Source organism: Notamacropus eugenii, chromosome 4 (genome assembly GCF_028372415.1).
Source record: "Notamacropus eugenii isolate mMacEug1 chromosome 4, mMacEug1.pri_v2, whole genome shotgun sequence".
Classification (NCBI taxonomy): Eukaryota; Metazoa; Chordata; class Mammalia; order Diprotodontia; family Macropodidae; genus Notamacropus; species Notamacropus eugenii.
In genome coordinates, this window is record NC_092875.1 from 311,199,106 (window position 1) to 311,271,194 (window position 72,089).

Genomic DNA, 72,089 nt, shown 5'->3' on the forward strand with positions numbered 1-72,089 from the left:
AGGATTAGGGTAAGGGTTATAGTGCATTTAGGGGTAGGGTTAGGGTTATGGTTACAGTTGGGTTTAGGGTTATGATCATCGTTATGTTTAGGGTTAGAGTGCATTTAGGATTAGAGGTAGGGTTAGAGTGCATTTAGGGTTAGGTTTAGGTTTAGGGTTAGGGTTAGGGTGGGGGTTAGAATCGAGTGTATTTTAGGGTTAGGGTTAGGGTTAGAGTTACAGTTAATGTTAGGTTTAGGCTTAGTGTAAGGGTTAGGGTTAGGTTTGGCGTTAGGGTTATGGCTAGAGTTCATTTAGGGGTAGGGTTAGGTTTAACGTTACAGTTAGGGTTAGGGTTAGGGACAGGGTTAGTGTTCGAGTACATTTAGGGGTAGGGATAGGGTTAGGGTTAGAATCGAGTGCATTTTGTGTTATGGTTATGGTTAGGGTTAGGGTTAGGATTAGTGTTATGGTTAGAGTGCATTTAGGATTAGAGTTAGGGTTAGAGTGCATTTAGGGTTAGTTTTATGGTTAGGGTTAGGGTTAGTTTTAGGGTCAGAGTTATGGTTGGGCTTACAGTTAGGGTTTCGGTTAGAGGCATCGTTAGGGTTAGGGTTAGGGGTGGGTTAGGGTTAGGGTTAGGGTTAGAGTTAATGTTAGGTTTAGGGTTAGGGTAAGGGTTAGGGTTAGGTTTGGGGTTAGGGTTATGGTTAGAGTGCATTTAGGGGTAGGGTTAGGAATATCCTTAGGGTAAAGGTTACGGTTAGGGTTAGGGTTAGGGTTACAGTTAGGGTTAGGGTTAGGGTTAAGGTTAGGGTTAGGGTTAGCGTTAGGGTTAAGTTTAGAGTGCATTTAAGGGTAGGTTTAGGGTTAGGGTTAGAATCGAGTGCATTTAGAGTTAAGGTTAGGGTTTAGGTTTAGGGTTTGTGTTAGGGTTAGTGTTAGGGTTTAGGGTTAGGGTTAGGTTTAAGGTTAGGGTTAGGGCTAGCGTTAGGGTTAGGTGTAGAGTGCATTTAAGGGTAGGTTTAGGGTTAGGGTTAGAATCGAGTGCATTTAGGGTTAGGGTTACGGTTTAGGGTTAGGGTTTGGGTTAGGGTTAGTGTTAGGGTTTAAGGTTAGGGTTAGGTTTAGGGTTAGGGTTAATGTTAGGTTTAGGATTAGGGTTACGGTTAGGGTTATAGTGCATTTAGGGTTAGGGTTAGGGTTACCTTTAGGCTTAGAGTTAGGGTTAGGGTTAGGGTTAGAGTGCATTTAGTGTTCGGTTTAGGGTTAGGGTTAGAATGGAGTGCATTTAGGGTTAGTGTTAGGGTTAGAGTTAATGTTAAGGTAAGGGTTAGTGTTAGCTCTAGGGTTAGGGTTAAAATCGAGTTCATTTATGGTTAAGGTTTGTGTTAAGGTTAGGGTTCGGGTTAGGGTTAAGTTTAGGCTTTGGGTTCGGGTTCGGGTTAGGGTTAGGGTTAGAGTTAGGGTCAAGGTTAGGGTTAGAATCGAGTTCATTTATGGTTAGGGTTAGGGTTAGAATCGAGGGTTAGGTTTAGGTTTATTGTTCTGTTTAGGGTTAGAGTGCCTTTAAGGTTAGAGTCAGGGTTAGGGTAAGAATCGAGTGCATTTAGGGTTAGGGTTCGGTCTAGGGTTAGGCTTAGGGTTAGGGTTAGAGTGGATTTAGGGTTAGGATTTGGGTTAGGGTTAGAATCGAGTGCATTTAGGGTTACGGTTAGGGTTTAGGGTTAGGGTTTGTGTTAGGGTTAATGTTAGGTTTCTGATTAGGGTTAGGGTTAGGGTTATAGTGCATTTAGGGTTAGGGTTAGGGTTAGGGTTAGGGTTAGGTTTAGGGTTAGAGTTAGGGTTAGGGTTTGAGTGCATTTAGGGTTCGGTTTAGGGTTAGGGTTAGAATCGAGTGCATTTAGGGTTAAAGTTAGTGTTAAGGTTAGGATTAGGGTTAGGGTTAAGTTTAGGGTTTGGGTTCGGTTCGGGTTCGGGTTCGGGTTAGGGTTAGAATCGAGTTCGTTTATGGTTAGGGTTAGCGTTAGAATCGAGGGTTAGGTTTAGGGTTAGGGTTCTGTTTAGGGTTAGAGTGCATTTAGGGTTAGAGTCAGGCTTAGGGTAAGAATCGAGTGCATTTAGGGTTATGGTTAAGGTTCGCGTTAGGGTTAAGGTTAGTGTACGGGTTAGGGTTAGAGTTAGGGTTAGGGTTAGGGTTAGGGTTAGGGTTTGCGTTAGAATCGAGTGCATTTAAGGTTCGTGTTTTGGTTAGGGTTAGGGTTAAGGTTAGGGTTATGGTTAGGGTTAGGGTTAGGGTTAGGGTTAGGTTTAGGGTTATAGTTATGGTAAGGGTTACGGTTAGGGTTATAATCGAGGGTTAGGATTAGGGTTAGAATCGCATGCAGGGTTAGAATCGAGGCTTAGAATAGAGTGCAATTAGGTTTAATGTTAGGGTGTGGGTTTGGGTTATGGTTATGTTTAGGGTTAGGGTTAGGGTTTGAGTTAAGCTTAGAATCGAGGGTTAGATTTAAGGTTAGGGTTAGAAATGAGGGTTAGAATCGAGCGTTAGGATTAGATTCGAACGCTTTTAGGGTTGTTGTTAGGGTTAGGGTTTGGGTTAGGGTTATGTTTAGGGTTAGAATCGAGGGTTAGGGTTAGTGTTAGAGTTAGTGTTATGTTTAGGGTTAAGGTTAGGGTTCGGGTTAGAATCGAGCGTTAGACTCGAGCGTTAGAATCAAATAGATCTAATTCCTAATAATCTCCTCATGTTTGTGGCATTGAATCCTTTGTTTTAGCACAAAGAATCTCTCTAGATATAACCAATTAACAACTTAATTTTATTTTTATTTTTTTTTCAATGAACTTTTTTTTTGTAATGTTTAACAATCACTGCCAAACAATTGTGATTTTATCCCCCCCACCTACCCTCCACTCCCCCCCTCCCTCCCCACGACTGCATACAATTCTGTATAGATTCTACATATACTTTCCTATTGAGTATATTTTCACTATAGTCATGCTATGTAGTCAGACTAAGATAAATGAAAGAAATCGTATAACAAATCAGAACATGATACACAAACACATACACATACACAAACATGATCTGCTACAATATGTGAGTGACTTCCATATTTCTCTCTCTGAGTGTGGCAGGCATTTTGCCTTGAGATCCTCCATTGGCACTTTTTTTTTTTTTTTGGTAAGAAGTTCTTGTGTTATTACAAAAATCTAAGTCTACCAGAAAAAACTCTCATACACTGTGGTTGTTGCTGTGCATAAAGTTCTCCTGGTTCTGCTCCTTTCACTCAGCATCAGGTCATATAAGTCCTTCCAGGCCTCTCTGAAGTCTTCTTGTTCATCATTTCTTATGGCACAATAGTACTCCATTACATTCATATACCATAATTTATTCAGCCATTCCCCAATTGATGGACATCCCCTTGACTTCCAGTTTTTGGCAACTACATAGAGTGCTGCTATAAATATTTTTGTACATGTGGGACCCTTTCCCATTTTTATGATCTCTTGGGGATATAGTCCTAGTAGCGATATTGCTGGGTCAAAGGGTATGCACATTTTTGTAGCCCTTTGGGCATAGTTCCAAATTGCTCTACAGAATGATTGGATGCGCTCGCAGCTCCACCAACAATGAATTAGTGTTCCAACTTTCCCACATCCTCTCCAGCATTTATCATTTTCTTGTTCTGTCATGTTTGCCAATCTTATAGGTGTGATGTGGTACCTCAGAGTTGTTTTGATTTGCATCTCTCTAACCAATAGTGATTTAGAGCATTTTTTCATAGGATTATAGATAGCCTTAACCTCTTCCTCTGAAAATTGCCTGTTCATATCCTTTGACCATTTATCAATTGGGGAATGACTTCTATGATTATACATTTGGATCAGTTCTCTATATATTCTAGAAATGAGGCCTTTATTCCCGAGCTTAGCTGTAAAAATTCTTTCCCAATTTACTACATCCCTCCGGATTTTGGTTGCATTGGGTTTGGTTGTGCAAAAACTTCTCAGTTTAATGTAATCAAAGTTATCCATTTTGCATTTCATAATGCATTCTATCTGTCCTTTAGTAAAGAATTCTTCCCTTCTCCATAGATCTGATAAATACACTATTCCTTGCTTCTCCAGTTTATTCATGGTATCAATCTTTATACCTAAATCATGTACCCATTTGGACTTTATTCTTGTGTACGGTGTCAGGTATGGGTCTATGCCTAATTTCTGCCACACTGTTATCCAGTTTTCCCAGCAATTTTTATCAAACAATGAGTTCTTATCCCAGAAGCTGGGGTCCTTGGGTTTATCAAACAGAAGGTTGCTATATTCCTTGCCTACTGCATCTTGAGTGCCAAGTCTATTCCACTTGTCTACCTCTCTGTTTCTTAGCCAATACCAAGTGGTTTTGATAATTGCTGCTTTATAGTACAGTTTGAGGTCTGGTAGCGCTAGGCCACCTTCCCAAGCATTTCTTTTCATTAGTCCCTTTGATATTCTGGACCTTTTGTTTTTCCAAATGAATTTTGATATTATTTTGTCCAGCTCTAGAAAGTAATTGTCTGATAGTTTAATTGGTATGGCACTAAATAAGTATATTAATTTGGGTAGAATTGTCATTTTTATTATATTAGCGCGGCCTACCCATGAGCAACTAATGTTTTTCCACTTACTTAAATCTGACTTTATTTGTGCAAAAAGTGTCTTGTAATTGTGTTCATATAATCCCTGGGTTTGTTTTGGCAGGTAGACTCCTAAGTATTTTATACTGTCTACCCTAACTTTAAATGGGATTTCTCTTTCTATCTCTTGCTGTTGGACTTTGTTGCTAATATATAGGAATGCAGAAGATTTGTGTGGGTTTATTTTGTACCCTGCAACTTTGCCAAAGTTGTTTATTAATTCTAGTAATTTTTTACTTGAATCTCTGGGATTCTCTAGGTAAATCATCATATCATCTGCAAAGAGTGATAACTTAGTTTCTTCTTTGGCTATTTTAATTCCTTGGATATCTTTATCTTGTCTAATTGCTACAGCTAACATTTCTAGTACCATATTAAATAATTGTGGTGATAATGGACAACCTTTTTTCACCCCTGATCTTATTGGGAATGCATCTAGCTTATCCCCATTGCATATAATGCTTGCTGAAGGTTTTAGATAGATACTGCTTATTATTTTATGGAAAGTTCCCTTTATTCCTACATTCTCCAATGTTTTTAGTAGGAATGGATGTTGTATTTTGTCAAAAGCATTTTCTGCATCTATTGAGATAATCATGTGGATTTTGTTAGCTTTGTTGTTGATGGGATCGATAATGCTAATAGTTTTCCTAATATTGAACCAGCCCTGTAGTCCTGGTATGAATCCTACCTGATCATAATGTATTAATCTCGTGATAAGATGCTGTATTAGTTTTGCTAGAATCTTATTTAAAATTTTTGCATCTATATTCATTAGGGAAATTGGTCTATAATTTTCTTTCTCTGTTTTGTCTCTTCCTGGTTTGGGTATCAAAACCATATTTGTATCATAGAAAGAATTTGGGAGGACTCCTTCTTCCCCAATTTTCAAGAATAGTGTATGTAGTATTGGAATTAACTGTTCTTTAAAAGTTTGATAGAATTCACTTGTGAATCCATCTGGCCCTGGAGATTTTTTCCTAGGGAGTTCATTGATGGCTTGTTCAATTTCTTTTTCTGAGATGGGGTTGTTTAAGTATTCAACTTCCTCTTCTGTTAATCTGGGCAATTTGTATTTTTTAAAATATTCATCCATCTTGTTTAGATTATCGAATTTGTGGGCATAAAGTTGGGCAAAGTAGTTTCTAATTATTGTTTTAATTTCCTCCTCATTGGAGGTCAGTTCACCCCTTTCATTTTTAATATTAGTAATTTGGTTTTCTTCTTTCTTTTTTTTAATCAGATTGACCAAAGGTTTATCAATTTTATTAGTTTTTTCATAAAACCAACTATTGGTTTTATTTATTAATTCAATAGTTTTCTTAATTTCAATTTTATTAATCTCTCCTTTGGTTTTCAGTATTTCTAATTTGGTATTTACTTGGGGATTTTCAATTTGTTCTTTTTCTAGCTTTTTCAACTGCAAGCCTAAGTCAATGATCTCCTCTTTCTCTATTTTATTTATGTAAGCATTCAGAGATATAAAACTTCCCCTAATAACTGCTTTTGCAGTATCCCATAAGTTTTGGTATGTTGTCTCACTATTGTCATTCTCTTGAATGAAATTGTTGATTGTTTCTATGATTTCTTCTTTAACCCAATCCTTCTTTAGAATTAGATTATTTAGTTTCCAATTGATTTTTGGTTTCTCTTTCCATGGCCTTTTATTACATGTAATTTTTAATGCATTATGATCTGAAAAGGATGCATTGATTATCTCTACCTTTCTGCACTGGATTGTGAGATTTTTATGTCCTAGTACATGGTCAATTTTTGTAAATGTTCCATGTACCGCTGAGAAAAAAGAATATTCCTTTCTATTCCCATTTAATTTTCTCCAAAGATCTATCCTATCTACCTTATCCAGAGTTTTATTTACCTCCTTAACCTCTTTCTTGTTTATTTTGAGGTTGGATTTATCTAGTTCAGAGAGGGGGAGGTTGAGGTCCCCCACTAGTATAGTTTTGCTATCAATTTCTTCCTTCAACTCCCCCAAAATCTCCTCTAAGAATCTGGATGCTATACCACTTGGAGCATACATGTTTAGTAATGATATTGCTTCATTGTCTATGGTGCCTTTTAGCAGGATATAGTTTCCATCCCTATCCCTTTTGATTAGATCTATTTCTGCTTTTGCTTTGTCTGAGATTAGGATTGCTACTCCTGCCTTTCTTACATGAGCTGAAGCACAATATATTCTGCTCCATCCTTTGACCTTTATCCTATGTGTATCCCCCCGTTTCAAATGTGTTTCTTGTAAGCAGCATATTGTTGGATTATGGCTTTTAATCCATTCTGCTATCTGTCTCCGTTTTATGGGAGAGTTCATTCCATTCACATTCACAGTTATGATTACAATCTGTGTATTTCCCTCCAACCTCTTTCCCACCATTTGTGCTTTTAGCTCTCCCGTCTCCCTTCCCCTCCTCAATAGTATTCACTTTTCTCCCCCTCCTCCTGCAGCCTTCCCCTCCTTCTTTTGACCCCCCTCCCTTTTAGTCCCCTTTACTCTTATTGCTTCTTTCCTCCCTTTTAGCCACCCTCCCCTTTCTTCCCCCTTCCCCTCCTACTACCTATAGATCTAGTTAGGCTTATCTACTTAAGATTATTGTTCCCTCCTTTGAACAAATCAGATGAGAGTACCTCTCAAACAATGCTCATCTCCCTCCCCTCCTTCCCTCTACTATAGTTTTGTACTTCTTCCTGTGATATAATTTGCCATTTTCTGCTTCCCGTTTTCCACACCTCCTATTACATTCCCTTCTCATACTTAAATCATATTTTTGACATGACATCATTTACTTTATGCCCGTTCCCTCTACATATATCCCTTTTATCATAATAGCTGCACAGTTCTCAAGATTAACAGGTATCATCTTCCCTTTTAGGGAGGTAAACAGTTTGCCCTAATTGAGTAGCAAGTTTTTGTTTTTGTTTTTTCCCCTCTGTTTACCTTTTTATGATGCTCTGGAGACCTGCATTTGAAGATCAAGTTGTCTATTGAGTTCTGGTATTTTGGTCAGGAAGCTCTGGAAATCCCTTATTTCGTTGAATGACTTTCTCCTTGCCTGAAATGTTATGCTGAACTTTGCTGGGTAGTTGATCCTTGGTTGAAGTCCCAACTCCTTTGCCTTATGGAATATTGGGTTCCAATTCTTTCGATCTTTTAATGTAGAAGCTGCAAGGTCCTGTGTGATCCTGACTTTGTGTCCTTGATATTTGAATTGTTTCTTTCTGGCTGCTTGTAGTATTTTCTCCTTCACTTGATAGCTCTGGAATTTGGCAACGATATTTCTTGGGGTTTTGAGTTTGGGGTCCCTTTCGGGAGGGGAACGGTGGATTCTTTCGATGACTATTTTGCCCTCTGAGTCTAGTACTTCTGGACAGTTTTCCTTGATGATTTCCTGGAAGATATTGTCCAGACTCTTTTCTTCATCATGGGTTTCTGGCAGGCCAATAATTCTTAGATTTTCTCTCCTGGATCTATTTTCCAGGTCAGTTGTTTTTCCAATTAAATATTTTACATTTTCTTCTATCTTTTCATTCTTTAGATTTTGTTTGACTGATTCTTGTTGCCTCATTGAGTCATTAGTTTCTACTTGCCCAATTCTAATCTTCATCGTAGTGTTTTCTTCAGTTAGCTTTTCCATCTCCTTTTCCATCTGACCAATTTTTCCCTTTAAGGAGCTATTTTCTCCATTTAATTTTTGTACTTCTTTTTCCATTCGACCAATTTTCCCAGTTAGGTTTTGGGTTTCTTTTTCCATCTGATCAATTTTCCCAATTAGGTTTTGGGTTTCCTTTTCCATTTGATTAGCTCTTCCTTTTAGGGAATTATTCTCTCCAGTTAATTTTTGAACTTCCTTCTCCATTTCTTCAATTTTCTTTTTCAGGGTGATGTTCTCATCAGTGAATTCTTTTTTTATAGTTTTAAAATCATTGGCCAGTTTTTCTTTTATATCCTTCTTCAGACGTTCCAGGTAATCTAGTTGTGCTTGCGAGAAATTCATAGTCCCATCTGAGGTTTCAGATGGAAGTACAGTCTCAGCTCTAACCTCTTTGGTGTTTGTGTTTTGGTCCTTATCCCCATAGAAAGATTCTATGGTTTTTTCACTTTTCGTCTGCTTTTTCCGATTCATGATGTTGGCCGAGTGTTGTAGCTTTTGGTTCTTTCAGTCAGAAGGTACAGATCTTTAAGTTGAGCTGATGTGTGTCTAGGCTAAAAGCAGGCTTTTGTTTTTTGTTTCCCAGATCAACCCTGGGGTTAGCTTGTTAGGTATGTGGGAGGGGTGGTCTGTCCTCAGGCTATCTCCTCAGCTGACTTGAGGCAAAGGCAAGGTCAGGGGATGGTGATCCCAGCTTCCCTATTGTCTTCCCTTTTCCCCTGGAGGGCTGGGGCACGCCTAGAAGCTAACGCGTGTTCCCGCCCCTCCTTGGGCTCGTCTCCCGGCTCTGAGGCTTGCCTGGGTCTCAATGCGAATTTTCTCTGCCCTGGGTCGTCTGTCCCTCCAGCCGTCTCCGCTACCGTAGGAAGAATTCCCCTTTGCCACTTTTCCAGCCTCTGGTGTTATGAGACCACCCGCCCCCTTCTGCTGTTCCCGCTGATCCAGGATTAATCTGGGAAAGAATTTTATGGTTCCCTCACGGTCATGAGGGGGGAGGAGAGAGCACTTACTGATCACTCTGCCATCCCAGTTCCTGGAAGTTCAAGTAGTGACCCACCGAAGTCCGTCTTCAGGCTGAAGATTTCAAGGGCTGCTGCGCTGATGTCCTGCACTCAGCGGCTCTCACCGGCTCGGCCTGGCTTATCTCCTGCTCCACTGGTCTCGCCCGCCACTCTCGGGCTCCTCTGGTGCCCTCCGCCCTGCCGCGCCGACCGCGCTGCGCTGTGCGCCGGGGTCTTACCCCCGCGGAACAGATCCCTCCCGTGGACCCTCCGGTCCAGCCTGGGCTCCGAATCCGTCAAAGTCCGTCACCCACTGGATTCTACACCTCCAAAGTCTGGTCAGACTCTACCCCCGGAGATATCCAGAGGAGTTTTTCCAGGAGCTTAGGTGAGTCGTTGCTTTCACTCCGCCATCTTGGCCAACAACTTAATTTTATAGAAAATATGTAACTACTTACTTTACGTACTATGGTAAATGATATATTAAAAAATGTAATCTGTTGTTGGTCCACTCATGAACTATTCATATGTAAACTATTATATAAGATAATAATAATAAAAATTAAATGCAAAAGAAACTTATAGAGTATGATTTTATCAAAATATAATAAAAATGTGAACATATTTTATAAGAAGTCCTCTAGTCAAGCCATTATGCTCATTTAAATGCATTGGAGGAGTTTTCTTTCTTTTTAAGGAAAATAAAAAAAAAAACATATAATTGCTTAGTGAAGCAAAAAAACTTACTTTGAAAGCTGGTGTAATCTTCCTCGTAGAGAGAGAGAGAGAGAGAGAGAGAGAGAGAGAGAGAGAGAGAGAGAGAGAGAGAGAGGTATGATTTCTGCAAGTCAATGTTTTCCAGTCCACACTTATCTCAGCTTCATTGCTAAATGAGCCTCCATTGTAATAATTGGTGAATTGGAGTGAATTACTGCCTCCATGCTATTTCCAACAAATTATGAGGAATAGCACATGATAGTTAAATACATAATTCAACAGTGAAATACCCTGAATATATTTCATACTTAAAAAAAAGAAAAGAAAAGAAAATGTCAGAAGTATAATAGAGAATAGAGTATTTATTGTTTCCTTTAAAATATAGGGAACATTAAATTTCTATAACTTTAAAGATTAGGTCAAGTGCTTGATTTTGTGTCTGGGGTTCTCCAACGTTACATCTAGAAAATGATAACAAGAGGAACTGATCTACAAAACAAATAAGGTACTTATCAATCTAAATTTAAATCCATATAAATATACAATATTTCACAGACACACACAAGCACAAACTCACTTTGTTATTGCGTCAATTCTATTTTCCAGTGTATCCCTCTTCTATCCTTTAAACACGAAATAAAAAAGAGAAAAAAACAATTTTTTCTTCAAAACCAACAAACACAAATATTTTCGTCATTAAATGGAGTGGTCAACAATCATATTCCTCTGCGTGGGTGAAGAATGTGCTTTTTAATTTATGTGGGTTTTTTTTTTTAGGAACATGATTGGTCTATATAATTTCTCAGCATTCACTTTTGATTTTGGTAATGCTTAATATTATCTTCATTTGCAATGTTGTGGTCCTTGTGTATATTATTATCTTGGTTGTGCTAAGTTTACTTTGTATCACTTTATGTCACTGTACTTATGCTCCTCTTTCTCTCTATGTGTGTATATATATGTGTGTGTGTATTATATATAATATATGTATAATATTTATGATTTCTTTAACAATGTAATATTCTATTATATTCACTTAACAGCATTAAAAAAATTACATCCAGTTCATGTATATCAACTTCATTTCCAGTTCTTTGCTATAATAATGTGCTCCTCTAAAAAGAAACCCTAACCCTAACCCTAAATGCAGTCCACTTTGACTCTACTGCCTTTCCAACTTTCAACTTTACTGAACAAGATATCCTTCTCAAGACAGGCTCTTTGCTTCTAAAGTCAGTACCCTCCTGCTGACTCAAGTCTTGATTGATTCTACCTCCCTCAGTCTCCTCTCCTCTCTCTTTGAAGGGCTCAAAGGTGCAATACCAATCTTCTCCCAATGCCTTCCTTTATTCAGGGCAGAAAGTAGACTCTCAGTTCACTCCACTTTGCATTAGCTACCTTTTCTAGCTTCAAATTCTATGGAATAATAAAAACTCACATCATGAGTATCCCATATTGTCCTGTCCTTTCGATCCTTGCTTTCTTTCTTCCTTTTGTGCTGCATCTCCCCCTTCAGATTATATGTTTGTTAAAGGCAGGAACCATTCATGTCTATGAACCATTCTCTTTATAATGTTCTTCCCCATAGCTTATGACTAGCAGTGAAATCTTTAGGGGGAAATGTATTTTAGTAAATTTGTTATGAGAATTACTAATTGTTTCATAGTATTTCCATTTGATATGATTTTATACCAGTCCTTCTGTTACAATTAAATATCAAACTCCTGCTACATTTAAAATATTATAAATTGTCAGTATTATTGATCACAACAGAAAAATAATGTACAACACAGTGATTGAAGTTCATGTGCATCAGTCTAAAACATCCTGATATAACATAGGTAAGAGGAGATATCATGGCATTGGAATGAGTGTAAAAGTTATCTTATCCACATTTTTTCCCTACATGTTGGCCTCTCCAGCTGTGAGTTCTATGTGATTGTGTAATCTATGTGAGCACAATACTATGTGAATTTGTGTAAGACTGTTCCATGTTTATGAATGAAATAATTGTTGCTACTATTTTTCTTATGACATTTTGTAAATTCTGTTTTCTTAAGATACTTTTTGTCTTCCAGCTGAAGAGGAAAAAGACAATGCATTAATGAGGGCTTGTCAACTTTACTTAGGAACATAGTTCTAGAAAGACCATGAACTCAGGGGACCTGAATAAAAACCTCAAGATTAGCTCAGAGAGGATATTAAAATTTGGTGGCTTGCAAAATTTTGGGTATAACTTCTGGGGCTGTATCCCAAAGAGATAATACAAATGGGAAAAGGATCTATATGTACAAAAATATTTATAGCAGCTCCTTTTGTGGTGGTCAAGAACTGCAAATTGAGGGGATATCCATCAATTGGGTAATGGCTGAACAAGTTGTGGTACATGAATGTAATGGAATAAAATTGTGCTATAAGAAATGATGAACAGGTGGACTTCAGGAAAGTCCTGGAAGGACTTACAGGAATAGATGCTGAGTGAAGTGAGCAGAACCAGGACAATATTGTACACAGTAACAGCCACGTTGTATGATGACTGACTTTGATAGATTTAGCCTTCTTTAGTACGGTAAGGTCTAAAACAATTTGAAAGGAGTCATGATGGACAATACCATCCACATTCAGAGAAAGAACTATGGTATCTGAATGCAGACCAAAACAAATCATTTCCTTTTTTGTTGTTGTTTTGTTTTGTTTTTCTTTCTCATGGTTCCTCCCTTTCATTCTAATTCTTCTATACAACCTGACTAATGTGAAAATATTTTTTTTGTTTTTTTTGTGTATTTTTATTTATTTATTTATTTTTTATTTTTTTAATGTTTAACAATCACTGCCATACAATTGCGATTTTATCCCTCCCCACCCACCCACCACTACCTCCCTCCCTCCCCACGACTGCATACAATTCTGTATAGATTCTACATATACTTTCCTATTGAGTATATTTTCACTATACTCATGCTATGTAGTCAGACTAAGATAAATGAAAGAATCCGTATAACAAATCAGAACATGATACACAAACAGATACACATACACAAACATGATCTGCTACATTATGTGAGTGACTTCCATATTTCTCTCTCTGAGTGTGGAAGGCATTTTGCCTTGAGGTCCACCATTGGGATTTTTTTTTTTTCAGAAGTTCTTGTGTTATTACAAAAATCTAAGTCTACCAGAAAAAACTCTCACATACTGTGGTTGTTGCTGTGCATAAAGTTCTCCTGGTTCTGCTCCTTTCACTCAGCATCAGGTCATATAAGTCCTTCCAGGCCTCTCTGAAGTCTTCTTGTTCATCATTTCTTATGGCACAAAAGTACTCCACTACATTCATATACCATAATTTATTCAGCCATTCCCCAATTGATGGACATCCCCCTGACTTCCAGTTTTTGGCAACTACATAGAGTGCTGCTATAAATATTTTTGTACATGTGGGACCCTTTCCCATTTTTATGATCTCTTGGGGATATAGTCCTAGTAGCGATATTGCTGGGTCAAAGGGTATGCACATTTTTGTAGCCCTTTGGGCATAGTTCCAGATTGCTCTCCAGAATGGTTGGATGCGCTCACAGCTCCACCAACAATGAATTAGTGTTCCAACTCTCCCACATCCTCTCCAGCATTTATCATTTTCTTGTTCTGTCATGTTTGCCAATCTTATAGGTGTGATGTGGTACCTCAGAGTTGTTTTGATTTGCATCTCTCTAACCAATAGTGATTTAGAGCATTTTTTCATATGATTATAGATAGCTTTAATTTCTTCCTCTGAAAATTGCCTGTTCATATCCTTTGACCATTTATCAATTGGGGAATGACTTGTATGATTATACATTTGGATCAGTTCTCTATATATTCTAGAAATGAGGCCTTTATCCCCGAGCTTAGCTGTAAAAATTTTTTCCCAATTTACTACATCCCTCCGGGTTTTGGTTGCATTGGGTTTGGTTGTGCAAAAACTTCTCAGTTTAATGTAATCAAAGTTATCCATTTTGCATTTCATAATGCATTCTATCTGTCCTTTAGTAAAGAATTCTTCCCTTCTCCATAGATCTGATAAATACACTATTCCTTGCTTCTCCAGTTTATTCATGGTATCAATCTTTATACCTAAATCATGTACCCATTTGGACTTTATTCTTGTGTACGGTGTCAGGTATGGGTCTATGCCTAATTTCTGCCACACTGTTATCCAGTTTTCCCAGCAATTTTTATCAAACAATGAGTTCTTATCCCAGAAGCTGGGGTCCTTGGGTTTATCAAACAGAAGGTTGCTATATTCCTTGCCTACTGCATCTTGAGTGCCAAGTCTATTCCACTTGTCTACCTCTCTGTTTCTTAGCCAATACCAAGTGGTTTTGATAATTGCTGCTTTATAGTACAGTTTGAGGTCTGGTAGCGCTAGGCCACCTTCCCAAGCATTTCTTTTCATTAGTCCCTTTGATATTCTGGACCTTTTGTTTTTCCAAATGAATTTTGATATTATTTTATCCAGCTCTAGAAAGTAATTGTCTGATAGTTTAATTGGTATGGCACTAAATAAGTATATTAATTTGGGTAGAATTGTCATTTTTATTATATTAGCCCGGCCTACCCATGAGCAACTAATGTTTTTCCACTTACTTAAATCTGACTTTATTTGTGCAAAAAGTGTCTTGTAATTGTGTTCATATAGTCCCTGGGTTTGTTTTGGCAGGTAGACTCCTAAGTATTTTATACTGTCTACCCTAACTTTAAATGGGATTTCTCTTTCTATCTCTTGCTGTTGAACTTTGTTGCTAATATATAGGAATGCAGAAGATTTGTGTGGGTTTATTTTGTACCCTGCAACTTTGCCAAAGTTGTTTATTAATTCTAGTAATTTTTTACTTGAATCTCTGGGATTCTCTAGGTAAATCATCATATCATCTGCAAAGAGTGATAACTTAGTTTCTTCTTTGGCTATTCTAATTCCTTGAATATCTTTATCTTGTCTAATTGCTACAGCTAACATTTCTAGTACCATATTGAATAATAGTGGTGATAATGGACAACCTTGTTTCACCCCTGATCTTATTGGGAATGCATCTAGCTTATCCCCATTGCATATAATGCTTGCTGAAGGTTTTAGATAGATACTGCTTATTATTTTATGGAAAGTTCCATTTATTCCTACATTCTCCAATGTTTTTAGTAGGAATGGATGTTGTATTTTGTCAAAAGCATTTTCTGCATCTATTGAGATAATCGTGTGGATTTTGTTAGCTTTGTTGTTGATGGGATCGATAATGCTAATAGTTTTCCTAATATTGAACCAGCCCTGTAGTCCTGGTATGAATCCTACCTGATCATAATGTATTAATCTCGTGATAAGATGCTGTATTCGTTTTGCTAAAATCTTATTTAAAATTTTTGCATCTATATTCATTAGGGAAATTGGTCTATAATTTTCTTTCTCTGTTTTGTCTCTTCCTGGTTTGGGTATCAAAACCATATTTGTATCATAGAAAGAATTTGAGAGGACTCCTTCTTCCCCAATTTTCAAGAATAGTGTATGTAGTATTGGAATTAACTGTTCTTTAAATGTTTGATAGAATTCACTTGTGAATCCATCTGGCCCTGGAGATTTTTTCCTAGGGAGTTCATTGATGGCTTGTTCAATTTCTTTTTCTGAGATGGGGTTGTTTAAGTATTCAACTTCCTCTTCTGTTAATCTGGGCAATTTGTATTTTTTAAAATATTCATCCATCTCATTTAGATTGTCGAATTTGTGGGCATAAAGTTGGGCAAAGTAGTTTCTAATTATTGTTTTAATTTCCTCCTCATTGGAGGTGAGTTCACCCCTTTCATTTTTAATGTTAGTAATTTGGTTTTCTTCTTTCTTTTTTTTGATCAGATTAACCAAAGGTTTATCAATTTTATTAGTTTTTTCATAAAACCAACTATTGGTTTTATTTATTAATTCAATAGTTTTCTTAATTTCAATTTTATTAATCTCTCCTTTGGTTTTCAGTATTTCTAATTTGGTATTTACTTGGGGATTTTCAGTTTGTTCTTTTTCTAGCTTTTTCAACTGCAAGCCTAAGTCATTGATCTCCTCTTTCTCTATTTTATTTATGTAAGCATTCAGAGATATAAAACTTCCCCTAATAACTCCTTTTGCAGTGTCCCATAAGTTTTGGTATGTTGTCTCACTATTGTCATTCTCTTGAATGAAGTTGTTGATTGTTTCTATGATTTCTTCTTTAACCCAATCCTTCTTTAGAATTAGATTATTTAGTTTCCAATTGATTTTTGGTTTCTCTTTCCATGGCCTTTTATTACATGTAATTTTTAATGCATTATGATCTGAAAAGGATGCATTGATTATCTCTACCTTTCTGCACTGAATTGTGAGATTTTTATGTCCTAGTACATGGTCAATTTTTGTAAATGTTCCATGTACCGCTGAGAAAAAAGAATATTCCTTTCTATTCCCATTTAATTTTCTCCAAAGATCTATCCTATCTACCTTATCCAGAGTTTTATTTACCTCCTTAACCTCTTTCTTGTTTATTTTGAGGTTGGATTTATCTAGTTCAGAGAGGGGGAGGTTGAGGTCCCCCACTAGTATAGTTTTGCTATCAATTTCTTCTTTCAACTCCCCCAACCTCTCCTCTAAGAATCTGGATGCTATGCCACTTGGAGCATACATGTTTAGTAATGATATTGCTTCATTGTCTATGGTGCCTTTTAGTAGGATATAGTTTCCATCCTTATCCCTTTTGATTAGATCTATTTCTGCTTTTGCTTTGTCTGAGATTAGGATTGCTACTCCTGCCTTTCTTACATGAGCTGAGGCACAATATATTCTGCTCCATCCTTTGACCTTTATCCTATGTGTATCCCCCCGTTTCAAATGTGTTTCTTGTAAGCAGCATATTGTTGGATTATGGCTTTTAATCCATTCTGCTATCCGTCTCGGTTTTATGGGAGAGTTCATCCCATTCACATTCACAGTTATGATTACAATCTGTGTATTTCCCTCCACCCTCTTTCCCACCATTTGTGCTTTTAACTCTCCCGTCTCCCTTCCCCTCCTCAATAGTGTTCACTTTTCTCCCCCTCCTCCTCCAGCCTTCCCCTCCTTCTTTTAGCCCCCCTCCCTTTTAGTCCCCTTTACTCTTATTGCTTCTTTCCTCCCTTTTTCCACCCTCCCCTTTCTTCCCCCTTCCCCTCCTACTACCTATAGACCTAGTTAGGATTATCTGCTTAAGATTATTGTTCCCTTCTTTGAACAAATCAAATGAGAGTACCTCTCAAACAATGCTCATCTCCCTCCCCTCCTTCCCTCTACTATAGTTTTGTACTTCTTCCTGTGATATAATTTGCCATTTTCTGCTTCCCCCTTTCCACACCTCCTATTACATTCCCTTCTCATAGAAAATATTTTTGATAGGAATGCATACATACAGCCTATATCAGATTGTGTGCCATCTTGGGGAGACAGGAGGGAAGGGAAAGGGAGAAAATTTAAAACTTATGGGAGGGAATGTAGAAAAGTAAAAATAAACACTCATGAAAATATTTTGGATATAGTATGCATGTGAAAAGATGTCTTAGAAAAATTGCTAACCAGAATCTTAATCTCAAATATTCTAATATGATAAAAATCCACTAGAGGAAAAAAAAAACTGAGTATTTGTCAGTCAATGAATAAACATTTATTTAGTACATATCATGTTTTAGGAATAGTACTGAGTGTAAGCACTATGAAAAACATTGTTCTTTTTCACTAGTTACAGAAGACAATTGGACCATCAACTTCCCATCAGGTTTCCATTATGAATCATTTTGGTTGCTCTGATATAAACTTGTTTTTAGTGAAATGTTTAAAATGAATACTTAGGGTATTAGTATTTCCATTGTAATGATAGAATATGTACATCCCCCACCTTTTTTTTTTTTTTTTACAAAATACAATACTTATTTTTCCTATTAAAAAAAATAAACTCTAAAAAACTTAATAATAAATACAACTTTCCTTAAAATGGTAAGTAGTATCCATCTAAACTCTCAGCAAGCATTATCCATAATGGTTATAAGAGATAAGCCTTCACAATAAAATGGGGTAGAGAAAAGATGCCAGTTATGACTGCTTTTATTCAATGTTGTACTAAAAATGTTATCTATAGCAATAAATCAAGAATAATTTGGACAAGTTGGAATAGTGTATGAGGAAACAAAACTTTCACTCTTTGTAGAAAATATGATGTTATACTTAGAGAACAAATATGATGTTACACTTAGAGAACATAAAATGACAAACACTTAAAGAATCCTAAGGGATCAACTAAAAGTGTAGTCAAATAATTACAAATTTCAGCATATTTTCAAGACATGAAACAAACTCACACAAATCATTGTAGTTCCAATGTAATATTCACAGCATCCAAATCAGCTATGAATATCACGGCACAATTCAGAATCACAAAATACCATAAACTTTCCACATGGAAGGCAGAACAAAAACGTTTATTCACATACAAATTCATCATAGTGACAAAAATCTATACACAATAACAATGCAGAGAACAACATCAGCCCCAAGCCTTCCCCCAGGTAGGCCTCTTACAAACCAGGAGCATTATACTCATCACAAGTGGGCTCTCTTAAACAAAATCACAATCACAAAATCATTCAAATCTTTTCTACCTCTGACTGCTCTCAAGACTGACTTCCTCTCAGTTCTGTCTAGCTGTGCCTGTTCCTGCTCCACTCATTCACCAAACTCCTCCCACAGCAGGCTCCAGGTGATTTAATGGTCCTCTTAATGAATAGGAAAGATTTTCTTATTCAAAGTACCATTACAGTTTTCAGCATTTCTATATACTATCAACGAAGTCCAGCAGGAAAAGATAAGAAAAAATACATTTAAAACAACTGCAGACAGTATAAAACACATGGCAGTCCACCTGCCAAGACAAATACAGGAATTTTATGAAGGAAATTTTAAAATATTTTTCACAAAAATAAAAACAAAGCTAAATAGTTGGAAAAATATTAATTGCTAAGGGTAGGCTGAGCCAATCTAATAAAATGACAATTCTACCTGAACTAATTTACTTATTCAGTGTCTAAGTTTAAAATGGGTTGGTTGGTTAGTTGTTGTCCTTCATTCTTGAAGAGGGCCAAAAATGACATTACTATGCTAGAGTGAATTTTCAATGTGTCTGACAGTGGCTGATCAGACCAATATGAGCTCAGAATGCTCTATCAAAGGCTGGAAACACATAGTCCACACGAACACTGGTGCGCCCTGCATTTCCTTTGAGCTGTTCCAATTCCAATTTACTCATAAAGCACAGAAATTTCTCAGATAAGGTCATACCATGCTGAGTGGTCTTGTGCCAGTGTGTCCTATGTGACACAATCAATTCCAAAGTTCTTGTTTTTTTTAGTCTTTTTTATTATTAAATTATTTTATTTGTTTTCAGTATTCTACAATCACTTCCATCTATCTTAGATTTTTTCTCTCCCTCCCTCACATGCTCCCGCCACTTCCTCCCTGAGACAGAATACAATCTTATATAGGTTCTACACATATATTCCTATTAAATACATTTTCACTTTAATCATGTTGCATAGAAGAATTAAAATGAATGGGAGAAATCATAAAACAAAACAACACTTAATGCAAAAGAAAATAATCTGCCTCATTCTGTGATGCAGTTCCATAGTTCTTTCTCTGAATGTGGAAGGTGACTTGCCTCAAGAGTCCAATGGGAATTTTTTAAGTCCTTGCACTGCAGTGAAGTACTAAGTGTACTGGAAAAATTCCTCGTGCACTGTGGCTGTTGCTATGTACAAAGTTCTGGGTCTGTTTCTTTCACTTGGCACAAGTTCAAATAAGTCTTTCCAGGCTTCTCTGAAGTTTTTCTGTTCATCATTTCTTATAGCACAACAGTATTCCAATACATTCATATACCACAACTTGTTCAGTCATTCCCCAAGTGATGGGCTTTCCCTCAATTTCCAGTTCTTGGCCACCAGAAAGAGAGCTGATATAAATATTTTTGTACATGTAGGAATCTCTGCCATTTTTTATGATCTCTTTGGGATAGAGTCCAGGAGTGATATTTCTGGGTCCAAGGGTATGCAAATTTTTGTAGCCCTTTGGGCATAGTTCCAAATTGCTCTCCAGAATGGTTGGATCAGTTCTCAACTCCAACTCTCCCACATCTTCTCCAGCATTTATCATCCTGTTTTTTCATGTTAGCTAATCTTATAGGTTTGATGGGGTAGCTCTGAGTTGTTTTGATCTGCATCTCTCTAATCAATAGTGATTTAGAGTATTTTTTCATATGATTATAGATATCTTTAATTTCTTCCTCTGAAAACTGCCTGTTCATATCCTTTGACCATTTGTTAATTGGGGAATGACTTGTGTTCTTGTACATATGACTCAGTTCTCTATATATTTTAGAAATGAAGCCTTTATCATAGACACTAGTTGCAAAAATTATTTCCCAGCTTTCTGCTTCCATTCTAATCTTCAGTGCATGGAATTTCATTGTGCAACAACTTTTCAATTTAATATAATCAAAGTTATCCATTTTTCATTTCATGATATTCTCTCTCTTGTTTGGTCAAAAGTTACTCCATTCTCCATAAATTTGACAAATACACTATTCCTTGTTCCCCTATATGTCTACAATATCAACCTTTATACTGAGATCATGTATCCATTTGGACTTTATTCTTGTGGACGGTGTTAGGCATTGGTGTATGCCCAGTTTCTGCCACAGTGTTATCCAGTTTTCCCAGAAATTTTTGTCAAACAATGAGTACTTATCCGAGAAGCTGGGGACCTTGGATTTATCAAACAGTAGATTGCTATATTCATTGTCTCTTGTGTCTTGAGTACCTAAACTATTCCACTGGTTTATCCCTGTGTTTCTTAGTCAGTACCAAGTGGTTTTGATGGTTGCTTGATTTGATGATAGTTTGATTGGTATGGTACTGAATAAGTAAATTAATTTAGGCAGAATTGTCATTATTATTATATTATCTCAGCCTACCCACAAGCAACTGATGTTTTCCCACTTACTTAGATCTGATTTTATTTGTGCAAAAAGTGTTTTGCAATTGTGTTCATATAGTCCCTGGGTTTGTTTTGGCAGATAGATTTCCAGATATTTTATCGTTTCTACCATAACTTTAAATAATATTTCTCTTTTGCTGTTGGGCTTTGTTAGTAATATACAGAAAAGCAGGTGATTTATGTGTGTTTATTTTACAACCTGTAACTTTGCCAAAGTTGTTTCTTACTTCAAGTAATTTTTTTACTTGATTCTCTGGGATTCTCTAAATATATTATTATATTATCTGCAAAGAATGACAGTTTAGTTTCTTCTTTGCCTATTCTAATTCCTTCAATTTCTTTTTCTTCTCTTATTGCTACAGCTAGCATTTCTAATAACATATTGAAAAACAGTGGTGATAATAGACATCCTTGTTACACCTTTAATGTTGTTGGAAATGCACCTAGCTTGTCCGCATTGCATATAATGCATCCTGATGGTTTTAGGTAGATACTGCTGATTATTTTATGGAAAGTCCCATTTATTCCTATGCTCTCCAGTGTTTTCAATAGAAATGGGTGTTGAATTTTGTCAAAATTGCTGCATCTATTGAGATAATCTTGTGGGTTTTCTTTTTTTCAGTTTTGTTGTTGAAATAATCAATAATGCTAATAGTTTTCCTAATAATGGACCACATCCATTTTCCTGGTATAAGCTCTACCTGTTTATAATGTATTATTCTCATGGTAAATTTCTGTATTCTTTTTGCTAATATCTTACTTAAAATGTTTGCATCTATATTCATTAGAGAAATTGTTCTATAGTTTTCTTTCTCTGTTTTAGCTCTTCATGGTTTAGGTATCAGAACCTTATTTGTATCATAAAAAGTATTTGGGAGGACTCCTTCTTACCCAATTTTCCCAAATAGCCTATATGGTATTGGAATTAACTGTTCTTTAAATGATTGATAGAATTCACTTGTAAATCCTTCTGACCCTGGAAATTTTTTTCTAGGGAGTTCATTGATGGCTTGTTCAATTTCTTTTTCTGAGATGGGGGTTATTTAAGTGTTCCGCTTCCTCTTCTGTTAATCTGGACATTTTATGTTTTGTTTTTGGTTTTTTTTTTTAAATTATCATCCATCTCATTTAGATTGTCGAATTTATAGGTATACAGTTGGGCAAAGTAATTTCTAATTATTGTTTTAACTTCTTCCTTATTGGATGTTAGTTCACCCTTTTCATTTTTAATATTGGTAATTTGATTTTCTTCTTCCTTTTTTTAATAAAACTGACCAAAGTTTTATCAATATTGTTGGTTTTTTCATAAAACCAACTCTTAGATTTAATTATTAGTTCTATAGCTTTTTTAATTTCAATTTTATTAATCTTTCATTTGGTTTTCAGTATTTCTAATTTGGTATTTACTTGGTGATTTTCAATTTGTTCTTTTTCTAGCTTTTTCAGCAGAACACTCAATTCATTGACCTCTGCTTTCTTTATTTTAATCATGTATGCATTCAAAGATATAAAACTTCTCCTAAGAACTACTTTTGCAGTATCTCATAAGACTTAGTAGGTTGTCTCATTGTTGTTATCCTCTGGAATGAAGTTGTGGATTGCTTCCATAATTTGTTTTTTAATCTATTCATTCTTTAGGATTAGATTGTTTAGTTTCCAATTAATTTTTGGTTCATATTTCCATGGTCTTTGATTACAAATAATTGTCATTCCTTTATGATCTTAGAAGGATGCATTGAGTATCTCTGCCTTTGAGCACTGGATTGTGAAGTTTTTAAGGCCTAGTACATGGTTTTGTATATGTGCCATGTACTGCTGATAAAAAATATATTCCTTTCTATTCCCATTTAATTGTCTCCAGAGATCCATCATATCTACCTTATCCAGAGTTTTATTCATCTCCTTAACTTTTTTTGTTTGTTTTGAGATTAGATTCATCAAAATCAGAGAGGGGGAGTTTGAGGTCCCCCACTACTATAGTTTTGCTCTCTGTTTCTTCCTGCAACTTCTTAACTTCTCCTCTAAGAATTTGGATGCTATACCACTTGTACCATATATGTTTAGTAATGGTATTTCTTCATTGTCTATGGTGCCTTTTAGCAGGGTATAGTTTCTTTATCTCTTTTGATTAGATCCATTTCTGCTTTTATTTTGTCTGAGATTAGGATTGCTTTTTTACATCAGCTGAACCACAAAATATTCATCTCCAACCTTTTGCCTTCACCCTGTGTGTATGCCCCTTTTTCAAATGTGTTTCTTGTAAACAACATATTATTGGATTATGGTTTTTAATCCATTCTGCTATCTTCCTCTCTTTTATGGGAGAGTTCATCCCATTCACATCCACAGCTATGATTACTCTCTGTGTCTTTCCCTTTAACCCCTTTCCACTTGTTTATGCTTTTAGTACTCCCTTCTTCTTTCCCCTGTACAATAGAGTTTTAATTTTTGACCACAACCTCCCTCAGTCTTCCCTCATTCCTTTCAGTCCCCTTCCCTTTTAATCCCTTTTTCCTCCCCCTTCCCCTCCTCCTGCCTATCGAGCCAGTTTTATTTCTATGCTTAACTGAGTTTGTTGTTCCCTCCTTGAATCCAATCAGATGAGAGTACCTCTCAAACCAAGCTCAGCTCTCTCCTCTCATTCCTTCTAGTGTAAACATTTTTGTGCCTCTTCCTTTGAGGTAATTTATTTTTTTCTGCCTCCTCCTTTTCACATCTCCTATTACAATCCCTTCACACAGATCTCCCCTAGCAAGCTCTTGGAATAAGAACAGGGAAGACTCATCTGCGGCACTTTTAAACAACGTGGAAGTTATCCCAGACTACACCCAGTTTCCTTTCCAATATGGATTCTCTGGTGTACAGCAAGGTTTCCCTTTTGCCTGAATGCTTTCCCACACTCACAGTATTTATAAGACTTGTCTCCTGTTTGGATTCAGTGATGTATAGTAAAGCTCTTGGAATAAAAACAGGGAAGACTCATCTGTGGCATTACTGAAGAACATAGGAGTTATCCCAGACTACACCGAGGTGACATTTCAAACTACTCTGCATGATCCACAGACAAATAGAATTTTGAACCTGAGCATGGCAGGTAGTATTGAAAACTCTTTTACTCTGGATGATGGCACAGATGATTTAAAAAATTCTCAATCTCCTGCATCAAGACATGAAAAAATCAGAAGGTGGTTAAGGAAGCTGATAGGAAAACTACGATTGAAAATCCTCAAAAACAAGAAACAAATCCTGCCTCTTATCCAAATGATCTGCTGCCAGTGAAAAGCAGTGGCTGCTACAATATTGACTTGGATGGTCTGAAGGATCTTGGTCTATTTGTAAACTCATCCCAGATTCCAAGGTCTTTTGAAAGTTCACTAAAGTCTCCAGTAGTAACTGACTCTGAAATTGTTTTAGAAGAATTTAACCGTTACTCATTGGATGATAACTTTCCACTAATTTCTGAAAGCTTTAAAGGTCCCCCTGGAATAAAATCCTCAAGAAGCACTGAAAAAAGCACAGGGAAAAGTTATGATAGTGTAAGATTTGCTTCATTGACTGACAAAAGCACTAATGACATAAAAAGAGAATCAGCTTTAGAGGATGAGTCTGGTGGCAGTGTGGTAACCCAGAATCTTATTATGAATGAAGTGGTATGCAGTAAGGAAGAACAGAAATTATCTTTGGTCTCTGGACAGCCTGAAGAACCAGTTTCTAACATAGCACATGATATCCAGTCTGACAGTGTATCAACACATTTGCTAGCTTGTAACTCTGACTTTGTCAAAAATGATGAAAAAAAGATGATTGATTCTGAACCACGAAACCTTCCCCTTGCAGAAGAGAAGTCTGTGCAAGTGGCTGGGTCTTTGAAAGATCAGCGTATAAAACTAGAATTTGACTTTTCTGATACCATTGCTGTCAGACCACTTCCATGTAAACTAAGGAAGGGCCCTGTAATTAAACCCCTTTCCAAGAAAGCTTCTGTATCCCAGGAGAAAGTGGCAAAAAACTTGGCAAAGGAAAGCAAATGTCAGGATAAAGAAAATATGGACCCACTTCTTCCAAAGGGATCTCATAATTTAGATTGGGACAAGCTTAATGATCCAAGCTTTAACCCATTTGAAAAAATGTCTAAGCCTTCTATTTCTGATCACCAGAAATCTAGTAATGAAGTCACTCAGCTTCAATAGAATCATGTAGCACAGAAGAACTGTCTTTCCAGTGAGGACCAGACTAGTGGGACTCTTATTGATGAGATACCTAGAAGTCAGCAGGTTACTACCCATGTTGCTGCTGCTGAATCTAATGCTTCTAATAGGAACATAAACTTTGATATAAGGGGATCAGGAGAAAAGAGAAAGTTCTTCAGATACTTCAGTTGACACCAACAGCCAAGTGAGTCCTATATTACCAATTGGCACTGAATTCCCCCAGAAGGACGAATTGGGTGCAAATGTCAAGATAGGAACTGTGATACCTGAAGAGGACTTCAGATCTCCTTCACAAGTGTTAAGTATGGGTATAGAAATTGACTATTTGGAACAATTTGGAACTTCTTCATTTAAGGAGTCTGCCTTGAGAAAACAGTCTTTATATATTAAATTTCACCCACTCCTGAAAGAAAGTCCTGATAAACCAGCTCCTGTAACTACTAACATAACAAACAGCCTTGTGGACATAAGCAAGCAAACTCAGGAAAACCAACATGGTGCAACACTTTATGAATTTGACTTCCTATGAACACTTAATTTTTCTGTAACAGGACCTCCTCCTTTTGATGAACTGGAATGTTTGGATGTTCCTGTGACAGCCACAGATTTGCCTCTTTCAATAGATGTGATTATAGATGTATTGAAGACGTGGATGCGGCTGTAAGAAAAGGCAAACAAGAAGTTGAAGAAAAACAAATGAAAATTCAAGAATTGGAAGATAGATATGAAAAATTTCATGCAGAATATGTAGCAATGGGGAAAATTGTGGAAGATTATGAAGGAATAATAACTCAGCTGATGGAGAATTCTCAGAAGCAGAAGGCTGCTGCAGAAGCTAAAATCCAGATGATTTTTTCAGAAAAACAGCAAATCACAGAAGACATGAATTCCATGGAAAAGTCTTTCTCTGACCTCTTCAAACAACTAGAAAAACAGAAGGAGGTTTTAGAAGGATATCAAAAGAATAAAGAAACATTGAAGAAATGTGAGGAAGATTTTCTAGTAAGAACTGAAAAGCAAGAGCAGAGATACCAAGTCCTGAATGCTCATGTGGAGGAGAAGTTAAAACTAGCACATGAACAAATTGTCCAGGTTCTCAGAAAAATGAAAGCTGAGACTCCGGCTTTATGAGCAAATTTACAAAGGGAACAAATGAAAGTTCAATCACGAGAGAAAACTCTGGAACAAAAAAACTAAAGAAAAGGATGAATTAACGAAAATCTGTGGTGACTTGATTTCAAAGATGGAGAGGATCTGACCTAGGGATTTAGGATTATTCCCTTCTTTTTTGACTCTCACTCCTTGTTTCAATGTTATCAGTTATGTAAATATCATCTTGATGTGCACCTTCTTAACCTTTATTTTTCCATGTTGCAAATATACTAAAATGTATTTTTTTGATTTAGTAAATTGAAGTGTTTTAAAAAATATTTTTAAAAAAAGGTTTTTCTAACTTCATCTAACAGTCTACAGAACTAAATCACACGTTTGTAATCTTTTCAAGAAACTTTTGAACTGGTTACCTGGTTGCACTAAGGACAGATTTCACTCAGATCTTTTGAGAATAGTCCCAGGAGGGACATCTAGAGGGTAATTAGAAGAATTGTAATAATTTCTCATTCTTTTTCTTTTCTACAAATTTTAGAATCAATTATTTTAAAAGTTGTTTAGTATTTTATTTATATTTTGTTTTAAAATAACTGTCACTTCCGAATATACTCATTTTCTTCCCCCTACCTCAAAACTTCTTGTTAAAAAAAAACAAAACAAAACACAACTTTTTTTAAGAAAGGGATTGGGAAAGATCCTTAGTAAAAAACAGTTTCTTTTTTTTCCAGCTCCTCTCTAGAGCCAACTTTAATTCTTAACTAGTCTTCTTGCCTGTGGTGTGACACCTCCCTAGCCCCCATCTATCTTACATACCATCATGAGATTAATCCTCTTAAAGAAGGACTAATCTTACTTTCTTGCTCACACTTCCAGTGGTCTTCTATTCTCTGCAGGGATAAGGTATAGGTTCTTTATATACTGAGCTAGAAACTAAAGTGCTATAACTTACCTAGTGCTCAGCTGACTGGTGTTGGAAAGCAGAACCCAGGGGAAGTTTTTTGGGTTTCCTTGCAGTTACCTTGGAACTAGCTTGTTAATGTGGAGGAGGGATATTCTGTCCAGAGGAGGTTTCCTCTGTTGGGCTAGAGAATAGGCAAGCTCAGTGGTTGGTGATCCTGTCTGTGCTAGTGTTTTCCCCATTCTCCTGGGTTGCAGAGGCATGCCTGGGGTTCTGGTGTTGGCAGTTGCTGGCTTCACCCCCCTGGGGCTCAGGATCTTTTCCCAGTTTGCTGAGGTGGGGCTATCTGGGAAAGATCTAGTCCTGCACTGGTACACTTCAGCCACAGCAAGAGGGAAGCTCCTTAGAGATCTTCCTAGCCTCACAGGCTAAGAGACAGTTTACCCCTTCTGCTGCTCCCACTGTTCCAGAGTTTTTCTCTGGGAGATATTCCCTGGGCTCATTAAGGTCTAGGGGAGGGAGATAGCAATTACAGGTCATTCTGTCATCTTCGCTCCTGGAACTGGAAATCCTTGGTTTCATCTTTGAGGAAGAGAGTTTTATTTGGGGATTTTATCCTGGAAGTCAGCATGCATATCCATAGTGGCTGCTGTGGGTATTACATTGTCACTATAAGGAGCTGATGGCATACAAAGCCTCTTCTTCAGGTGCAGTTTCAGGTAGAGAAAGGTAAAAGGTCAATGACTTCAGCATTGATTAATGGTCTTTTGACAACACTAAGGAAGTGCTCAGACCATCTCTCTAGGATTATGTCCTTATTACTAATCAATGTGGCTCCATCAGCATTTGAGTATTTGAGATACACTGCAGGACTTTGGTCCATGAAAACCCTTCAGGGAACCATAAATATGGTTTGTTTTGCTATTATCAACAAAAAATTGAATTTCTTCTGCTTTCTTCCTGAGTCAATAATCCTATATCACCCCAATCTTCAATTATTCTTTACCTGTAATGGAATTAAATGCTACCTTCTTAGAGATGAACTTTGAGATAGGTAAAAATGGTGAAATGGTATGGGGAGTGTCTTTTGATCCATGCAGTAATTGGACTTAAGTGAGGTAGTGTTGCAAAAAGTCATTGGCCTCACTTTCTCTTCCAATCATAACAGTCCAGTGGCAGGACAGAGTTAAGATGACTAGGGATGATGCAATATGCAGTGAACACCCTTAGTATCTTCAATGTCTAACTAAGCTCTAAGTGCACTACAACACCTACCCATTGGAGAAAATTGCTGTCCTTTACCTAACACACCAGAAGAAGTCTTCACATTCTTGGAGTGGACACCCTCCCCCCCAACTCACTGATAGATTTGACACACTTTGGCTACCCTCAACCTGGTTTTCTCCATCTGCTGAAAAGTTTTACTAGGGTATGACCTCTGTGCATGCTACAGCTTCTTGCAGACACAAGTTAAATTTAGGTTCATCAGGTGGATACCAAATATGGAAAGCAACCCTGAAAAGGGCTTGGCAACACTCATAACAGAGGTACTAATCATCCCCAAAGCACCTTACACCCCACACCTATCCTAGCTCCTCACTGAAATATTTACCTTTCATGATTCTTTTTTTTTTCTCTTGTGACTTTTATCACATGCCTGATTTGTGTTTTTCTCTCTATTGGACTTGAATGCAATCAATTTAGAATGTGAAAAATTACTGTTTAAAATACATGTAATTATTGAATAAACATGATATAAGAAATGTTGCTAAGAATTAAAAAAACTCTTGATTTGGAAATTAAAGAATATCATCTGGGTGTTTTAAAGAAAGGAAAAGTATATTTAATCTAAAGGGAAAACTATCTAGATTGTGCAAAATGTATCAGCTTTTAATCACTCTTTCCTCAGAGAGTGACAAGTTTATTGTTTTAAAGAGCAAAAGGAAAAAAAAAGGAATTGAACCTGTTTGCAAGTGTCAGTAAAAAGATGGAATGAAACTGCAAATAGTTCTTAAGTATCAGAGAATTTTCAGGAACAGTTGGCAGTTTAAATTTATCTGGCTCTTATGAACTGCCTACATGAAAAGAGAAAGACTTGTGACTGACTTAAAAATTAGTTAACTTCAACATGTACAAATGTTTTGTGATATTTTTAAAATAAATCAGAGACAAAGGTTTAAAGATATAGACACAAAAATAGAATTTTTTGATACTTTATGAAGACAAATTGTATTAAAATAATGTTTTGAGTGTAATAAGAAAAACTAAGGGAACTAACTTCTTAAACATTAGTTGTGTCAAGTGCTTTCCATAAACAATACTGACTTTCAGTTTATTTCACTTAACATATTATTGGCCACTTAACATATTATTGAAGCCACAATGAATATTTTTTTAATTTATTTGGATAAAATGTTTTACTTAAATTTGGAAGTTATCAAATATGTTGGGTCCAAATTGGTTTAGTCTGTTTTGAAAGCATGTAAGCAGTGTTAGTCTCTTGAGCACTTTTTATTGCGATAGCAATTTACATTTACTATTGATATTTTAATTTGTCTTAAACCAAAAGAAGGCAGTATATCATTTTTATTTCAAAATTTTATTAGTAAACTAATTTAAGTAGTATAAAAATTGTGTAACACAGAACTAAAGTATTATATTGTTTGATTAATTATATAAGCCAGTTGATGCTGAATTTTATTGATCAAAAGATCAATTTTGAAAATAATTGATAAATATTTGAATAACAAAGGAAAAGTTCAGTACAATTAATTATTTTGATAATTTAGCATATGGTTGGTAAAGTAGGAGAAAATTTTTTTAAAAAATTACTGTTAGCAATTTTACACAGAACGTACTCTGTCCTTAAAAAAATTAGAAAAATAAAAATTCTTCCTGAGGTAAATGATTTCAAAAAATGGCAAATTCCTGTAAGTAACAGGAGTCCACTCATTTGTAGCATGCATTAAGGCTACATTAAGGAAATGAATGGATTCAGCTCTTTGAATAATTTAAACGAGAATAAATAGAAGGTTTATGAGAATGGAAATGGTTCAACCAGAAATGCTGAAAAATAAGTGAAATCAATAACAATTTTCTTTAAAGAACTGGTATTAATAGCTCTAAGTAATGTGATATTTTGAAGGATAACATTAGTGATAGTAAAACCAGAGTTCATTTCATTGATTAAGGTTTTTCTTAAAAATAATTTAAAGTGAGATGTGTTCTCACATGAAGGTAATTGTGACAGATTAGAATGTAATATAAACTGCCATTGTTATTTGATATCATGAAGCTTATTGTGTTTGAATGATTATAGGGACAATATTCACCTGTGTTCATCTCAGTTTATTAATCTGTAAAATGTATACAAATAGTACCTATACCCAGAGTTGTTGGGAGAGCCAAATAATATAGGGATTGTGAAGTCCTTAAAATAATACTTAACATAAAACTGATAAATAATTCTATTAGAAATATTGTTAGAAAAGAAAATTCTTAGACTTCCAGGAGCCAAGATAGTAGAGTAAGTGGTAAGACATGCTCAAATTCCCTTGCTGACTTTGAAAAACCCAGAAATTACTTCCCCTGGAAAAATCCTGGGAAAGTGGAGCAAGCAGAAAGATGGGGTAAGCATTTTTTTTTAGATCTTGAGACTAGGAAGATTATAGGAAAAGATCCTTTTTGCTATGACTGAAGGCGACCAGTACAAGATGGGAGGCATCCTGGCAAGACAGCAACAAGTCCAATTTCAGCAAAGCAGCAGGAGATCCTGAGCTCCACGGTGGTGGAGTGTGCAAGTGCCAACACCAGGGCCAACCACATGCCTTCACACCCACAGGGGAACCAGCAGACACCAACAGAAGGAACCAACAATTGTGTGGTGGACAGGTATCCACCAGTCACTGATCCTACCCATGTTCTAGTACAGTCACCAACAAAGAGGCAAACTCCAGGTGATCTCCAGTGACCAGACCACCCCCACACACAAAGCTCACCCCATGAGTTTCAGTGTAACCCAGGGGAAATGCAGTAAAACCCCACCTGGCATCAGCACACATCAGACTCCACCACCAGCTCCAGCTCAGTATGAAGTAAGCTACAGTCTCTACAACTGCCAGCTGCCAGTGCCTGAGGCCTCAGCACACAAAGCCTATGACCAGGCCCTTAGCCCCAAGCACAAGAAGTGTGAGACAGCATACCCTGTGCCCCAGAAGAAAACCACTTTTAAAGCTAAAAAAAGAGACAAACACCATAAGGAAGAAGCAACATAGAAAATCAAAGATCATAGATTCTTCTTATGGGGACAGGGAAGAATAAAACAAAAATTCGGAAGAGGACAGCAATGTTACTATACCCACATGTGAAAACTTAAAGGGGAATGTGAACTGATCTCAAGCCCATAAAAGGCTCCTTGGAAGATCTCAAGAAAGATTTTAAAAGTCAAATTAGAGAGGAAAAATAAAAATTGAACAATTCCTTCAAAAACACAATTGACAAAATGGAAAAATAAAGTACACTGAAGAAAGTAACTCCTTAAAAATTAGAACTGACTAAATGGAAAAGGAGATACAAAACTTAAGAAACCAGTTCATTAAATATTAGAATTGGGGCTGGGGAAGAGCCAACATGGCATAGTGAGAGCAACTACCCACCTAATCTCTATGACAGATTCCTTCATATACCTCTAAAAAAGAAAATTTGAACAAATTTTAGAGTGGCAGAATCCAATAGGAGACAGACTGTTGCGGATTTTCAATCCAGGACAGACTGAAATGTCAACATGGAGAATCTGTTGCATACAGCACACAGGCTGTAACAACACAGATCTCACCATAGCAAGGAAGCCCTCGGTGGTCTGAAGCAGTAGCAGCACTGCAGAATCTCAAACATATCAGCCTAGGATGGGAATGCAGTGGAACTTAGGGAGAGAGAACCATAGAACCATAGGTAACTGCAGCAGCTGCTCCTGAGACTATCTGCCTACAGATTAAATGTCTATAAGTCAGCTCCTTGTATTTCCAGGACCCAAGATGACGGAATGAATGGTAAATTCAGTACCCCTCCCCTTGTTGACCTTGAAAAACTGAAAATGTTTCCTCAGGAAATATCCTGGAACAGCGGGATCAGACAAAGGGGTAAACAGTCTCTAAGCCAGTGAGGTTAAGAAAATCACAAAGTGGAGTTACTCTTGCTGTGGCTGAAGGGGACCAGTACAGGATCTGAGCTGTCCCAGACAGATCTACCTCAGCAAACCAGGAGGAGATCTCGAGCCCCGGAGGGGTGGAACCCATAACTGCCAACAACAGGACAGCAAGCATGCCTTAGTACAGCAAGGGGCATCAAGAAGACACTAGCATAAATGGAGTTCACCAACCACTGAGTCTGCCTGTGCTCAGGAGAGCAGGTCTCCTGTGATCACACCATCCCTCCCCCATGTTTAACACAACTAGCTCCAGGGTAAGTCCAGGGAAACTCAGAAAGACTTCACCTGGCCTCTTCTTTGGCATACCGGCCAGCTGAGCAGCAGGTATGCTACAGAATTCTAACTTGTAGCTGAAAAAAAACAAAACCAGAGGTCACAATACACAATGCCTCAAATTCTGAATACAAGAACCACAGAGCCTCCTGGGGCTGAGAAGCAGAGATCCACTTTAAAAATCAGGAAAATGGTGATCATCATGAGCAACAAGAAAACCAGAAAAGAAAAGAGCATAGAATCTTTCTATGGGGACAAAGACCAAAGCACAATGCAAAAGAGGTCACCACTGAGACTGTACTCCCATCTGAAACTTCAGAAGGGAATAAGTACTGGTCTCAAGCCCAAAGAGCATTCTTGGAGGAACTCAAGAAGGACTTTAAAAGCAAAAAAAGAGAAGTAGAAGAAAAACTGGCCAACGATTTTAAAAATACGAAAAAATAAATCAGAAGAATTTAATAGGAAAATTGGATTAATTGAAAAGGAAGCACAAAACCTAACTGGGAAAATTGGACAAATGAGAAAGAAAGCACAAAACATAACTGGGAAAATTGAAAAAAAAAATGGAAAAGGGAACACAAAACCAAACTGAAGAAAATAGCACCTTAAAAGAAACAATTAGGGGGCGGAGCCAAGATGGCGGAGTAGAAAGACGCAAATACACATAACTCCGAACCCACAACCCATACAACATCGGTATAAAGTAACTCACAGCGAATTCTGGAGCAGTGAGGCCACAGAACAGTGAAGAGAAGCAGATTTCTGTTCCAGAGGGACCTGCAAACCTCTCGCAAAAGGTCCATCGCACTGCAGACGCGGAGCCCAGACCTGCTGCGGCCACAGCACCAAGAAGAACAGACCCGAGCAGGCTTCAGGGACGGGATCTCCAGTGGCCACACAAGTCCCTCCACCCACAGGTGATGGGGGTCGGTGAGAGAGTCTCTTTGGCGGGTCGCGAGGGGATTTGGGTGCCCCCATGGCTCGGGCCCCCTCAGAAGGCAGAGGCTGAGGGGTGGCGGCGGACTGGGGCTCCCTGGGCGGGCAGGAGCCTGGATCCATTGTTGAAGGTCTGTACATAAACCCCCTGAGGGAACTGAGCCTGAGAGGCGGCCCTGCCCCAACCTCAGCACCTGAACTTAATCTCACACTGAATAGCAGCCCTGCCCCCGCCCAAAGCCCTGAGGCTGGAAGCAGCACTTGAATCTCAGACCCCAAACGCTGGCTGGGAGGATCAGGAGGCGAGGTGGGTGTGAGGAGAATATTCAGAGGTCAAGTCACTGGCCGGGAAAATGCCCAGAAAAGGGAAAAGAAATAACACTATAGAAGGTTACTTTCTAGGTGAACAGGCATTTCCTCCCTGCCTTTCTGATGAGGAAGAACCCAAATCCCCTCGCGACCCGCCAAAGAGACTCTCTCACCGACTCCCATCACCTGTGGGTGGAGGGACTTGTGTGGCCACTGGAGATCCCGTCCCTGAAGCCTGCTCGGGTCTGTTCTTCTTGGTGCCGTGGCCGCAGCAGGTCTGGGCTCCGCGTCTGCAGTGCGATGGACCTTTTGCGAGAGGTTTGCAGGTCCCTCTGGAACAGAAATCTGCTTCTCTTCACTGTTCTGTGGCCTCACTGCTCCAGAATTCGCCGTGAGTTACTTTATACCGATGTTGTATGGGTTGTGGGTTCGGAGTTATGTGTATTTCTGATGCTTACCATCAGGCAAAGAAACAGAAGGCAAGGCTTCTGTATCCCAGCCCACCCAATGGGCTCAGGCCATGGAAGAGCTCAAAAAGAATTTTGAAAATCAAGTGAGAGAGGTGGAGGAAAAGCTGGGAAGAGAAATGAGAGACATGAAGTCAAAGTATGAACAACAAATCAGCACCCTGCTAAAGGAGACCCAAAAAAATGTTGAAGAAAATAACACCTTGAAAAATAGGTTAACTCAATTGGCAAAAGAGGTTCAAGAAGCCAATGAGGAGAAGAATGCTTTCAAAAGCAGAATTAGCCAGATGGAAAAGGAGATTCAAAAGCTCGCTGAAGAAAATAGTTCTTTCAAAATGAGAATGGCACAGATGGAGGCTAAGGACTTTGTGAGAAAGCAAGATATCACAATACAAAACCAAAAGAATGGAAAAATGGAAGATAATGTGAAATATCTCATTGGAAAAACAACTGACCTGGAAAATAGATTCAGGAGAGACAATTTAAAAATTATGGGATTACCTGAAAGCCATGATCAAAAAAAGAGCCTAGACATCATCTTTCATGAAATTATCAAGGAAAACTGCCCTGAGATTCTAGAACCAGAGGACAAAATAAATATTCAAGGAATCCACAGAACACCGCCTGAAGGAGATCCAAAAAGAGAAACTCCTAGGAACATTGTGGCCAAATTCCAGAGTTCACAGGTCAAGGAGAAAATATTGCAAGCAGCTAGAAAGGAACAATTCAAGTATTGTGGAATTACAATCAGGATAACACAGGATCTAGCAGCCTCTACATTAAGGGATCGAAGGGCATGGAATAGGATATTCCAGAAGTCAAAGGAACTAGGACTAAAACCAAGAATCACCTGCCCAGCAAAACTGAGTATAATACTTCAGGGGAAAAATTGGTCTTTCAATGAAATAGAGGATTTTCAAGCATTCTTGATGAAAAGACCAGAGCTGAAAAGAAAATTTGACTTTCAAACACAAGAATGAAGAGAACCATGAAAAGGTGAACAGCAAAGAGAAGTCATAAGGGACTTACTAAAGTTGAACTGTTTGCATTCCTACATGGAAAGACAATATTTGTAACTCTTGAAACTTTTCAGTATCTGGGTACTAGGTGGGATTACACACACACACACATTCACACATGCACACACACATAGAGACAGAGTGCACAGAGTGAATTGAAGAGGATGGGATGATATCTTTAAAAAAATGATGAAATCAAGCAGTGAGAGAGAAATATATGGGGAGGAGAAAGGGAGAAATTGAATGGGGCAAATTTTCTCTCAGAAAAGAGGCAAGCAAAAGACTCATCAGTGGAGGGATAAAGAGGGGAGGTGAGAGAAAAACATGAAGTCTACTCTCATCACATTCCACTAAAGGAAAGAATAAAATGCACATTCATTTTGGTATGAAAACCTATCTTACAATACAGGAAAGTGGGGGATAAGGGGATAAGCAGGGTGGGGGGATGATAGAAGGGAGGGCATGGGGAGGAGGGTGCAATTCGAGGTCGACACTCATGGGGAGGGATAGGATCAAAAGACAATAGAAGTAATGGGGGACAGGATAGGATGGAGGGAAATATAGTTAGTCTTATACAACACAACTGTTATGGAAGTCATTTGCTAAACTACACAGATTTGGCCTATATTGAATTGCTTGCCTTCCAAAGGGAAGGGGTGGAGGGGGAGGGAGGCAGAGAAGTTGGAACTCAAGTTGTTAGGATCAACTGTCGAATAATGTTCTTGCCACTACGAAACAAGTAATATAGGTAAAGGGGTATAGAAAGCTATCTGGCCCTACAGGACAAAAGAGAAGATGGAGACAAGCGCAGAGAGGGATGATAGAAGAGAGAGCAGATTGGTCATAGGGGCAATTAGAATGCTTGGTGTTTGGGGTGGGGGAGAGGATAAAAGGGGAGAAAATTTGTAACCCAAAATTTTGTGAAAATGAATGTTAAAAGTTAAATAAAAAAAGAAAAAAAAGAAAAAAAAAGAAAATTAAAAGAAACAATTGGACAGATGGAAATGGAGATGCAAAAGTTAACAGAAGAAAACAATTTGATAAAAATTAGAATTGGGAAAGTAGAAGTTAATGACTCTATAAGGCATCAATAATCAATCAAATAGAATCTAAAGAGTGAAAAAACAGAAGAAGATATAAAATATCTAATTGGAAAAACAACTGACCTGGAAAATAGATCCCGGCGAGAAAAATCTAAGAATTATTGCTCTACCAGAAAGCTATGGTGAAAAAACAAGCCTGTACAATATATTTCAAGAAATCATCAAGCAGAGGGGGCGGAGCCAAGATGGCGTAGTAGAAAGACGCACATACACATAGCTCCGAACCCACAACCCATAGAACAACTACAAAGAAGTAACTCACGGCGAATTCTGCACCCAGAGGCCACAGAACATTGGAGCGAGGGAGATTTCTGTTACGGAGAGACCTGCAAACCTCTCGCAAAAGGTCCTTCGTGCTGCGGACTGGGCGCCGGGACTTGGAGCATAGGGCAGCCCTGCAGCAGCCGCATCGAGAGGAAAAGATCCGAGCAGGCTTCAGGGACGGGATCTCCAGCGGCCGCACAAGTACCTCCACTCACAGGTGACGGGGGTCGGTGAGAGAGTCCCTTTGGCGGGTCGAGGGGGGAGTGGGGTGCCCCCATGGCTCGGGCCCCCTCAGGAGACAGAAGCTGAGGGGCAGCGGCAGACCAGGGCTCTCCAAGCAGGCAGGAGCCTGGATCCATTGTTGAAGGTCTGTGCATAAACTCCCTGAGGGAACTGAGCCTGAGAGGCAGCCCTGCCCTCACCTGAGCATCTGAATTTAATCTCACACTGAATAGCAGCCCTGCCCCCGCCCAAAGCCCTGAGGCTGGAAGCAGCATTTGAATCTCAGACCCCAAACACTGGCTGGGAGGATCAGGAGGTGAGGTGGGTGTGAGGAAAATATTCAGAGGTCAAGTCACTGGCTGGGAAAATGCCCAGAAAAGGGAAAAGAAATAAGACTATAGAAGGTTACTTTCTTGGTGAACAGGCATTTCCTCCCTTCCTTTCTGATGAGGAAGAACAATGCCTACCATCAGGCAAAGACACAGAAATTAAGCCTTCTGTGTCCCAGCCCACTCAATGGGCACAGGCCATGGAAGAGCTCAAAAAGAATTTTGAAAATCAAGTTAGAGAGGTGGAGGAAAAGCTGGGAAGAGAAATGAGAGACATGAAGTCAAAGCATGAACAGCAAATCAGCTCCCTGCTAAAGGAGACCCAAAAAAATGTTGAAGAAAATAACACCTTGAAAACTAGCCTAACTCAATTGGCAAAAGAGGTTCAAAAAGCCAATGAGGAGAAGAATGCTTTCAAAAGCAGAATTAGCCAAATGGAAAAGGAGATTCAAAAGCTCACTGAAGAAAATAGTTCTTTCAAAATTAGAATGGAACAGATGGAGGCTAATGACTTTATGAGAAGCCAAGAAATCACAAAACAAAACCAAAAGAATGAAAAAATGGAAGATAATGTGAAATATCTCATTGGAAAAACAACTGACCTGGAAAATAGAGTCAGGAGAGACAATTTAAAAATTATGGCCCTACCTGAAAGCCATGATCAGAAAAAGAGCCTAGACATCATCTTTCATGAAATTATCAAGGAAAACTGCCCTGAGATTCTAGAACCAGAGGGAAAAATAAATATTCAAGGAATCCACAGAACACCGCCTGAAAGAGATCCAAAAAGAGAAACTCCTAGGAACATTGTGGCCAAATTCCAGAACTCCCAGGTGAAAGAGAAAATATTGCAAGCAGCTAGAAAGAAACAATTCAAGTATTGTGGAAATACAATCAGGATAACACAAGATCTAGCAGCTTCTACATTAAGGGATCGAAGGGCATGGAATAGGATATTCCAGAAGTCAAAGGAACTAGGACTAAAACCAAGAATCACCTACCCAGCAAAACTGAGTATAATACTTCAGGGGAAAAATTGGTCTTTCAATGAAATAGAGGATTTTCAAGCATTCTTGATGAAAAGACCAGAGCTGAAAAGAAAATTTGACTTCCAAACACAAGAATGAAGAGAACCCTGAAAAGGTGAACAGCAAAGAGAAGTCATAAGGGACTTACTAAAGGTGAACTGTTTACATTCCTACATGGAAAGACAATATTTGTAACTCTTGAAACATTTCAGTATCTGGGTACTGGGTGGGATTACACACACACACATGCACACACACCCACACACATAGAGACAGAGTGCACAGAGTGAATTGAAGAGGATGGGATCATATCTTAAAAAAAAAATGAAATCAAGCAGTGAGAGAGAAAGATATTGGGAGGAGAAAGGGAGAATTGAATGGGGCAAATTATCTCTCATAAAAGAGGCAAGCAAAAGACTCATTAGTGGAGGGATAAAGAGGGGAGGTGAGAGAAAAACATGAAGTCTACTCTCATCACATTCCACTAAAGGAAAGAATAAAATGCCTACTCATTTTGGTATGAAAACCTATCTTACAATACAGGAAAGTGGAGGATAAGGGGATAAGCAGAGTGGGGGGGGATGATAGAAGGGAGGGCATGGGGAGGAGAGTGCAATTTGAGGTCAACACTCATGGGGAGGGATAGGATCAAAAGAGAATAGAAGTAATGGGGAACAGGATAGGATGGAGGGAAATATAGTTAGTCCTATACAACACAACTATTATGGAAGTCATTTGCAAAACTACACAGATTTGGCCTATATTGAATTGCTTGCCTTCCAAAGGGAAGGGGTGGAGAGGGAGGGAGCTAAAGAAGTTGGAACTCAAAGTGTTAGGATCAACTGTAATGTTCTTACCACTAGGAAATAAGAAATACAGGTAAAGGGGTATAGAAAGCTATCTGGCCCTACAGGACAAAAGAGAAGACAGAGACAAGGGCAGAGAGGGATGATAGAAGAGAGAGCAGATTGGTCATAGGGGTAATTAGAATGCTTGGCGTTTGGGGGGGAGGGGAGAAAAGGGGAAAAATTTGTAACCCAAAATTTTGTGAAAATGAATGTTAAAAGCTAAATAAAAAAAAAAAATGAAGAAATCATCAAGCAAAACTGCCCAGATGTTCTAGATCCAGAGGGCAAAATACTCATTGATAGAATGCATTGTTCATCTCCTGAGAGGGATCCCAAACTGAAAACACCAAGGAATATCATTGCCAAATTCCAAAACTATCAAGTGAAGGAGAAAATACTGTAGGCATCCAGAATTCAATTATCAAGGAGCTACAGTCAGGATCATGCTAGTACTTGCAGCTTCTACATTAAAAGACTGAAGGGTTTGGGATATGATATTCTGAAAGGCAAAGGAGCTGGGACTACAGCTGAGGATCAATTACCCAACAAAATTGAGGATAATATTTCAGGCAAGAAGATTAACTTTCAACGAAATTAGGGATGTCCAGACCTTCCTGATGAAAAGGCCAGAGCTCAATAGAAAATTCAGTCTTTAAACACAAGTCTCAAGGCAGGCATAAACAGGGAAACAGGGAAACAAAACTTGTCATTCAATATAGGCGAACTGTTTTCATCCCTATAAGGGAAGATGATACTTGTTAATCTTGAGAACTGTATATTTATTATGATATACAAAATGAATATACATAGATAGAGGGACCGGGTATAAATTAAATGAGGTGATGATAAAAATTTGTTTCAGCAGTGAGAAGCAATTGTAACAAGAGATATATAAAGGAGGAGCCAGAAAAAGGTGAATTACACAGCAGGAAGTGGCACAAAAAAGTATTCCAGTAGAGGAAAAAAGGGAGGGAGATGAGCATTTCTTGAGATTTAATCTCACCTGATTTGGTTCAAGAAGAAAGCAGCAAACCCAGTTAAGTACAAAAATCTAACTAACTCTACAGGCAGTAGGAGAGGAAAGGGGAAAGAAAAAGGAGGGGAGGCTAAAAAAGAGAGAAGTATTATGGGAAAGAGAGAGTAATAGGGAGGGAGGCTGAAAGAAGGGTGGGAAGACTGAGGGAGGCAGTGGTCGAAAATTAAAACTTTGTTCTGGAGGGGAAAGGAGAACTAAAACTATAAAGAGGTAAAGAGGATCGAGGGAAAGACACAGATGGTAATCATAACTCTGAATGTGAACGGATTGAACTCTTCCATAAAAGGGAGATGAACAGCAGAATGGATTAGAAACCATAATCTAACAATATTTTCTTTAAAAGAAACACATTCGAAATGGGAAGATACACACTGCAAAAGTAAATGGTTGGAGCAGGATATATTGTGCTTCAACTGATGTAAAACAAAAGCAGACAAAGCAAAAGCAGAAATAGATCTAATCAAGGGAGACAAGGAAGAAAACTATATCTTGCTAAAAACCACCATAAATAAGGAAGCAATATCATTACTGAAGATATATACTACAAGTGGTATAGCATCTGAATTCTTAGAGGAAAAGTTAAGGGAGTTGTAGCAAGAAAAAGACAGCAAAACTATACTAGTGGGGGCTCTCAACCTCCCCTTTTCTGAATCTGAGAAATCTAACCTCAAAATAAACAAGAAAGAAGTTAAAGAGGTGAATAAAACTCTGCATAAGGTACACATGATACATCTCTGGAGACAATTAAATGGGGATAAAAAGGAATATACCTTTTCTCAGTGGTACATGGCACATGTACAAAAATTGACCAGGTATTGCACAAAAATCTCACAATCCAGGGCAGAAAGGCAGAGATATTCAGTGCATCATTCTCAGATCATAATGCAGTAAAAATTATATATGGTGAAAGGTCATGGAAACATAAACCAAAAATTAATTGGAAAATAAAAATTAGACTTGGAGTAGGGGAACTTAATGACTTTTTGAGACATCAGGGATCAATCAAGCAAAATCAAAAGAATGAAAAAAATAGAAGAAAATGTAAAATATCTCAGTGGAAAAACAACTGAGCTGGAAAATAAATCCAGGAGAGATAATTTAATAGTTATTTGTCTACCTGAAAGTCATGAGGAAAATATAACCTGGACAGCAATTTCCAAAAAAAAATCAAGGAAAACTATCCCAAGGTCCTAGAAACAGAGGTTAAAAGAGTCATTGAAAGAGTCCACTGATCACCTCCTCAAAGAGATCTAAAATAGAATATGCCAAGGATGGTCAAATTCCAGAATTATGAAGTCAAGGAGAAAATACTGCAAGCATCCAGAAGGAAACAATTTAAATATGGTGGAACTACAGTAAGGATTACATGAGACTTTGCACCATTTACACTAAAAATCAGATAGCTTGGAATAGGATATTCTATGAGGCAAAGGAGCTTGTGTTACAACCTAGGATCAATTACCAAGTATAACTGAGCATAATCTTTTCAGACAAGCAGATGGGCTTTCAGTGGAATAGGGGACTTCTGGATATTCCTGATAAAAAGACCAGAGCTCAGTGAAAAATTTGATCTTCAATTACAAGACTCAAGAGAAGCAGAAGAAAGTAAACAGGAAAGCAAAAATGTTATTCACGAAGGTCAAACTGTTTACATCCCTGTAGGGTAAGATGATACTTGTAAGTCTTGAGAATTGAATTGTTATTATGACATTTATAAGGGATATACATAGTGGGAGGAGAGTATATATTGATTGATGTGATTATAAAAAATCTAATTAAGGAGAAGAAAGGGATTGCAATGTTAAAAGAGGAAAAGAGGAGGCAAGAAAGTATAAATAAAATCACATGAAAAGGCACAGAAACATGTTGCAATAGAGGGAAAAAAGGGAGGGAGATTAGCATTGTTTGAACTTAACTCTCATCAGATGTGGTTCAAGAAGGGAATAACATATTCAAGTATAGAAATATAACTTGCCTTACAGGAAGTAGAATGGAAAAGGAGAAAGAATAGGGAGGAAAAAAGTAGTGAGAGAAAAAGGAAAAAAAAAAGGAGAGGGCTGATGGAAGGGAGGGGAGATTGAGGGAGGCGGTGATCAAAAAACAAAATGCTTTTGAGTAGGGAAAGGGAGAAGGGAAAAAATAAAAGTATAACTGGGGAGGGGTGGCTGGTAAGGTGACAAAGACACAAATAGTAACCATAACTGTGAATATGAAGGGGATAAACACACCCATAAAATGGAAGTGGATATTTGAGTCGATTAAAAATCATAATCTCCCCAAGTAGAACCAACTAACCAAAGTGATAAAGCTGCCCTAAAACACGACCAGCACTATCATCATCTTCAAAAATTGGGAAATAACCCTTACCTGTACTACAACCAAGCTGACTCTGAATTTATCAAAGAAACTGAAGGAGTAAAAGACTGGGGTGGTTTATTAGGAAATAAAGCTTTCAAACTAAAAAAACTCATTACACCAAAACTGACTCTGGTAACAAAAAAAAAGCCAGAATTGACTTTAACCAACCAACTACATCTAAAAAAAGACCTGCTCCTAAACACATCTTCTTCAGCCAAGCGAAAAAAAAGAAGAATACTTGGACAAAAAGCCAGAGAAAATATGGCAGATCAATCACAAGAAAGCATGGAAGACTTACATGCAGGAACTACAGACAAACCTGCTGTGGCTGGAGGTAGAGGAGGAGCTGGAAAACCAACAGGCAGCTTCAACAACACAACAGAATGGAAATTTATGGGGGACAAAGTCATAATAACATGCAGTGCTTCAAGGCATGTGATATTAAACGAAGCTCCAAATGAAGAATATACATTACAAATCACAGAAGACATCAACAAGAGGATCAGAAAGTAAATTCAACAACATGAAAGACAATGGATGTGCCCAGATACTAATGCCATGGTTCCTACTAGACCACAATGCATGGGGAGTATGGATGTCTCCAGCAGACTTCCATCGCCTATCAAGCATCTGCAGCACCATCAATCCATTAGACCTAGAACAAGAAATTTTCAACATATCAATTAAAACAGTAACAGAAACTGCAACTGTTCCACCACAAACACAATATACTAACGACTTAACAGCTACAATGTTAATAGTAGAAGACACCAACAACATATTCCCATGGAGCTGTGAAGGAACTCTATTAGCAGCACTGGGATACAAACCATGGCAAACAAACAAACTACAGCAATCTGGATACTACTTCAACTCCTATGAAGATTTTAATGTTGCACCTGCAGGTGGAGGGAATGGATACAAATCTGAAACCAAAATACCTCATTTTGGAAATGTTTTCCTAACATTTGAAAACAGGATTGCAATTGAAATGCTAAGAACTGGAGATAGTTGGTATAGTGGTAAATACAAATTTAACTGCAACACAGTAAACCTCAGAAGAAATATACAAGACACAAGAAAAATAAGCAGAATACCAAGAATCACAGCAAACTTCAGCGAAGATAAAAAAGCAAGAATAGTTGAAGGAGAAAAAGCCCAATGGGGGATAAGAGCAAGGAGACAAGACACAGCATATACTGAATCATACGGAAAAATAAATCATCAGGTAGGTCACTTATTTCCTGAATACATTTTCCAAACAGGGGAAGGGGGACCAGCTGTATGTGCAGGACCAGAAGGAGCACAAAAAGTATTTGTAAATGACTATGGCCAAGCAGGGGTAGGTGATGATGATGGCGCAATCAGACGAATATATAACTATGCTCATGGAGCAAAAGAATCTGGCAAAGTTAATAACTCAGGAAAACACATGAATGAAATATACTGGATGGGCAGTCAAGCAACAGACACTAGAAATAGTTGGTGGCAAAAAAGTATAGGAGAGGGACCAAATGAAGCAACGTCTAATGACCCACGAACTAAAGCAGATTATTCCAAGGTAAATCCAACCATCTGCTACATCTACTCTGACTTCTGTGCAATAGACACTCAGGGTCCTGTCTATTCATTTGGACCAATTTTTGACAAAAAAGGACGCTATGACAGACCATCAAATTTAAAAACTTTGGCACCATTCATATGTAAAGACCATCCTCCAGGAGAAATATTTCTAAGATTAAGCCCACAATACACCAATCAATAGGAAGAATACAGAGCACTCAATCCAAAAATCACCACATATGCTTCATTCTACTGGAGAGGTAGACTAACAATAAAAGGAAGATTAAGAACTCCACAAACTTTCAATCCACACCTCCCTATATATGAAAGCTTCATACCAACTGCTTGGAGACCAGACTACAATGGAAAAATTTCACTCCCTATTTTGCCTGCAAAACAAGTACCATTCTATGCTTACTAACAAATAAAGTTACTTGGTTACTAACACACTCGCTAAATATTTACTCAATAAAGCTTGCTAAGCAAATCGCTAACAGCATAAGTCTCTTTTCTCTTGCTCAACCGAGTAAGCACTCTGTGTTGAATTAGGGGTGAGTGAGTGGGCATGCCATTCACTGGCCCACATATATGCCACCCATCACCTACTAACCAACCAACTATATTTGAAGTGAAGGGATATACACAGAAAAAAGGTGAAAGACTGGAGAAGAGTATATTATGCTTCAGTTAAAGTAAAAAACAGGGGTAACAATGATCTTAGATAAAGCAAAAGCAAAACTAGACCCAATGAAAAGATATAAAGAAGGAAACTACATCCTGCTAAAAGGATTCATAGACAATAAAGTAATATCCATATTAAACATATGTACACCAAGTATAGCATTAGAGGGAAAGTTAAGGAAGTTACAGGAAGAAATAGATAGCAAAATTACACTAGCTGAGGAGCTCAACCTCCCCTTCTCAGAAGTAGATAAATATGACCACAAAATAAACAAGAAAAAAATTAAGGAGATTGATAATTTTTGAAATGTTAAGTACTGTAGACCTCTGAAGAAAAGTGAATGGAAAGAGAAAGGAATATATCTTTTTCTCACTGTAAAATGGCACCTACACAAAAATTGACCACCTATGGGGGCATTAAAAACCTGACAATCCAATGCAGAAAGGTAGAAAATTTCAATCCATCCTTTTTAGATCATGATGAAATAAAACTTACATTTAGTAAAGGGTCATGTAAAGATAGGTTAAAAATTCATTGGAAATGAAATAATCTAATCCTAAAGAATGAGTGGGTGAAACAACAAATCAAAGAAACCATCAATAACTTCATCCAAGAGAAGGACAATAATGAGAAAACATACCAAAACTCATGGAATTCAGTGAAATTAGTTCTTAGGGGTACTTTTATATCTGTAAATGCTTACATGAGTAAAATAGGGAAAGAGGAGGGAGACAAACGAATTGAACATGCAACTAGAAAGCTAGAAAAAAGAAAAATTGAAAATCCCCAATTAAAGACCAAACTTGAAATTCTAAAAACCAAAGAAGATATTAATAAAATGGAAATTAAGAAAACTGTTAAACTAACAAATAAAACTAAGTACTTGTTTTATTGGAAAAAAACACTAAAGTAGACAAACCTTTTGTTAATTTGATTTAAAAAAGAAAAAAAAATTGCCAGCATCAAAATTAAAAAGAGCAAATTCGCCACCAGTGAAAAAGAAATCCAAACAATAATTAGGAGCTGTTTTGCTCAACTGTATGTCAATAAATTAGGCAATATTAATGAAATGGATGAATATTTACCAAAACTAACAAATCATATGATTATCTAAATAGATGCAGAAAAACCTTTTGGCGAAATACAACACCCATTCCTATAAAAACACTAGAGACCATAGAAATTAATCGAATCTTCCTTAAAATGATTGGTAGCATCTACCTAAAACCACCAGCAAGTATTGTATGTAATGGGAATATTCCAGAGGCATTTCCAATAAGATTGAGGGTGAAATAAGGATATCCATTATCATCACTGTTATTCAATATTGTACAAGAAACGAAAGCTTTAGCAATGAGAAGAAAAAAGAAATTGAAGGAATCGGAACAGACAAAGAAGAAACAAAGATGACCTTTTGGGGTTGATATGATGGTATACCTAGAGAATCCTAAAGAATCAAGTAAAAAATTAGTTGACGTAATAAACAACTTTAGCAAAATTGCAGGATATAAAATGAAACCACAGAAATCATTGACATTTCTATATGTTGCTAACAAGCACAACAGTAAGATATAGAAAGAGAAATTCCATTTAAGTTACTGTAGACATTATAATGTATTTGAGAGTTTATCTGACAAAACAATCCTGGGAAATGTATAAACACAAATTAACCTTTTTTCACACAAATTAAGTCGGATCTAAATAAATGGGAAAAAAACTCCACCAGATACTGATAGGTAGGCTGAACTAATATAATAAAAATGGCAATTACACCTAAATCAGTTTAGTTATTTAGTGCCATACTAAACTACCAAAAAGTTATTTTATAGGTCTAGAAAAAAATATAAAATTCATCTGGAAGAACAAAAAATCCAAAATATCAAGAGTATTAATGAAAAGAAATGCAAGGCTAGCCATACCAGGTCTTAAACTATATTATAAAGCAGCAATCAGCAAAGTTATTTGGTACTTGCTAAGAAATACAATAGTGGATGAGTGGAATAGGTTAGGTAAGCAAGACACAGCAGTCAATGACTATAGTAATATACTCTTTACTCAATGAAAAGACTATATCTTCTAGGATAAGAACTCGCTAGTTAACAAAAACTGAAAAGTAAATTGCAAAATATAATGACAGAAACTATGCATAGGCCAATATCTTACACTGTATAACAAGACAAAATCAGAATGGTTACAGGATCTAGATATAAAGGGTGAAACTATAAGCACATTAGGAGAGCAAAGAATAATTTACCTTTCATATTTATGGAGAGGGGAAAAATATGACCAAATAAGAGATGGAGAACATTATGAAATGCAAAATGGACAGCTCCGACTCCCTAAATTAATATGCTTTTGCCTAACCAAGGTCAATCTCACCAAGAATAGAAGAGAAGTGAAATCTGAGAAACAAAGTTTTTTTTTTTGTTTTAGTTTTTTTACATCCAGTATTTCTGATAAAGGCCTCATTTCTAAAATATATAGAGAACTGAATCAAATTTATGAGAATACGAGTCATTCCCCATTTGATAAATGGTCAAAGGATATATAGAGAGATATAAATGCTCTAAATCATGATTAGAGAAATGCAAATCAAAACAACTCTGAGGTACCACATTGTATCTAACAGATTGTCTAACATGACAGAAGAGGAAAATGATAAAGGTTGGAGAAGATGTAGGAAAATTGGAACATTAATGTGTTTTTGGTGGAGTTGTGAACTGATCCAATCATTCTGGGGAGCATTTTGGAACTATGCCCAAGGTCTATAAAAACGTACGTACCCTTTGGCCCAGCAATACCACTTCTAGGGCTGTATCTCAAAGAGATCGTACAAATGAATAAAGGACTCACTTGTACAAAAATATTTATAACAGCTCTTTTTGTGGTGGTCAAGAACTGGAAATTTAGGAGATGCCCATCAATTAGGAAATGGCTGAACAAGCTGTATTATATGAATGTAATGGAATACTATTGTGCATGAAATGATGAACAGGCAGATGTCAGAAATACCCGGAAAAACTTATGTGCATTGATGTTGAATGAAGTGAGCAGAACCAAGAGAGCATCGTACAAAGTAACAGCCACACTGCTTGATGACAGACTTTGCAAGAATCAGCTCTTCCCTGCAATGCAAGGAGCTAAGACAACTTCAAAACACTCATGATGGAAAATGCTATCCATGTCCAGAGAAAGAACATTGGCTTTTTAACTCAGATTGAAGCATACTATTTGTTATTTTCTTTTGTTATTTTGTTTTCTCTCTTCTTTCTCCTAGCTCTTCCTATTGTTTCTAGTTCTTCTTTTTGTCATGAATATTGTCATAGTCATTTCATAGACATTTCATTTCATGAAAATCTGTTTAGTATGAATATAACAGTAAAGCCTATATCAGATTGCATGGCATCTTGGGGAAGGAAGAGAGGAAAGAGAGAAATTATACATTTCAAAATATTGCTGAAAATGAATGCTGAATATTTAAAATTAATTAGCTAATTGAAGATATAGCTCATTTACCTCCAAACCTAATATTTGCCATTACAATCAATTTTGACTCTCTGTACAGGATAAGAGGAGGGCAGAGCCAAGATGGCAGAGTAGAAAGATACACATACACAGGGTCTCCCCACACAGCCCATAAAATACCTGTAGAAAGGGACTCTCAACAAATTTTGGAGCAGCAGAAGTGGAGAACAACAGAGTGGAGGAGATTTCCAGCCCAGGGTGACCTGAAAGGCCCACAGGAAAGGTCGGTTACATGGACACATAGCAGAGCACAGAGCCCAGCTCAGCCTTGGCTGTGTGGCCGAGCTCGTGAACAGCTCTCAGGGGTGGAATCTCCAGTCACAGCAGGAGAGGGTCTGCAGATCCCTCAACCCACAGGCACCAAAGGTCAGTGATGGAGTTTTTTTCAACTGGCCAGCAAGGGAGAAGGGCCTTCCCATAGTTCCAGCCGCAGGCAGCAGCCCTCAGAGGCCACATCAGGCAGGTGGCAGGAGTTCTCAGACAGCCCCTACAGCAGCCCAAGACCATTGCTGGACTGTAAAAACCCCAGGGGGCACTGAGGGAGCTGGTCTTTGTCTTGCATTGAATGGTGGCCCTGCCCTGACAGCTTGACTAAATCCTAGCCCCCCAGTGCTAGCTTGGAGGAACTGGAGGTCAGGTGCCTGTGGAGAGGATACTCTGCTAAGATTCTGAACACAAAAATCCTTCTCTGTGCCCAGACCAGTACACGCTTGATTATCTCACCTTGGAGGAACTGATATTTTACAGGTCCCCAGAAGATACCCTACTCTTGACAAAGGACCCAAAGTCAAGCAACTGGTTGGGAAAGTGCCCAAAAAAGGGAAAAAAAAATAAGACCATAGAAGGTTACTTTCTTGGTGAACAGATATCTCCTCCCATCCTTTCACATGAGAAAGAACAATGCTTACCATCAAGGAAAGACATAAAAGTCAAGGCTTCTGTATCCCAAACATACAATATAAATATTCAATGGGCTCAAGCCATGGAAGAGCCCAAAAACGATTTTGAAAATCAAGTTAGAGAGGCGGAGGAAAAAATTGGGAAAAGAAATGAGAAAGATGCAAGAAAAGCATGAAAAGCAGGTCAACATCTTGCTAAAGGAGACCCAAAAAAATGCTGAAGAAAATAACACCTTGAAAAATTGGCTAACTCAATTGGCAAAAGAAGTTCAAAAAGCCAATGAGGAGAAGAGTGATTTCAAAAGCAGAATTAGCTAAATGGAAAAGGATGTTCAAAAGCTCACTGAAGAAAATAGTTCTTTAAAAAACTAGAATGGAGCAGATGGAGGCTAATGACTTTAGGAGAAACCAAGAAATCACAAAACAAAACCAAAAGAATGAAAAAAAATGGAAGATAATGTGAGATATCTCATTAGAAAAGTAACTGACCTGGAAAATAGATCCAGGAGAGACAGTTTAAAAATTATGGGACTATCTGAAAGCCATGATCAAAAAAAGAGCCTAGATATCATCTTTCATGAAATTATCAAGGATAACTGCCCTGAGATTCTAGAACCAGAGGGCAAAATAAATATTGAAAGAATCTACCAATCATCTCCTGAAAGAGTTCCAGAAAGAGAAACTCCTAGGAACACTGTGGCCAAATTCCAGAGTTCCCTGGTGAAGGAGAAAATATTGCAAGCAGCTAGAAAGAAACAATTCAAGTATAGTGGAAATACAATCAGGATAACACAAGATCTAGCAGCTTCTACATTAAGGGATCAAAGAGCGTGGAATAGGATATTCCAGAAGTCAAAGGAACTAGTACTAACACCAAGAATCACCTACCCAGAAAAACTGAGTATAATACTTCAGGGGAAAAAATGGTCTTTCAATGAAATTGGGGACTTTCAAGCATTCTTGATGAAAAGACCAGAGGTGAAAAGAAAATTTGACCTTCAAACACAAGAATCAAGAGAAGCATGAAAGGGTAAACAGCAAAGAGAAATCATAAGGGACTTACTAAAGTTGAACTGTTTACATTCCTACATGGAAGGATAATATTTGTAACTCTTGAAACTTTTTTCCTTATCTGGGTAGTTGATGGAATTACACACACACATACACACACAGACACACAGACACAGAGAGAGAGAGACAGAGAGCACAGGGTGAATTGAATAGGATGGGATCATATCTTAAAAAAATGAAATTAAGCGGTGAGAGAGAAATATATTGGCAGGAGAAAGGGAGAAATGGAATGGGGCAGGTTATCTCTCATAAAAGAGGCAAATAAAAGAATTTTCAGTGGAGGGAAAAAGAGGAGAGGTGAGAGAAAAACATCAAGCTTACTCTCATCACATTCAAGTAAAGGAAGGAATAAAATACACACTCATTTTGGTGCGAAAAAATATAGAAAAAATTCCATTCATCTCCATTAATTTTATTTTGTCTCATCCTTACCATCTTAGAAGGATATTATATCTTATTAATATAATTTTATATAGCATTATTATAGATTTCTCATAAACCAAATGCCCTATATATTAAATTCTTAGAAATGTCTTCTCAATTGTTAACATGGTTGAGCACTGAATGGCCTCTATTATTTGTTTCTTTGGTTTTTTGCATCAATTTTTTTCATATTTCTTTTTTTATTAAATGCTTTTCACTTTTAACACAGTTCGTATCACATAAAACAATTCCAACTTTTGGTCAGGTGATACTTCTTTTAAATTATATGCAATATATACCACAAATGAATTTTTTTAACATTAACAAAGTGTTACAAATTGTTACATAGTTACATATGGTAACTATGTATGCTAACTTCTTAAGTCCTTGACCTAATTGTCTCCACACTATTACTAAGAATTAAAAGACCCTGACTTATTTTGTTAGCCTAAAGTCCTACACCTAATAGCTTGATTTCAGACTTGACCTCGGATGTTCCCTTATCAACAATTTATAATTTAACAGATCTAGTATTAAGCTTACAAACCTTTTGATTATAGGAAATTGCCACTAAGAGTAGGGGCATTGTAGGGAAACGATATTTCCCCAACTTCATGTCAGTTCCAGACAGGAGTAGATTGTCAACTTGTATTCAGTGAGGCTTAAAGTCTGCCAGGTATCAGTGGGGAAACTGCATCAGGAGAATCCTACCTCAGCCCAGGCTGAACAGCCACTCTCCCACCCTTCCCATGAGATCACCTTTTGCAGTTCATAACAGCATCTCACAGGCTTTCTGGCATCATGGACTAGAGGCTCAGATCACTTTTGTTGCTGTGCATACCTGGAGTTAGTCTCAAAAGAACAGTCGCTTAATAGTCCCATAGCATCTTAAAATAGCAAGTTCCAATAACCAAGTTTCAGATATGACTATAATTTCACATTGACTAAGGAACATCTTTTGAGGCAAGTCTTAGATGGCTTACATGCCTTTCTATACCTGTTCCACTTCCTGCTTAAATAAAAATCATAAAATCAAATTTATCATTAAAACCTTGACTTTTCCATCAATGCCAAATTTCACCTGAGGTTACCTGCCTCTAGGAAACTTGGACTAAAATTCTTTTTCCCAAACTAAACATGTCTCTGATTTAGTCTTAGTAATTAATTCAGTCAATTGTTTTAATACTAATTGCTTTTACCTCACTTTGAAACATGTAAAATTTTTTCTCCTTATCTGTCTCCTCCCCCCATCCCCTAATACCTTGCATTCTGATTACCCCTTCCCTCAATGAGCCTGCCCTTCTATCATACTTCACCCTTCCTTTGTCCCCATCTTCTCTCTTTTCTTGTAGGGCGAGAAAAATTTCTATACCCCATTACCTGTGTTTCTTATTTCCCAGTTACATGCAATAATAATTCTCAACATTCTTTTCTAATACTTTTAATTCCAACTTCTCTTCCTCTCTCTCTCCCTCCCTACCCATCCCCACTGAGAAGGCAAGCAATTCAATACAGAGTAACTATGTGTCATTTGCAAAAGATGTCCTTAATAATCATGTTGTGTAATACTAACTATATTGCCCTCTATCCTACTCTGCTCCCCCTTATTTGTTTTTAATTCCTTCATTTGATCTTGTCCTTTCTCAGAAGTGTTTATTTGTAGTTACTCCATTCCCCCTTTTGCCCTCCCTTCTATCACTCCCCTCACCCCACTTGTTGCCTCCTCCCCTACTTTCCTGTAGTATAAGATAGATTTTCATACTAAATTTAGTGAACATGTTATTCCCTCCTTAAGTCATATGTGCTTCACTTGTACCCTCTCCTCTTTTCCCTTTTCTCCACCATTGAAAAAGATTTTTCTTTATCTCTTTTATGAGTTATAGCCTGCCCTATTCCCTTTCTCCTCCCAGTATTTTCCTTCCTCACCCCTCTATTTTTATTTTATTTTTTTGTGTGGATACCATCTCTTCTGATTCAACACAGCCTGTACTCTGTGTGTGTGTGAGTGAGTGTGTGTGTACAATCCCTCCACCTATCCAAATACTGAGAAAAGTCTCAAGAATTATAAACATTTTCTTTCCATGTAGGAATGTAAACAGTTCAGCTTTAGAAAGTCTTTTATGATTTCTCTTTTCTGTTTACCTGTTCTTGCTTCTCATGATTCTTGTGTTTGAAAGTCAAATTTTCTCTTCAGTTCTGGTCTTTTCATCGTGATTGTTTCAAAGTCATTGAATGACCATTTATTCCCTTGAAGTATTATACTCAGTTTTGCTGGGTGGGTGATTCTTGGTTTTAATCCCATTTCATTGGACTTCTGGAATATCCTATTACAAGCCCTTTGCTCCCTTAGTGCTGAAGCTGCCACATCCTGTGTTATCCTGATTGTATTTCCACAACACTTGAATTGCTTCTTTCTAGCTGCTTGCAGTATTTTCTCCCTGATTGGGGAACTCTGAAATTTTGCCACAATATTGTTAGGAGTTTCTCTTTTTGGGTCTTTTTCAGTAGGTTATGGGTGGATTCTTTCAATATTTATTTTGCTCTCTGGTTCTATAATATCAGGAAAGTTTCCCTCGATAATTTCATGGAAGATAATGTCTAAGCTCTTTTTCTGATCATGGCTTTCAGGTAGTCCCATAATTTTTAAATTGTCTCTCCTAGATCTATTTTCCAGGTCAGTTCTTTTTCCAATGAGATGTTTCACATTGTCTTCTATTTTTTCAAGCTTTTGGTTTTGTTTTTTAACTGCTTGATTTATGTCATGATCATTCATTTCCCTGAACTCAGTTCTCTCTTTCAATGAACTATTTTGTTCAGTGAGTTTTTGAACCTTCTCCATTTGCCTAATTCTGTTTTTTAATGTTTTCTTCTCCTCATTGGCTTTTTGGACCTCTTTGTCCAATTGAGTTAGCCTCTTTTTAAAGGTGTTATTTTCCTCAGCATTTTTTTGGTTCTCCTTTAGCAAGCCCCTAACTCGTTTTTCAAGCTCTTCCATTGCCTGAGCTCAGTTTAACTTCACTTTGGAGGCCCTGGAAGCAAGGGTATTAACTTCCTGTGACAGTAAGCCTTGTTCTTCCTCATCTGAAATGATGGGAGAAGACACGTGTTCACCAAGAAAGTAACCTTCTCTGATCTTATTTTTTCCCCATTTTTGGACATTTTCCCAGCCAGTTACTTGACTTCTGAATCCTTTGTCAAGAGATTTGACTCAGCTGCTCAGTTCCCTTGGGCTTTGGGTGGGGGGTAGAGCCATCACTCAGGGCTGAGGTTTAGATCAGCTCCGCCCTACTGCCAGAGGCTTTAAGCTGAACTGCTTGAACAATGGACCCAGATTGCTTCCTGTCTGTTGTAGCTGCCTGCAGTCTGCTGCTGCTGCCTCTGCCATTGCCTGGGGCTATTGCTGAAGGGACCCCTTCATTTCTCACTCAGCTGGGAAAGCCCTCCCACAGTGACCTTTGGAAATTTCTTTGTTGCTTGTGGGTTAAGTTACCTGGGACCCTCCCTGCTGAGAATTCTGCCTTGGAGTCCTGTTCCAGTCCTATTCCTCCCCATGCCTTGTGGCCAGTGCTGTGCTCCACCTCATTCAGCATCCCATGAGACAGACCTTTCCTGTTGGCCTTGTAGGTCACCTTTGGTTGGAAACCTCTTTTTCTCTGTTGTTCTGGGGCTTCTGCTATTCCAGACTTTGCTGAGAGTCATTTTTTACAGGTATTTTGTGGGCTGTGGTGGAAACCCTAGAATATACTGTCTTTCTACTTGTTGTCTTGGCTCCACACCCAGCCTCTGTTATTTGTAATAAAAATGATGATGTCAAATTATTTCTAATCATGGTAGTCTTTTAAAAGCTTATAATATTGAGTTAAAAAGTCACCAACAAGATTCATATTCTATGTTTATTATAATGCAAAAAATGAGGCATCATTGTACACTTCTCCTTATCAAATGAATTCATAATGTGAGAAAGACAAAAAGGAGTCAATTCTATTTCTTAGTTCTGTTTGAGAGCCAATCACATAGTCTTATTGTAAGACATGGGGCATCACAACTAGGTTCATATATACCTAGGTGGGATAATGTATTACATGGGAAACTCAGTAAAGTGGGTTCTATCTTAGACTCACCAAATTTGTCTGCCACCCCACCTAACCTTTTTTTTCTAGAGACAAATATCCACTTGTTGCAGTCCTCAGACTGCAAAACAATACGGAATTTCTCTTAAAGGATGGCCTAAGGAGAGGTCATAGATTTCTACTTGATATCAAAACTTAGAATAGCAACAGATAAAGTCCCAGGAGATTTTCCCTCAAAAAACAAATTTTTACTAATTTCATCTTAGGGTGGTTACTGCTATTTTTCATATATTAACAAGAATCAAGACATTATATTGATCTTTTTATGTAAGAGTTATTAGACTCTGGAGTTGTCCTCATGAACAATGAGTACCAGTTTAAACATACAGTAAATAGTTGGTTCAAAAATATAGTTTTACTATACACTACTTATTAATAGATACAATACATGCTGTTATAAATGGCCTTAAATAATATATCCTATTAAAAGGTGTTATAAATTTTTCCACTTTATCTGGGAAAGCTCCTAGTTCTTCAAATGGTAGTTCAACAGATCTTTTCAATACACTTTCAGAAGTGCTAGCATGACCATCTAACTTAATTCAAGTAGGAAGATCACAGACAAGGTTCTCTTAAGATTTTGCTACTCTTCTCCCAGAAGACAGTCATTGTTATTAATTTCTCACTTTAAAGAAAACAGAACCCTTTAAATATTTAACAGTTGTCACACATTTTTGTCATATTCTTTTAAAAGTTCTCATAACAGAATCCAGATAAAAAGGAAGCTACCTTTCTAATGCCCCTTTTGATACAATGCTTTTTCAAATTTGCAATATAAGAAAGATTTTAGAAATAAATAGGAACATTCAATTCTAGGTATTTAAAAGTTATTGCTTACTAGTTCAGAAAAATGCATTTCAAAATTTTCCATTTCAAAGAAAATCAGTTAACTTTTTAATCATCGCATTTTCATACTAGTCACATCTTAGTATTTTATATAGCACTTCCCACACATCAGGCTTCTATTTAATTTGTAAAGCTTAATTTGAAAGAATTTCAGAACCATGCTTTTTGTACTACTTTACGAAGTTTAATGGTTTAATTTTTTTTCAGTTATAGTTTGAGTCTCTGAAACATATAAGCAGATTTGTTAACTTTCCACTCTAATAAAAAATTTTTAATTGGAAGAGCATTTTCTCCAATTGAATTGCTGTAAGTTCTCAATACCGCATATTATATTATTATATAAATTAAACTCCAGTACCTCTGCCAAGTGGTTTATGATATATAAATAATATATATTATATAAATATTATATCCTCTTTACAAGCTAGACATTGTGTTAACAATTTCACAGGTGCTTCTTCCCACAATCCCGGGAGATAGGTGTAAATATTTCATCTCATTGTAAATCTCATTGTAGATTTTAGTTACAGATAAAAAACCCACCAAAATCAATTTTTGATATGTAATGGCTAATGGTAATATTAAATTCAATATCACTTTTTTTCAGGTGTCCACTGTTGTCAATTAGCCCATATAAAGTAAATCATGGTGGCACCCCCAGCTCCACATAATCATTTTTTTTATTTCTTTAAATCAATCAATGAGTCAAATCAGTTCCTTTTATTTTCCCGACAAACCTACCAGTGTACATTCAGAGGTAGACAAAGGGCACATCTCTCCTTACCACAAGGCTTTTCTTTTGTAACCAAAGCAGTAAAAGCTTCTCACTATTTTTTTAAAAGGCTTCTAGCATAGGTTTGTAAACCAGAACAAAGAACCAGTATTTTGACTATCAGTTAATTTGTATTTGTTAAACTTCTACTTAACCTTTCAATATCTTAGGAAATTCTTTTGTAATGTTATATTGATTGGGAAAAGGAGACAGGCAGTACTTGACAAAGGGATATTTCTCTAAAATTTCTTGATTTTTTTTTTAATTCAGTAGGATCAAATCCTTTCTCAAATCTCCTTTGTTTAAAACTCCAAAACCACTTATTTTCAAACTCTCCATTCATATTTTATTAGTAGAAATAGACCCAAACTTTCTTTTAGCTTTCTACTCATTCTTCTCTTTTCCTGCTTTCTTAAACTTCCTTTCATTTTGATATCCCTCCCAGTAGATTTTAATTAAAAGCCCTTCAAAACTATCCCTTTCTTGTTTTGTTATTCAATACTTCCCTTACTTTCTATTTGCTTAATCCCTGTACTCTTCAAGATGGTCTACAGACTTAATCTTCACTACCCTAAATTTCTTCTTTACGTTTTAGTACAAATTTCTATTACACAAAGCTGTTTAAATGAATAATTTATTCTAATTTCATTGAGACCTTTTGGGCTATTAAAATTTGTTACAATCTCATCTTTTTTGTGATATTCAAATAATTTTAATTTCTTTTTTGAAATTTTCTGCTAAAAGCCTAGTGGACACAATTAATGTAAGACCTTTTTATGTTTTATGGTTCTGCTTGTATAATAGCTAAGTCTCTTAAAATGTTTCCTATGCACACAACACACTGCTGTGTCTGTAAAAAAACAAAAACAAAAACAAAAAACAACTTTAGGTTGTTGGAGAAATAATTCTCCCTCCTGCTAAAATGATTACTCTAACACCAATATAATTCCTCCTTCCTTTATCAGAACACCATTCCATACAAAACAGGAAAAAAAAAGATGTTTACAACATCTCCCATTCAGCTGCTTACTGAGCTAAGGCTCAACGGAGGATCACTGGAGATGACATCCTAGGGTGAAGGTCCCATCAGTTAGGTTGCATCTGAGGTTTTTAATTGTCCAAATAAAAATTTGTGAGGAAGAGAAACCAAGGTACAAACATCCAAGTATAATTCATTTATTAGCAAAACCAGCAAATAACAAGAGACAGCAATGGATTTTCTATGACTGGAGAAAAACCTTCCAATTAGAGTAGCTTTTTATTCAGTTTGTTGGTTGCATAAGGTTCAGTGACACAAACTAAACTAAGAGGGAAGTTGGTCTATAAGAAAATAAATGAAAGATGGGCTATCTATCACACTAATATTCCAGAAGGGCATCTTCAGAATCCATAACAATGGAGGAAACACATAGTTAGTCAAAATCCTGTGGAGATTCTCATGCCAGATGCCACTCAATACCAGAGAGACCCTGTGCTTGGCAAAGCATGTAACACAGTTGACTCATCCACCTCTCATCTATCTTATCTCCCAAGAGACAGATCTAGCTTGTAGCCCTTAAGACTGGGGTTCTTAAGCTCCTACAAAGTCTATTAGTAAGGTCTGCACAATTAAACTTAAATCTGATCCATAGATATTAGTTTCAGCAACAAAATCAAAACTCTAAACAATAAATCGGTAATCAACAATCAATTCACAATGTGCAGTTTATTTTCTGAGAAGTTGTGGGAGAACTCATAAATTCTCTTATAATAGAAAGGTGAATTTGTAATGTTTTGTGATTATGAAAACAAAAGCAGCCATCTTAGGCCCATACTATTTTCACTGAAATCTTGTATTTATTGTGACATCTCATGGAACTTAATTTGTGCATTTCAAGTTTATTTTGAACTACTGCAGTTCATTTTCGCTCATACACCATAGCACCTTCTTTGATGTGGACATACCATTCTAAAATGTCCTATAACAGTATTTCATATCTTACAATTGATTTCAAACTTCTCCAAAGTTTCCATGTATCTCTACTTCTGGTTTCCCTGTGAGTACTTGTGTTTTCTCAGTTCTATGTAAAATAGACTTTTAGGCAAAAGTATACTTGGGATTCATACAATGTAGCCAATCCCTCAGAGATGCATTTGCTGCAATAGAGTTTGAGTGCTTGGCAGTTTGGCTTCGGAAAGAACCTTATTGCTTGGTAAGTAATTTTGCTGGTAATCTTCAGAATCTTCCTAAGGCAATTCAAATGGAAGTGATTCACACAGCGTTGGGTATACTGTCCAGGTTTCAGAGGCTTGCAACACATGAAGTCAGCACAAAATCTCTATAGATCTTCAGGTTGGTTGGAAGTTTGATGCCTCTCCTCTTCCACACTTTCAATATTTGTGTCCCAAACATTGAAAAACTCTTGGAAATATATGTGTTGACCTTGTCTTCTGTGTGTACATCCCTAGAAAATATATTGCCAAGGTAATTTAGCTTGCCCATAGCGTTCAAAATTTCTCCATTTGCTGTAACCCGTGGTTCCATGTATAAATGGTGTGGTGCTGGCTGCTAGAGAACCTTCATTTTCTTAGTTAATTGTAAGGCAAAACTTAGTACAAGTGGCAGAGAATTGATATGTACTTCATTGCCTCTCATCCTTAGAACATCCAGTTTACAATCGCCTATGAACAAAAAATATCTTACATCAACTCTCCCTCTATGTTAGTCTTGGCTTGTAATTTATCATCATTGTGGTACCTGAAGTTGATGCAGGTTTTGTCCTTACTGAAGGTTCCTTACAGTCTCACTGAAAAGATATGCTAAAAATCATGAAGGAAAGATGAGTCCCTGATTCTTTCCATTGATGACTAGGAAAGGGTGAGGGAATCATTCATTATCTAGAACCTATGAACTTGTCCAGTCAACCACATTTTGAAGTAATTTTCCACAAACCCCCACAAGTGACAGTGTCAAAGGTTTTCATTTTATCTATGTATTCTGTTTCTAGACTTTCTCCTGGAGTTGTTGAGAAAACAATATATCAATATTTACTTGGCCCTTTTTGAAGCCACACTGGCTCTCAGTTACATGATCAATTTTCAGGTGAAAGTCCAGACTGTTGAGGAGAACTCTGGGAAGAACTTTGCCATCAATGACTAAAAGACAGTCACCTCTATAACTGGCACAGGACAACATGTTTTCTTTTCCTTTGTAGAGATGGACAATAGATACATCCCTAAACTCCTGGGGGATAACCTCCTTTTGCCATATAAGCCAGAAAATTTCAGTCACCTTTTATATGAATAGTAGACCCCCTTGGTTCTTTGTACCTTGTACATCTTTGCTGGAATAGAATCAACACCAGGTGCTTTACCACACAAGAGGAGCCTAATGACATTCTTCTTCAGTTTCTAGTTCCTCTAATGTCACTTCTTCAGTTTGTAGTTCAGCTAGGGAGGAATTGAATTCTGCCTGAGGACAGTGGCAATATTGATTGATGAAAGTCTGTTGAGAATACTATGGGTACGTTCAGCCTATTTCTCCAGGATCATGAATTTATCTCTATCCAATATGTCTCCATCAACACTGATTAGTTGAGATGCACCATAGGTCTTTGGTCCATCAAAGACATTCAGAACATCATAAAATCACTTGGAATTGCTACTAACAGCATAAAACTGAATTTAATCTTCGTTTTTTACTGAGACAAGGATCCTGCATCTCTATAAGCTTTGGTAAACTTTGCTTTTGATCAAGTTAAATTCTGTCTTCATAGAGATGGATGAATTATCCTGTTGGTAAACACTGTAACATCCTCTTTTTTATTTAGCAACTTCTGAATTTCCCAATCATTTTCATCAAACAAATCTTGGTGTTTTTGTGTGTTGTGACCCAGATGAGTAAGTGCAGCAGGACTGTACACCAAATCCCTGAAAGCTACTCATTCATTTTCTTCTTCCCTGTTGCCAACCTTGTTTTGGCTCAACCTCTTCTCCAAGTCAGCAATGAACTGTTCATGCTAGGACAAACACTTTGATCTATTGACATTAAGTCTTCTAGTAATCATCTTCTCCTGGAGCTACCACTTTTGTTGAATGTGAATGTTTAGCTTGGAGAAGATAAGTCCAGCACTGTGTAACACATGGCCTTTATCACTCTTGCATACTTTGTCTTCTCTTTATAATGAAATAGTCTATTAAATGTCATTGTTTGCTATGAGGGTGCACCCATGAACTTTTATTGCATTTAGATAAGTGGAAGACACTGTTCATGAGAAGAAGCTCATGAGTTGTACAGGTTTTCCATCGCAAGTGATTGTTGCTGTTTATGACTCCATTCCTCCCTAAAATTTCCTGTCATATATAATAATCTGTGCCCTACTCTGGTATTAACATCACCCAGAGTTGTAAGCTTGTTGTCTTCCAGTCATTGATGATGAGGGTCTCCAGAGCTTTATCATATTTTTCTTTGACCTCGTCAGAGTCTGGTGAAGTGGTGTTTTCCTGCAAGTAACAAGAGCAATTTCATGAGACTCTCATTTACTCTTCTAAGAGGCACACAAGCTTGTTGACTTGATATAATTTGATTGCAAAACCTATACCTGGTTCATGCTGTTCCCTATCATTTCTGTCACTTCACAAAACTGTGTATGAAACTCCAACATTGACAGCCTTGTTTTACTTAGTGCTTCTATTTGGGTGAGATATCTACTGAGTTCTTTCAAGTTTATTTGTCTTTCAAGTGCACTGATTTTGTGTTGGCCATAAGTGTGCACGTATTCCATGTGCCAGTGGTGAGTGGAAATATCTTTGCAAAAGTTTATATAACTTGTGTGTGTGTGTGTGTGTGTGTGTGTGTGTGTTTGACTAATAGGTGGGATCCTCCCTTGTTGCATTAAGGAGAACAAGGTTGGATAAAGCAAAAAAAAAAGAAAAAAATACCACTTTTTCACTCCCCTCTTTCATGCCAGGGGTGAGTAGACCATGCTTTGAAAAGTCCTTTTAAAAGGCTTTTCTGACACACAGAGTACTAATTAATATGACAGTATGGCCTTGGCCAACATTGTGCAGGGTATTTGACTACAACTCCCAAAGTATCCACACCTGCTGCTTCATCACTCACCTGTCACCATAGGACTTGGAGGCAGGTAAAAATGATAAAATGGTATGGGTGTTATATTTTGACTTTTGCATAAATTGTATGTGAGTGAGACTGAGTTGCTGGAAGTTATTGATCTTACTCTCTCTTCCATGATCATCAAAGTCCAGTGGAAAGACAAAAGTAAAGACAAATGTTAATGGCTCAAGATACATTGGATAACCTTGGTATCTTGGAGGTTGAGTTCTACGCACTACACAGTGCCTGCTTCAGCTGCTTTCATGGCCATTGGAACCAATTGTTCTCATCTGCCCATTCTACCAAGAAAAGTTTTCATATGTTTGGGGTAGACCCTCCCTTAACTCTGATGAGTTTCAAACCCCGCAGTTACCCTCAACCTGGTCTGCCCAATCTGCCAAAATGATATCTGGGGTGTGGTCACTGGGCATGCTGCAGCTTCTTGGAACCACATGTTGGGTGAATCAGGTAGACACCAAAGGTAGAAAACATGCCTGAAAAGAGTTCTGTAATTCTCATACCAGAGGTAATAATTTTCACTGAATAACTCCTACACCTCTATGTCTCAGTAGAATTACAAGACTCTGTTATAGATTATGAGGACCTGAAGTCATCCCCACTCCAATTTTTAACATTGGAAGAAGACTCTTTTTTTGGAGATATGATATCTCAACAATCAGAAATAAATAAAGTGTAAAAAAAGCTAATTTTTAATTTTTTTTAAATTAGCTATGTTGAATTAATTGAATAATCTGATTGATCTGTTAAGACAATTAATTGAGCTAATTAATTTTGTATCCATACTCATAAAATTCTTATCTCACTTTAAAAACATTTCACAAATAGCACACATACACAAACATGCATGCGATATATATATATGTATATACATGTATACACATATATTCGTATTTTCTGTGTATATATAGATATTTTAAGTATTTCTTGAAGTTTCTGACCCTGCACAACATTTAGTAAAATTGTCACTGAAAGCACAATGCCTTCTCCTGTTCTTTTTTATTTTCCCAGTTCCATTACCTTTCATTTCTTTATATTGCTTTGCAAAATCCATTTACTGCTTATAATTCTAATTTATTCAATTCATTCTCATTTTTACCTCTCACCTTCTTTTCTCTGACTGCTTCTTGGCCCATTTTTGATAATGAAAAAAGTTCATCAGCTTAACACACAACCCATCCACTAGGCTACTCTAAGTAAAGAGAAGGCCTTTCCCTTTTTGCTTTGCACTCTTTCTGAACCACACCATCTTCAAATGCTCAGAATGTTTCCATATCTTTTTAAAGATTAGCCTTTACTAGCCTATACTCTCTTTGGAATTGAATTCACTGATGAGTATTCATAAAAGCTAGGTTAATGAACATTTACTATCTATATCCTGAATTAGAATTAATTTCCTAATTTGGTTAAAGGGTACTCCCTATCAGTTGCTTTCATATATTTTGTTCTACCTGGAGTTTAAAGTAAAAAAAAAAATAACAACAAAATAAGCTCCTTACAGTCATGATTATCTCATACGTTTGTTGATGACAAAAAAGTATGCTATTTATTAGATTAGAATCGCCTTTTCTCTTATGTCCCTTGAAAACTGAGTATCCAAAAACTACTTGAATGACTTATTAATATTTTTCATCAGACCCTCTTGGCAATCTGGATTTCTGCGTCTAATTCCTAACACCACGATTTATCAATATTTTGTGACATTTATTTTCTCTATCCTTCCATTCAGCTAATATAAGAATTGAATTACAAAAGTAAATTTTTAAGGGAATCTGTATAGTTTGATTAATAAGCCGCATGTATCATAAAGTCTAGAATTTTGCTCATAGCCAGAGAGGATATTATCCTTTTCCTTAAAATAATAGCATAGACTGTGGGATAGACTATTTAGATAGAAGATGTTGATAATAATATTTAGGGCTTTAAAATTCACATTTTCAGGCATAATAAGAGCCCATGTGGTGTCTAAAAAGTATGGAACTGTCTGCTGGACCAGTATCACACACACAGACAAACCCTATATTCTTAATAATATAGTTTCCTTAGTCTCCTTGACTTTAGAATGTATTTGAGCTACAATTGGTTACATAAGATTTTAAGTTTTTAATTTGATTATCTGAAAATGATATTTTTATTTGATAATGTCCAAATATTCCATGGTTCTTTGGCTTTTCTTTATGGAGTGATTCCTACATCTTTTCAAATCATTTTTATTCAGTTTTTAGTGTATTCTGTTTCTTATAGTTAAAAATCATTCTTTCCTTTTTTCCCCTGGCATATTTGTTGAAATCCTACATCACAAGTTGAGTGACTAATTAAATTGTGACATTACTAAATTGAGTATTGACTCCAAATTATAGTTTACAGTGATTAAGATGAATAGATGTCTGTAGAACAGATTGATTATTTTCTAAGTGGCTCTTAACATTTCAAAGGGGATATTGTCCATACAAAGAAAATCAACACAAACAAACCTATTTACATTTTATCAATTCCTTTTTTTTTTTTTTTTTTTGCTTTTGGAAGATTCTAATAATCCTTTGCACAAGCACATGATTTATGTGTGCACTGCAGGTCATGGCCTAGTGCATCATTTTTAATTGCTAGAACTGTGGCTTTATTTCTAGTCTTTGATTAACCATTTAATCTTGGAAAAGTTGTTCTATCCTTAGAATGTCAAATATATAGTACATACAAAAGAGTTCCATATATAATTTGTTCCAGCTGATTATAAACTTCTAGTCCAGATTGATCATATATTTCTATGTTTAAACAGATACTTCTGGACAATATTAATGTTTTTAGCATTTGTTTAAACCATTTTATCAGTCCAGAAAGGAACTCATAGACTCAAAAGAAATTAATTCAAACTTAATTTGGTACTTTCCAACAATCATATTGCTTACGATGAGGGATATTTTTATTTTGTCTATTGTTTTATCTTATATCTTCCATTCACTTGATTCTTTGGTGTATTATTCATGACTAGAAAAACTTGTATTTGTGAAACACTTTAACATTACAATATCTTCCACTGTCACATTCCAATCTTCCCCAAACTTCCTTATTATTCATCTTATTTTATCCAGCTTGAACTCTCGAACTACCATCTGCCGAATTTGGTCCAATTGGTGTGCTAGCAAACAGAGCCAAAGAAAAAATATACAGAGTGATGTGCCTGACCAATGGAAGTCAAGTCCTCAGTTGATGTCAGCTTGGTCTACTTCCAGCTCACATTGAGAATTTAGTGACACTACTTATTGATCTGTGTGATAACAGATAATATAGAGACCCTGCAGTTATTTCGAAGTAGTAACAGTTATGCTGAGATTATTTCCAGAACTAGAACTGAGAGTGCATACAAAAGGTTCGAACAGAGGGGGAGTCAATCTCTATTTTTTTTTCTTGTTTTGATCATGGAAAAGATTTCTATAAGTCGCTGGTAGGAAAAAGAGGACCCCAGTCTTACTTTCATGCATTTGTTACCATGTGATCCAGCAATGCATATCTGTGCTATTTCTTTTATTTTTTTTCCTGTTACAGTTATTATTTACTGAATTTAGGTGAAGTAGTATGGAGGATGGAATGATTATGTGAGTTTGAAAGGTCAAAAGAGAAAACACTTCCATTGAGGAAGTACCTAAAAGGAGCAACTTTCTTGGTCCAGTTCAATAGTTTATGGATCTTGTAACCAAAACAATTTATCCTAAAAACAAGAAACAACTATTCATCAAGTATACTGTGTGTGAAAGTGAACACACTAGTAGGAAGACTTCTTGAAATAGCAACTTTATGTTTGACTCTGCTATTCCCCAGAATCAAGGTGGTAGGGGAAAAGTGTACATTGGTTAAGGGAATTTGTACTTCTCTCTTTTTCTATCTTCACAGTAAAATTGTGTTTTGTAAAATTTAATTAATGTTAATTGCTTATCAACTATTTTGAAGAGATATCAACTGGTTGAATAATGCTGGTGAGATATTAAATGGCAATCACAAATGACACTGGGGCAGTGATCACTGGCAATTGATATTGGGGACTAAAACAGAATAGGGGCTTAAACTTACAGACTTAAAAAAAAACTACCCCTCGAGAATAGTCATAGAATTATGAGAGAGTGTTGAAGTCCACTGTGCTTGGATGACCAAACGACAGTGTCTGTGTGATTAGGAAGAGTAAACCCAGGGTTTCACTACAAATAAAACCGTTCTGCCTGGATCCATTTGAAATTGATTTTATCTAATCTCAACTACCTAATTCCAACAAGGTAATCAATAATTAATTCACCACGGCAAATCTTTTCGTCTCTTCTCAAGGTATCCATTACACCACATTCATCTACTTTTTCAGTTTGACTAATAACAAATGCATGAATGAGTGGTTTGATAAATAAAAATAAAGTCATTCTCAGAAAACTCTCTCTTCCACTTCCTTCCATCTCACATAATTTAATTATTTTTCCTACTTTTTCCTGATTCATTATAGTCTCCTATGGAGAGGTGACCCTCTCTATGTGCATCGTTAATCATATTTACTCCCATTTTCTCTAGCTTATTACTCTCAAATTCAAAACCATACTCATTTTTCATCAATCTATTCCTATATTTTGGCTCCTTCCCTACCAATTAAAGAAGTTCTCAGGTCTATACATTCTCAAAATATATTTACTTGATCATACCATTCCCACCACTTAGCATTCTAAATTTTTCATCTCTTTTTTGGCTAATCTCCTTAAGAAAGTTATCTATGGCAGGTGCTTGTATTTATTCTCTTATTTTTTTAACACTACAATGTACTTGTTGATTTCATGTTCCAATTAGACCTGCTTCTCCAATTACCAATGATTTCAATTGCAAATTGTTATGCCCTTTTTGCCCTTAGATCTCATCCTTCAATCCTCTGTATCATTTGATACTACTGATAATCTTATTCAATTTTGTAGTCTCTCTGCTATGTGACATTTTGAACTACTCAATTCCAGCTTTCTTTCTGCATATCAAACTATTCCTTCTCAATTTTATTTACTAGGTTTTCATCCACATCATCCCCATTAACCATTGATGAAACCAAGGTTTTTTGCTTTTCCTCTTTCATCTTTACCTTTTTCATCTCTAGTAATTAGCAAAATGCTTAGCATATAGTAAGCAGCTAAGAAGTATTCAGTAAATAACTGACTGATGTGAATATATATCAATAAATTTAAATATGTGTGGGTATATAAGCAAAAAACCCTTATATGGTCATGTGTTTATACATTATATACATTTATATCACTCCATGTAGTATGTAAGCAAATTGAGAGTAGGAATTGATTCAATGCATTTAGGTCCCCATTGCCTATCACAGTGTGTTGGAAAGGTTTAGTAAATTATTGTGGATAGGTTGATTAGCTAATTTCCTATTTTGATGCCATTGCACTGGCTATCTGCACATTCCTTCATCCCCTCAAGTGTTTCTCTTTATATATTTAAAAGTATAATGAGCATTTATTTTTTCTTCTTTCTACTTCTTTCCCTACTGTAATGCCAATGTGATACCCATAGCAGCTGCTATGAATATGCATGTATATTTCAAGGGTAAATTCACTAAATATAAATAACTCTCTTCCTCAAAGGTAAAACCAAAATATTTATTCAGATTCCAGAAAGTCGAAATTTATACACATTACCAATCCAAGGAGCAAGGACATTCCCAAGCCTTCCCTCTGTTAAGTCTCCCCACAAACAAGCTCCCCTAAGCAAAATTCCTCCCTCTCTCACACTACCTACTCTGCCTTGCTCTCTCTAAGCTCTGCCTCATTCTCATTTCCTGCTTCACCCTTCCTTTTCCACTCAATAGGTAAGCTCTTCCCACAATGCCATGTGATTCAGGTTCCATGTGACTAATGCTCCATCGCAGCAATCAGCTGGGCCTGAGCTCAAAGCAGGTCACATATGCCTCTTACTGGACAGCAAAGATTTTCCCATTCCATTAACGTTACACCTACCCATCAAACAGAGCCGGAGAGGTGGCACAAAGAGGAAAAGAAGGAAGAAAAGGAAAAAAAAAGGAAGGTCAGGAACCAAGAAAGGAAGGGAAGAATAAACATAGAATGAAGGAAAGAAGGAAGGCAGAAGGTAAGGAAGGAAACAAGGAAGGTACGAAGGAAGGAAGGAAATAATGAATAATCCATGTATCATAATCATAGTCATGCAGAACAGATTCCTTCCTTGGACACTTCTAAAATAGTGTTCTCCATTTCAGATATTAGCCCATGATATCTGTCTTGAGGTTGGCTGTGTTTCTCTTCTTTCATCCTCTGGAATCATAGCTGAAAATTTTAGTTATGACAATTCTTAAACCTTTTTATTATAATTTGGTAATACACTAGGTTGTTCTCCTGGATTTTCTTATTTCACTCTTAATCAGTTGATGTAGTTCTTCCCACATTTCTCTGAGACCATGTCTTTCAGCATTTCTTAAATCACCGTCATACTCCATTAAATATGCATATAATAATTCATTCAGCCACTCCCCAAATAGTGAATAACCCTTTAGTGTCCAGTACTAAAAATGGAGTTATTACCTTTATGACTGTGCTCAAATAAAGCTTTTTTAAGCCTTTCTCAGTATCCCTAGTTTCTAGCAGCTTTCTTCCTAAGGTTACATTACATATGTAAGTGTACATATATAAGTATATGTGTAACATTATATTATGTATGTTATATCACATCTACATATGTGTATCATGAGTGTGCATACACATGTATGTAATATATGCCTGTGTAGGCGTATGTGTGTTTATGTGTGCACATGTGTGCATATGCACACATATTACATATGTATGCATACATGCATATGCACATACACACAATGTATGTGTATATGTACATGAATGTATATATACATGTGTGTATATATGTATGCTTATATGCACATATGTATATATATATATATATGTATCATATGTATCCTTGGTATTTACATGTTTTATTCTCCATTAGACAATGAGCACTTTTAGGTCAGGGACTTATTTTGAATGTTGTGTGAGTCTCCAGAATTTAGTGCAGTGTTTGGCACTTTGATAAGTGCTCAACAAACACTTCTGCCTAACTGACAGATTTGCTTGATTTCATTTCTGAATTAAATAAATAGGTCACAAATTTTGAACCATTTACAAAATTACTGTTATTGTTATTAATGAAGTAGATTTTTAAGTATAATAACCTGGGTTTCCTCTACATGCATGCTAGATGTTTTATTCTGGGGAGCTCAATTAAATTACAAAGAAATTAAATAGGTTCCAGATCAAAAGAATGATCACAAACTACTGTTAACTTTGAGCTTCATCACTTTTTTTCTTTTACACATTGCTACTCTCTATGTCTAATTCAAAAGCTTTATCTTGTTAAAAATAAAACAAAACTGGAACCTGAATCACTCACCAATCATTGGGGGATTTATACTTGTGTAATTGGAGTTGCTTTAAGCACTAGTAGAGCTTGAAAACTTTGGAGATCACAAATCAACTTCTTTATTAAATACAGAACAGGAAAAGCAAATTCACTAAAGGGACATTAAAAAAATAGTGTGCCTTGATTTCATTTGTCTCCTCTTCCTTGGTGCAAAGTATATGAGAAAGAAAGAGGAGTGATGCTAATACCTCTCAAATGTTAATGCTAATCACCCTTCCACCTACCTTAGTCACATAGTTATCTTGGCAACTTGATATCTGGATCAAGAGAACTCAGATCCCTAAGCAAAATCCTGGTCCTCTGGCTGTCTCTTGTATTTTCTGTTTCCTTGTCTAATTGTACAAGTATTGAACACCAAACTCCTGAAAAGGATGTTCATCCTTTCTTGGAGGCATACTCACAACTTATGGAACTTAGAAATCCTGGATTCATTAGTCAGAGGTAACTAGACTTCAAACATTAGAGACAATGACTAAGAAGAGATGGTTGGCTTTTCCAGGAGAAAAAGGATTTGGAAATGTTGGACAGTGCAGAGCCAAGTTGACAAAAACAATACCTATTTAGCAATTCTGTAAATTGGTAGATGTTCCCATATTTGCTTCAACTTCCCAGAACACGAGGTTAGTATTACCAGTTGTCCATGTCTCTGTCAATGTGTGCTGAATGTAATAGTATTTTATTTTCTCGTTTTCTTTTTGCAAATGGAAGTTGATAAGACTAAGATGTATGAGTGAACATGTATGTGTGTATATGAATATGTATTATATAATATACATTGAATAGATTTTTAAAATGAAGCTATGTATATCTAACTTATTTTTAACCATTTTACTTTTATGCGTATATATATATATATCTTTCATTGATAAATATTTAGAGTATTTATAATATTGTAAGGCATAGATATAGGATATAATTATAAGACAGAGAATCATGTTATAAGTCTTTTAGTAAATAGAAGCTGGTGAGAAGGTATCTTAAAACATAGAAAAATATATTCAACCTCTCATCAGCCTCGACTGTTCCAAACCTGATTTATATTATTCATTAAGTACCTTTCTTGCCTCTCCTTTGAAGAATCTCAAACCTAAATTCTGAACAAAAACCTAGAAATGAGTCAAAGTCTAAGCTTTGAGTAATTTCAACCTTTTTTTTTGCTATAGCAGTAACAAATGTGTTTCTATATTTCCAAATCATTTGAAATTTTGGGGTGTACTAGTTGGATAATACAGTGGAACAACTGTCCTGATGGATTTTGATTTTTGCTGAAATGTGCTGGCTAATGCCAAAGAAAGAACACGTAGGACAATCAACATGACTACGATGATCTTTCCACTTCAAAATTTTTTTATGGTAGTTATAAAAACACAATCTCAGATTACAATCCATTGCAATTATTTTCTAATTTTTTCTATAACTAACTTGGATCCATGTTTATCTAGTCAATCATGCATATACATGATGAATACTATTCAGGGGTCCCTGATTTTCTGGAGTCAATTTTTTAAAAAAACAGATTGCTGAATACAAAGGCATCTGAATAAATATAATACAGGCTAACATTCTAATAAATAGTCCTTGAAAAAATTATTTCACAAGTTTGAACTGTATCTTTCATTATGATCAGGTGCTTTTTTATCAAGAAAAAAAATATCATTTCCAAAATGAAATCTATAGTGGGTTGTAAACTCTTATTCCATCCAAATAGCAATGAAATGGACTTGGGGAACTAGACATAAAAACAAGAGCAGATGGGCCATTTGAGATTTTGCAGATTTGTCACAGGCCTAATCCAAAAGCAGCCAGAAAGTGGTGGATTGCATTCAAACACTGGATACAGAAGAATGAACCATTTTCCTGGGGTTTATTTGGTAACTTTTGTGACAGATGAGTGTCTGAATGTGATAAAATGAGATGATTTTAAAGCCATCATTGAAATCCATCCATTTGAATTAGATGATCCATTCTCTGTAATTAAGACTAAGCTGTGGGTATCTGTCACGAGCCAAATTAATACAAATTAATTCAAAAACCTTGAAAATGACATGCCATGCTGATCTGTTTAGCATGACCCTGAAGAGTACATTTTATTATAAAATTTCATTGTCAAGAAGAAATATTACTCTGGAAAATGCTGAACAAGGGGCAAGTAATTTTCTCTATGGGGAAAGTACTTTTCACTGTGATATATATTAATATTCTGAGGGTTTGATACATTACTACTTCCAAAATACTAAATAGTAACTAGGTATTTAAAGGAGTGAGCTACAAAAGAGGTGATAATTTTTCAGTCAGTGGATGCATTTATTAACTTTACAAATGTCATTTCTTCCCACTTATTCATTTGCAAAAGGAGAATGTTACAGTTAAAATATTCAGGAATATTAGATCTGATAATGGAAAACAATTTAATTTTGTGGTAAAAATCATCCAAATTATGAGTTTCAAAAAATTCCAAATTCACTACTAAATGATTAAATCTACTAAAGTAACTTTAGACTGGGGTAAATTAATAGGTGAAATAAGGTATATTCCTTACAGAGCAATGGAATCTATCATTCTAGAATCAGTTTAAGACCTAAAAATATCTAGTACATGCAGTTTGATAGTGACCTGTGATCTGGCATACTGTTCATTAGAGAGCAAAGATTTGGAATGAACTTCCCTATAATATTCCTGTCAAGTGGGTATCTTTAGCTTTTTTTTTTTTAATCCAACAATAAGGGGGAATCATGTTACTTGTGAAGTTGACCACTCCATTTTCAGACAACTATGATTGTTGTGAATTTTATTGTTGTGGTAATTGGTGCTGTTTTCACCTGGCACCATTCTTAAACGTGCATCTTTTCATGTAGTACTATTCCTCCATTTCTCTTCTATGGTACAAGAAGGG

The 72,089-nt window shown here is 36.7% G+C and overlaps 1 pseudogene; it reads left to right on the plus strand.

The window, feature by feature from the left end:
- Positions 1–23,948: 23,948 nt before the first annotated feature.
- Positions 23,949–26,572, plus strand: LOC140502527 (transforming acidic coiled-coil-containing protein 3-like; annotated as a pseudogene).
- Positions 26,573–72,089: the final 45,517 nt, after the last annotated feature.